General features: G+C 36.3%; 2 pseudogenes; both read left to right on the top strand.

Annotated features, from left to right (window-relative positions):
• The first annotated feature begins 21,720 nt into the window (after positions 1-21,720).
• Positions 21,721-23,179, top strand: LOC143620827 (UPF0481 protein At3g47200-like; annotated as a pseudogene).
• Positions 23,180-33,589: 10,410 nt separating this feature from the next.
• Positions 33,590-38,456, top strand: LOC143620828 (NAD-dependent malic enzyme 59 kDa isoform, mitochondrial-like; annotated as a pseudogene).
• Positions 38,457-72,089: the final 33,633 nt, after the last annotated feature.

Consider the following 72,089-nt stretch of genomic DNA (forward strand, 5'->3'; position numbering starts at 1 on the left):
GTTCATATACGAGAGAAGGAGCTACTGGTTGTTGAGCACGTTCAGAGATGGAGGACATTTATAGAAGAAGTCATTAGCGCCATACTTCATTCGCATATTACCAGCTAAGTCTTTTCATTTTTACTTTGTTTGTGTATTTTTAGTTTTTATTTTCAGGGTCTTCTTTTTAGTTTTTTATCTTTTAGGTTTTGTTTTAATTTTGAGTCGTGTTTCCATTCCTACATTGGGGACGAGCAAATTTTAAGTGTGGGGATGGGAATACATGGGTTTGTTCGTTTAAGTTTTTAATCATATAAATATAAAAAAAAGTTTTGAAAAAAAATGTCCTTTGAAATTGGTTTTTTGCATTTATATGGGGGATGAGGATACTTATCAGGAATCGGTTTTTCAAACTACTAATAATAAGAAATAATTAAAGAAGACGCACTTAACTTGGAATGTGTCGGTAAGCTTAGCCTTGAGAATGAAAGGACAATTTGATAGTTTGTTTAAACGATAAAATATGATTTTTAGTAGGAAACATGTTAAGTCTGTATAAAATACGAGATGAAAGGTCAGACCATACTCAAGCCTTATTTTTAGTTTGATTTTAGAAAATTAAAAAACTAAAAACAAGACCTTAAAAATAAAAACTAAAAATACAAAAGCAAAGTAAAAAGGAAAAGACTTAGCTGGTAGTATGCGAATGAAGTATGACGCTAAAGTTTTCTTCCATAAATGCCCTCCATCTCCGAACGTGCTCAAAAACCAGTATCTCCTTATCTCGTATATGAACGGAAGCGGCGACAATATATAAAACAATATCTAAAAATATATCTTATCAACTTGATAGATATTACGCAATTAAAGACTTTCACCAACCCAGCTAATGAATAACAACAGCAAATAAATAAACAAAAAGTATACGGCTCCGCGGCTCAATCCCCACACTTGAATTTTGCATTATATTTCAAGGGGATACTCTTTTAGCTCAAATCCTACAAAACATAAAAACACAAAAACACAAAAACAAAAAAAAAACTACAAAAGACTACGTTAGTGACTCGATAATTATACACACTTTGTGGAACCTCCCCACACTTGAACCTAATCAGGAGGTTTTTCTTTGACTTGGACCCTATCTAACACGTTAAGTTCCACCCGGTACTTGTTAAAAATTGAAATTTTCTCGGTGGAGCTGAAAAATGATTTAAAGATCCTTAACTGGTCAGACCACAAAAATTTAAACTTACCTGGCTTGAACCGGATGCATGACATGTATCGATAACACTGGTCGTGCTTGAACTTCAATGGCTTATTCTTTCCTCTAGACCATCTTCTGACTTGCAATTTATTCTGGTTCGCATATGCTTTTCTCTTCGCCTTCTCCCGTAGGTTTGATTTATAAGCGACATTTATTATAAGTGTCACGGGCCAGCTGTGATGTTTTCTCACTACCACCATTTCCATATCTTCTAATAGGGATTCAAAAAATGCTAAGTCACCCTCCGAATAGAACTCACCTATTTCATCGTATTCAGGAAAACCTTCTAACTCCAAATCCAAAACCACATCCTCCTCACACAACTTATTCTCAGCCTTTTCCTCAACACCAAACATCAACTCAAATGAATCTCCCAAATCCACTTCATCCTCTATCTCTTCTTTCTTCACTAACGATCTTTGATAAGCAGCCCATTCTTCTTCGTTGATTTCATCATCAGAGTCACTCCAGTTTTTAGCAATAATACCCTGTGACACTGGAGGTAGACTTCATCATCCATTTTCGTCTCCGCTACTTGAGTGATCCCCTCATCTGACTCGTCTGCATAGTCCAAGAACTTCAATCTCTTTTCTTCTTCCTCTTCTTCATACAATCTCCTAGCAATGCTTTCTACTGTACGTTGGAGATCTGTAAGAACACTATGTTGATTTTTCAAGATGAAATTATGCTCAGCTAACTTCTGTTTGGTATCTGAGGCCATATATTGAGCCAACATATTCTCTAAGTTCTTTATCTTCCCGAACACACTACTCTCAATAGGGTTGCTATTAGAATATTGGTCATCAAACTGACCCTGATTATGCTGAGGCTGCTGACACAGATAATCATAATAATACAACGGAGGCCCTGCAAAAAATTATGTTGCGGCTGCACAGAAGGGTTTGCATAATAATGTGATAAACACCCCACATATTGTGGACATATAAGCGTAAAATGGGGTCCACCCCAAATCTCACACATATTTACGAGACTCGAAAGAAATAAAAGACATGGACATTTAGACTCCTACGACTCAAAACAAAATAAAATGAAGTAGACTCCTACTAAAAGACTCCTAAATAAAACTAACAATTAGACTAAACTATAATTAACCTAACTCCTATGACTCAAAAACAAAATACAAATAGCACGTACATAGCAAGTAAGTCTAATCAAAGCTAATAACGCAATTGCCAAGAATCCCCGGCAACGGCGCAAAAACTTGATGTGCTAAAAGTAGTTTAATAATTATTAACTAATTCAACTTAAAATAGACACTAAGTAATACTCTAGACTCTCTAAAACTCGAATAAACTACTAACCGGCAAATGAACCGATTGACTCTAGTAAAGCTAAGTAAGTCCGGATATCGAACCCACGAGACTCTTTAAATTACGTTTATTAGCTAATTAGACTCAACTACAGACACGATTTATTTATTTATATTTGTTTAAGGGGGTTTTAAGTAAAGTACTAATTTAAAACTATTATTAAAAACTAATTTAAGAAAGCAAGTAAATTAAACGAAAACACAAGTTTGTTGATTAAATCAGATGATGATGAGAAAACTACCTAGGCTAGAATCCCCTAAATTTCAGTTATTAATTAACTGAGAAACTATTTAGTTATGGACTGGGATCGTAAAATAGACACTTAAGAGAAAACTTGAACAGGACCTCTGACCCTTCTCAATAAGACACCTAAGAGAAAACTTGAACGCACACCAGTATTAAAAATCAAATTTCCTTATGATCACCTAATTAATTATGACTTAGTTCCTTTATAATAAAATCTTACCTTACAACGCGAAAATCAAAGGAAATTTAATATATTTAATTGATTCAATAGACAATATTAAATAATCAAACCTAGACGGATTCCTTATGAAGAACTAAATCTAGCAAGATTAAATAATAAATACCTATCAATAACCTAGCACCTTACAAACATTTTGATTAGCAGCACACTTAGGTTTATTTGATAATATTATTCCTATGATCTTATTGCAAATCAATCATAAAATAATCAAGAACACAAAGTAATTGACCTAATAGCGACCAATCATATGACAAACAATAATCAAGGCAACTATGGAATAAAACTCATTAAACAATCCTAAGCATTCATATGCATCAATTTAATATAGTTAAACCTTTTACTAAATCATAACCATAACGATAAATAATCCCAAGTCAAATCACAACGTCAAAATAGGTTCATCATAAACCTAAGTAGTTCATAAAGATTTAGCCAAGCATTTTAAATTTAAAAGAAACAATCTTGTAAGAATTCATGGTGAAAAATATGAAAGATGAAAGAAAATAAAAGATAGAACCCGTGTTCTTCATCTTCCAACTAGGAGTGCTTCACCGAATGATTCTTCAACTCCAAAGCCTTCAAAAGTTGCAATCCAAAGCCTTGGGACTCCCAAAATTCGTATGGCTCTTCAGGTTCTTATTAGGGTTAAGTTTAGGGGTGTTTATATAGAATTTCAAGGTCCATAAACTTAAAATTCATAGAAGATTATGGAAATCTGAGCCCATAGACTTAATATTAGTAGAAGATTCTTGAAATCTGAGCCCATAGTGTCGTGCGATGGGCCTCCTCCCTTCTGGCCTGTTTTCGCTTGTTTATCACCCTCTTTTCAACATGATTGAAACCCGAAACCTAAAATAATCAAATACGTTAGTAATATACAAATCTTACATAAATCAAACAAAACTAATAAAATATTATATAAAATAAACAAGGGATTTATATATATTTAGCATTATATCAAGTACTCCTCACCCCTATCAGTTCTTAACACTTTAAGTTGATTACCACTTTGTTTATCAACAATGGCTTTAAAGATTATAAATTTCATAAAAGCTTCAGACTTCTTTTCAAGGAAGTATATCAAGCACATACGAGAAAAGTCATCAACAAACAATATTAATTACTTACTTCCACCAAGGCTTGGGATCTACATTGGTCCGCACACGTCTGAATGTACCAGTTCCAATTTATGAGCAGCACACAAGGTGTTCACATGAAATGAGTGCCTTGTTTGTTTTCCAAGTTTGCAACCTTCACAATAATGGATTGCTCTAATAGGTGGTAGACCATAAACCATTTCTTTATCATGAAGTAACTTCAACCCTTCAGCATTCAGATGCCCAAATCTGGAATGCCATAGCATTGACACCTCATCACCTTTGGATGTTTTTGTGTAGTCTTTAGTCTTAGCACCATCAAGTAGAAACATATTGTTTTGGGCCAACTTGACTCTAATCATTTCGGTCCGAGTTGCCTTGTGAACAATGGTGCACTCATCATCTTCAAAGTGTAAGGAAAATCCCCTCCTCATAAGTTGTCCTACACTCAAGAGGTTATATTCTAACTTGGGAGCATAGTACACATCACACAAGATCTTTGAATTGCCATCACAGGTGCTGATCTTTATGTCTCCTTTTCCATCAACCTTTACTTGTTTCTTATCACCCAGATTTACATGAAGTTTGTAGGCTTCATCCAATCTAACAAAGCCTTCTTTAACACCGGTCATGTGGTTTGAACACCCAGAGTCAATGAACCACAGGGAATTGGTTATGTGTGACCCTGAGTTTGCCATTAGCATGAAGTCTTGAGAGCATTGATCTCCCCCATTAATGCAGGCCACGAACTACATATTATCTTCATTTCTTGGCTGTTCTTCTTCTTGATCTGCTATATCAGCATGTTCTTCTTCATTATTGAACCAACAGTCTTTCTTATAGTGCCTAAATCTTCTACATAGATGGCATTGTGGTCCTCGGCTCCTTTCACCAAATCTTCCTCTACTTTTGCCTCTAAATTGACCACCATCCATGCCCCTATCAGCAGGGTTTCTTCTAGAATTTTGCATAACTTGTAGTGCTTGTTCATCATTCTTTAAGTCAGCCCTTCCTTCCTCATTTCTGCCCAACACTCTCTCTTCTTGTTATTGAAGAGAACCCATCAACAAGAGTTGATAGGTTTGTGATACCTCAATGAAAGGTACCACATATTCAAACTTCAGGGAGAGGCTTCTTAAAACCTTCTCAACTATCTTCTGATCAGTCACAGCTTCTCTATAAGCATATTGTTGGCTGATAATGCTCATTACTCTTGAAGAATAATCACATATCACCTCTCCATTCTTCATTTGGAGGTTCTCGAACTCTCTTCTCAAACCTTGTAATTTCACAGATTTCACTTGAGAATCACCTTGGAACTCGATTCTCAACATATCCCAGGTTTCTTTGGCCGATGACGCGCCAATAATTCTGGAAAATAGTCGATCAGCAATACCTTGTTGAATCAGAGCCATAGCTTTCGCATCTTTCTTCTTAGCTTCTCTTTGAGTTTGTTGATTAACATTCCCTTCAGGTATACCAGTATCAACCAGTTCCCAAAGATCTTTTAACATGAGAATGGTTTTCATACAAATATTCCAGTATTTATATCTTTCCCCTTTGAACACTAGTATATAGGAATTTGATGAAGGCTCATTCATGATTAGGGTTTCTATGAAAAGGAAAAGCTCACGGGTAGGGATGAATTCACTCAACATGTGCTCTGATACCACAATGTTGGATATCAAGAACAATAAAGAACAAAGTATTGAATCAAATTAGGGTTTTCTCTCTTTCAATTGAAATCAGATTGCAGCGCACATAAAATTGAAAATATCAAAAGCTTAAATAGCCATACATATAACGTAAACAAACATGAAAGTAGGAAACAAACTTGAACTAAACTTATGCAGAAAAACCAGGTCTTCAATTGACCAAGCTTTTGATTTATTGGATAACATTCACTTGAGAGAAAAACCACGTGCAAATTACTCACGTGAATTATTTTCAACACTGGTTTCACGGTGTGGGAATAAAATATTTAGGAGATTTTGTGGTTCCTTCAGCCTTTATTAATCCAAACGATGAAGTGCTTTCTTTAAAGTGAAAGAAAATGGAGCAATTGGTTTTCATCTTTGTTTATTAATCTAAGATCTTGTGTCTCATCTATAGTCTTACACACATTTAGACTATTTGTATTATCAATTTCATAATGAAATCACGTTGCAACATTTTTGACATGAATTATAAAGAATTTAGTAGGGTTTTTACTTCAAAAGTCTAATCATAACAAAATACTCAAAGAGGTATAAATATTGATACAAAACTATAAATAAGGAAAAGATAACAAAAATATCTCTTTCTATACTCCCCGAGAGCATGAAGATCACAAATGCCTAACTTGTCAAGTAGAAACCACAACTGTCACACACCAAGAGCTTTTGTGAACAAGTCAGCAACTTGTTCCTTAGAATCAATATAATGGCTCAATATCCTTCGACTTCAAGCGTTCTCTGACGAAGTAGCAATCCATTTCGACATGCTTCGTGTGTTGAAAATCAGGCTATATAAAGGGGTGATCGACATCTCTTATTCACACACCATTTCACATATACTTTCACACATAGTTAACCTCGGAAAGCGTGCTGATCTCGTAGAACATGCCAAGATGCGAAGTTCTAACGGTTTAAGCTTTAGTACGCGATATAGACTAGAAGTGATGCTCGATCAGCCATAGGTGTCTAACTCCGAATACTCGTGGGAGGTAGGGGTTCCACTTAAGTATTATTATTATTATTATTATTATTATTATTATTATTATTATTATTATTATTATTATTATTATTATAATGGCTTAAACCATAGTCGGGGGTATAGCCCGAACCTTGATTACAGTTAAGAATAATATAACTTTTCATAAACAAAGTTTGTAGTCAAATTATTGTTTCTTCATGATTAAGAAACGTAAGCATTCACACACGATTAAGAAATATAATATTCATTCACAAAGGTTATAGTAAAAGTTAGGTTTCTTTTTGAAGAAGAAACCCAGTATAGATGCTTCTTTCTAAAGAGGAAACGTAGCATATAATTGATGAATAAACAAAGAGACTAAAGGTCCAAATGTTTTATATAAACAAATGATTTGTCAAGGTTAAAGCTATACAAAACAGACTACGGGTCTAAAGTTAAATCGTTGATCTAGATATTTGTACAAAGGTTATTCTCGTACTATAGATCTGAGATAACAACCAATCAATCAATTAGAAAACAGAGATCAGAAATCAGAAACAGGGATAAGTAATAGAAACTGTTAGAGTCTGACTATTTGCATAGAATCTTTGAATCCTTAAAGCTTTGTGTTACAATAATAAGAAACGGGCGTACTCTGGTTAAAAGTATACATGTGTCTGGATCCATTCATACATGGTGTCTCGAATTTACCCGGGGCTATGTATATCATCTATACGCCTCTGGAAGTCCACTGGGCTGTTTAGAGAAATGATATTGTGTATATATTTTAATTGTACATGTACTTAGGATAATTTTATCCCAATTGAGTTGGGTGCCTAATGAGTAGTCACAAATGTGTTATTGTTGATTTCACAATGGTATTAAAAAGATTTTACATAGAGTCAGCGTCATTCACCGGCTGTGTGCTAACGTATTTTCCCCAATACTTCAAGGAAATAGTAAATGTTAGTTTACCAAGTTTGAATTTTTACCTTTACCATGGAAAATTTAATTAAAAGTGAATATGTTATGGCTAGAAAAAGCTATTTACCATTTAGATGTTCATTGCAAACTATTTACCAAACTAGTGTTTTTCCTTTATATTTGTAATCAACATATTAATGTATTTGTATTTCTTCTATTAGTTAATCCGGTATTTATTTCTATTTCATACTTCTTATATATTTTCATTTGATTAATCAGATAGCTTCTTTTTGATTATTTAATAATCATTCAACTTTTTCTTATTTTTTCTAAATATTTTTTTTTGTTATTTTATTTCTTCTCTTATTTGATATTTTTAGTTAATATATTTTCTTGTCCTTTTCTTTTTCTAAAAAATATATATTCATTTTATGGAATTTGTTTTTTTGGTTTAGTTCAGCTACTGTAACAAATCTAATTAATAAAGCTTGAATTTGCGTCAAATAGTCGCCGCAACATTTGGTTTTACCGATTTTAAGTGTTATTTTTTAATTATGCTAATTTTATGAATTTATTTTTCGTGTTTAGGTTTGGTACCATGGAACCTAACCGAGATTAGCTCGAATTACATCAGTAATGGTTAGATTTGCTATAATACTGGAACTAACAAAAAAATCGTAAAATATCATATTTAAAGATTAAAAATAAAATTACAAGACGGGCGTTGGTAAAACCTAGAAATTGCTGAAACTATTCGACACGAATTCTGCTAGTATCGGTTAGGTTATACAGTATCGGAAGTAAACATGAAAACTAAAAATGAACCTATTTAATACAAAAAACTAACAACATAAATTGGTAAAACTCGGGCGTTAGTTAAACCCATATATCGTGGCTACTATTTGACACAAATTTGATTGGAATTAGTTATGCTTGTTACGATACCGAATTAAACCCTGAAAATAAAATTCATAAAATGATCAATATATATTCTAAAACAAAAAGAACAAAATGATATTAAAAAAAACAAATAAGAGAAGTAATAAAAAAGAAAGATTTAAAACTAAGTAAAAAAAAATAAGAAAAGGTTGAATGGGAAATAAAATATATGTAAAATAAGGTATTGTATTGATCAGATGAAAATATATAAGAAAAAAGAAACAAAAATAGATAATAGATTAACTAATAGAAGAAATAAAAAATACACTAATATGTTGATTTAAAAGTAAAAAGTGAAAAGTAGATAGATGGAAAACACTAGTTTTGTAAATAGTTTTCAATAAACACCAAAATAATAAATAGTTTCTCCATTAACACTTGTTTGGGAAAAAAACTCAGTGAGTTGAGCCACAGGTTACCACATGTTAGGATACTTGCGATAGACTATTAGGTCATTGTTCTCATATCTACTATTGCTACCCTGTTAGCATATGTATGCCGTTATTGTCGCCGGAGCAGCTGATTAATAGAAATTAACTGGAGTTCTTGATCTTGTTCAACATCTCTTATCTTCTTTCTGTCTTCAAGTGGCGATTGCAAAATTTTATGGGGATGCTAGGGATTTTCAGTCATGCATAACATAATATTTTTTTTTTCTTTTGTTTCTTATGGTGGGCGGCAGCCCCTAAACAGAAGGTGTAAGTTGTCAAGGTGAAGGGCATTTATGGGTAAAAAACATGGAAAATTTGCCACGATAGATTGGTTAACATGATTTTCAAGTCCCGATATATAAACAAACACGATATAAACAACTAACTCTCGTTTATATTAATCAGAAAATATAACTCAAAAACTGATTACAATCTCTCAAACCCTAGCTTGGTTGTATCTGGATGAACCCTAACTCGGTTATATCTTGTGAAGAACCCTAACTCCGTTACATCTCGCTTGTGCCTCTAGAAAAACCGTAACTCAAATGCATCTCACACTGTTTTATAATGCCTAACCATGACTTGGTTTATATAGACTAACCTAACTTGCTTGTCAAGATATTAACAATTATAATTACAAAAAAAATTGGAAACATGTTGTAATTAGGAAACATAACCAACTATGACCGACTTGTCCTTATTGGTCCCTCAAGTTCACCGACTTATGACTTGGAGTCTGAAATTATGTTTGACAGATTTAGTTTTGATTTTACTAACGTTAATGTAAGTTGAGCATTTTAGCATGTAAGGTTCTAAGCTACAAGTTGTAAGGCTACTGGCTCCTTTCTAGTAGTTTTTTTGTTATAATAAATGGCTCCTTTCTTGTAGTTTTTTTGTTATAATAAATAAAAGCTCATCGTTATACATAAAAATTACCAACTATATAATCTCTTAAAAAGATAAACATTTATCTTTTTAAAATTATTGTTTTTTCATGATTAAGAAACGTAAGCGTTCACACACGACTAAGAAATTTAATATTCATTCACAAAGGTTGTAGTTAAAGTAATGTTTCTTCTTGAAGAAGAAACCCAGTATAGATGTTTCTTCCTAAAGAAGAAACGTAACATATAATTGATGAATAAACAAAGGGACTAAATGTCCAAATGTTTTATATAAACAAATGATTTGTCAAGGTTAAAGCTATACAAAACAGACTACGAGTCTAAAGCTAGATCGTTGATCTAAATATTTGTACAAAGGTTATTCTCGTACTACATGTCTGAGATAACAATCAATCAATCAGAAAACAGATATCAGAAATCAGAAACAGGGATCAGTAACAGAAACTGATCATAAACAGGAATAGGTATCAAAAACTTATTACAATCTAGAAAAGGTGAATACGCCCTAAACTTTTACAAACTCTTTTGGAGTCAGACTATTTGCATAGAATCTTTGAATCCTTAAAGCTTTGCGTTACAATAATAAGAAACGGGCATACTCTGGTTAAAAGTATATATGTGTCTAGATCCATTCATACATGGTGTCTCGAATTTACTGGGGCCATGCATATCATTTATACGCCTCTGGAAGTCCACTGGGCTGTTCAGAGAAATGATATTGTGTATATGTTTTAATTGTGCATGTACTTATGGTAATTTTATCCCAATTGAGTTGGGTGCCTATTGAGTAGTCACAAAGGTATTATTGTTGATTTCACAATGGTATTAAAAAGATTTTACAACAGAGTCAGCGTCATCCACCGGCTATGTGCTGACGTATTTCCCCTCATATTTCAAGGAAACAGTAAATGTTAGTTTACCAAACTTGAATTTTTACCTTTACCATGGAAAAATTTAATTAAAAGTCAATAAGTTATGGCTAGAAAAAACTATTTACCATTTAGGTGTTCATTGCAAACTATTTACCAAACTAGTGTTTTTTCTTTTATACTTGTAAATCATCATATTAATGTATTTGTATTTCTTCTATTAATTAATCCGTTATTGTTTCTATTTCATACTTCTTATATATTTTCATTTGATTAATCCGATAGCTTCTTTTTGATATTTTTTTTATCATTCAACTTTTTCTTATTTTTTCTAAATATGTTTTTGTTATTTTATTTCTTCTCTTATTTGATTTTTTTAGTTAATTTATTTTCTTGTCCTTTTCTTTTTCTAAAAAATATATATTCATTTTACGGAATTTGTTTTTTGGTTTAGTTTAGGTACTGTAACGAATCTAATTAATAAAGCTTGAATTCCCGTCGAATAGTCGCCGTAACATTCGGTTTTACGGATTTTAAGTGTTATTTTTAAATATGTTAATTTTATGAATTTATTTTTCGGGTTTAGTTCTTGTACCATGGAACCTAACCGACATTAACTCGAATTACATCAGAAATGGTTAGATTTTCTATAATACCAGAACTAACAAAAAAATTCGTAAAATATCATATTTAAAGATAAAAAATAAAAAATACACGACATGCATTGGTAAAACCTAGAAATTGCGGCAACTACTCGAAACGAATTCTGATAATATCGGTTAGGTTATACGGTACAGGAAGTAAACATGAAAACTAAAAATGAACCTATTTAATAAAAAAATAGCAACATAAATTGGTAAAACTCAGGCATTGGTTAAACCCATATATCGTGACTACTATTTGACACAAATTTGATTGGAATTGGTTATGTTTGTTACGATACCGAATTAAATCCGGAAAACAAAATTCATAAAATGATCAATATATATTCTAAAACAAAAGGAACAAAATGATAGATTAAAAAAAGCAAATAAGAGAAGTAATAAAAAAGAAAGATTTATAACAAATAAATAAAATAAGAAAAAGTTGAATGAGAAATAAAATAAATATAAAATGAGGTATTGTATGGATCAGATGAAAATATATAAGAAAAATGAAATAAAAATAGATAATAGATTAACTAATAAAAGAAATAAAAAATACACTAATACTTTAAAAGTAAAAAGTAGATGGAAAACATTAGTTTTGTAAATAGTTTTCAATAAACACCAAAATAATAAATAGTTTCTCCATCAACTCTAGTCTGGGGAAAAACTCGTGAGTTGAGGCCCAGGTTACCACATGTTAGGATACTAGTGTTTGAGTATCAGGTCATCCTAAGGGATGAGCTCGGTACCGTACCGGTAACGGTATCGAAAATCCCGATCCCGAAAACTGCAAATTTTTGGTACAGGTACCAGTACCGAAATGTTTGGTTCGGTACCGGTATTTAAGGTAAAATTCGGGAAATACCAGTACAGTACCGTACCGTAACGTACCGGTACCGGTACCGTACCGATCCCGAAAACTCAAAACCTTGGTACCGATTCGGTACCTACGGTACCAAATCGGTACTATTTCGGTACCGGTACTAGTTCGGTACCAGTACCAATCGGTACCATACCAATTTTTGCTTGTCCCTAGGTCATCCTTCCCATATCTACTATTGTTACCCTGTTAGCATATGTATGTTGTTATTGTGGTCGGAGCAGCCGATTAATAGAAATTAATCGGAGTTCTTGATCTCGTTCAACATCTCTTATCTTCTTTCTGCCTTCAGGGTGGGCGATTTCAAAATTTTCTGAGGACATTAGGGTATTTCACTCATGTATGACATAATAATTTTTTTCTTTTGTCTTTTATGGTGGGCGGTTGCCCATCGGTCAGCCCCTAAACAAAAGGTGTACGTTGTCAAGGTGAATGCATAACCTCGGAATTTGTATGTGTGAGCAACAAATAAACAAGATAAATACAATTTAAATAATTAATCTAAGCAAGCTGTAAACAATTTGTTAAATAGCATATAATGCAGTTCAGATAAGCACGTATAGGGTTTCTAACATATGTCTAGGACAAATTCTAACGACCTATCTTATAACCTTCGTCTCTGATACAAATCTGTCACACCCCAACCTAAGGCGGAAATACCGGGGCGTGATCCGATTGCTCACAGCTCGAAGATACTATCATAATATAAATGTGACAATATCTATTTAATTATTTTATTTCAAATGTGTGCACAATATTCAAATACAACAATACAATTCAAATAAATGTATACAATCAATTAAATTCAAGTTTGTCTTTAATATAACCCTAAGGTCTTTCTAAGTGTCCATACTTCAACTTCAAGCAACCTGCATATGCGTAGAAAATGGAGTTTTGTCAACAAACATGTTGAGTGAGTTTATCACCAAGCTTTGACACCAAAAATAATGTTAATATAATAAATAAGCAAAACGTAATAAATGCGGTAATGAAATCAAACCATGGCAAATAAGTTGTCGATTAAACCATTGCCAAGCGAATCGGGCGCCGGTAAATCAACTATGAGCAAATAAGAATAAGACCGTTGCCAAGCGAATCAAGCGGTGGTCAATGGTATGAGAACCCTCTCCAAGGGGACATGTCAAGCGATTGCATACAAAGACATATAAGCACATAACAGCTAGATTTGATTAATCACACACAATTACATGTTTGCTATTTTTGATATGTATGTATAGATATGTATATATATAGTATGATATACGCATATGTCCCAAAACGTTGTGAAAATTGAGTAAAATAGGGGAATGATAAAACTCATCTTAGATTAAAGGCAAGTGAGTATAATTAAAAATAAACGAGTCAACGGATACGCGAGTCGTCCAATACGCGTCAAAGGAGATAACTAATCAGAATCTAAAACTTTGTGATATGAAATAAAAACGAACTTAATTCCGCTGGAATCAATCCAAACGGATGAGTAGAACTCTAGTTATGTTGAATTAAACGTTTAAGCGAGCTGGTACTAACCAGAATCTAAACAGCGAGTCAAAAGTCGGGTTTTGGGCAGTAGCCTTAAAATTTCGTTACGAGAATAAAAGTCTTCTGGACGGAACGTTGAGAATCCGAACAGAAGCATGAGAAAAAGCAAAGCCAAACTTGTTGACTGTTTTACCCTTTATCGGGTTTTAAAGCAATTGACCAGTCAATACCCTTCAATCTTAGAAATTGATTGAAGGTTATTGACTAGGGAATATGTATGAACGATTTTACAGTTTACAACTTACCCGGAAAGTGAAAGGATCGATGAGAAATGGAAGTCAAAGGTCCTAAAGCAAGCAAAGTCAACAAACAAGTCTTGTATCTTTAACGAATATGAAAAAAACAAAGGGTTTGAGGATGACCAGAGGTAGGTGATGGCTGGAGGAGGTGTATTAGGGTTAGATTAAAGTTTACAGCAGTGAATTATGATGGGTTTATATACATAAACATAAACCAAACTAATTATAGCATTTTTGGCCCTTTTAAGCAAGTAAATACGTTTTAAGGAAAGAATCAATGAAATACACTAAAAGATATGATCTTGATCAGGGGAAAACGAATTAGGAGTTGTATTTTAGTTATTTTATGATTACTTGGACCTTAATTCACTCAATAATGCTTAATATACAAGATTTTATACCTTAAACGGGTTTAGAAACGAAATCAAGTTAACGAATCTGCACAGAGGGTCCATAGCGCTGCGCGGCCACACCATGGACCTGCCGTCACGCGGCGCTCCGGGGTTGGGGAGGGTGGATTTTAATTTTTGGCAATAACGGTCCTTGTAGTTGCATAAAAGGTCATTTATTGAATATTTTATAGTTAAAGCAAGAAATGAACAATTTAGAAAGTATAAGGGATAAAAGGCGAACATGAGAAACTTTAGTATTTATAAATATTTGATTTTGATTATTATTAAAGATCTAAAAATATTCCCGGTCAGGTTAATCGTAAACGATTACGGGTTTGAAAAAATCCGAGATGTTACGTTCTCCCCTACTTTAGGGAATTTCGTCCCAAAATTAAGGAAAACCAAAACATCATCGTTTTGAAAACACTTTAAACTTTTAAGGAAAATATCATAACATAGAACTTCTAATAAACGAAGCAACGCTTCAAATGACAGTCCGATAAGGGCACTTATATATAGGATGTACCAGCGACGTATCCACCATGTCCTTATCATCTCATCATTCGTACCATTACTCAATTTACTTTCGGTTCTAAATCATGACACACAATTATACGTATTATGCTTTCCATGCGAGGACTTTGGTAATTACGTGTCGACCCATAATTACTTAGATCGTCGGATGGTCCGCATAATCCATTCCATCATGTGGGTTATAAAACGTTTTAAATAAAATTTTTAAGAGAAAACAATTATTTTGATAATTCTAAATATAATTTCAAATTAATAAATGTTTGAGTTGAATTAATAAAACCGTGATATTTCGAAAACCACTTTCGCTTTTAAAAGTAAAATTGTGAAAATTGAAGAAAATAGATTTGGTGAAACAGATGTTATTATGATAATCGAGATTAAGGAAATGAGATGGAGATACAAGATCCTAATAGATTAACTTCGATAAAGGAATTTTATTCAGGGGATGAATTACGCGAAGGTTTAATTTATAACAAATAGTTAATGACATGCGGAGTCCTTAAAGATCGTATTCTTTAGGAATGAAGTTTCTAAGATCGAGAATGTAAGTTTAAACATAGTTAACGAAAATTTTGGTGAGTCGAGTTTGGTTAATTTAAGTACTTATGAGCTTAAAGAGAAATTAAAAGGTCATAGCCTTTCAAGTTGGCGATTTTGAGATTTAGATTAACTCGATTAAGATATTCTAAAATATTATAATAGTTAGTAATTTAAATATTAATGATAATGCAAAAATACTTATTTGAATTAAGTTGTTTAATAGATTAAACTGGGAACCGGATATTCCCGAATCACCGAGATAGTCCTATTCCAATTAAATCTTTAAAATTAGATAAAATATAAATTAGGTAATTGAAGAATTAAATTAGATTAAATTTGGGAATTCGTTATAATTATTAAGAAATATGTAAATCGAATAATCGATAATGGAAATTTAAGTAAATAACAAATTTTTAAATTAATTGCGATAACAAAAATAAGATGTGAAACATTTAATAAATTGAGATAAATGCGAGGCTAGAAATGCATGAACCACCATGACTATTCTAACAACTACGAATTTATCATTTAAAACGTTCAAAATTTTCAAGGTGTTTCAAAGTTGGGAGTTGAAATATTTATGATGAAGGTTCAATCAAAAAGTTAATTTAATAATAAAAGTTAAATTAATTAATGAAAATTTTTAATTTAAAAAATGGAATTGAAATTTTGAGAATACAAAATTTAGTTTAATAATAATAAAATTTACAATAATAGAATTTTAATAATAAAGATTTATAAAGTGGAAATAAGTTGTAAAAACCATCATGATATTGAGTAAAACAAGAGATAATAAAATATTTATAGTTTAAAGTTGAGGATAAGGATTTAAATATACTTAGAAATTTATAGTTTGAGGATATGGATATAAATAAAAAAATATAATTTAAATAATATTTTAACGGATATGAGTTACTATAAGATTTCTTGTTCGGTGTATTTTAGTTTTGTCGAGATTGGCGGTAGTTTGGTGAACGGAATACAGCAGCAAACTCTTTGTCGATTCTAGTAGCCGAACAGCAATTACGAGAAGCAGATGAACGGCGTTGATTACGAGGGTTTCCTAGGGAAGACATTCTACGAGAACCAAGGATGAAATTTTAATGAAATGATGGGTAAGTTGTATAAATAAGTTGATATGAAATAATGGGGATGCGTATGTATATGAATTAGTACTAGTGAAGACTTGAGGACGAGTCGGGATTTAAAATAATGTGAATAATTTTCATGAGATATTTAGTTTAATAACTAATGTTTACAAAAATTCGAAAGTAAAATGTTATTGGGTTGGGCTTTTCATGGGCTCCCAATGGTAGCTCGAGATCCTAAATAAAATACCAAAACATGTTCCATGAGTTGGCCTCCCATGAGCTTTCCATGGCAATTTGAATGGCCTAACTAAATAAAACAACATAAAGTTTGTGAATTGGCCTCCCATGAGCATTCCATGGCAATTTGTTGGCCCAATTCAAATAACGAATAACAAACAATTGAGTTGGTCAGCCCATGAGCGTGTACATGGCATTTAACTGACCCAACTAATTAGCGAATTATTGAATCAATGGAGTTGTTCGGACCATGAGCGTTACATGGCATTTAACCGAACCAACTAAATATCGAATCAACGAAGCAAATATAAGTAGTTGGTGTATCTCGGGAACCACCCCGGACGATACGTTCCAAACCAAAAATCAAATTGAAAACGGTTTTAAGAAATGGATAGTTGGAGTGCCAATGGATTTCCATGGATTTTTCATCCAACTAAGCATTTAAAATAATTTAAAAACACAATTTGGAAGTATAACCGTTTAGCCAGTTATGTTTACCACTTAACCGTTTAGCCGATTGCGGGTACCACTTGAAGTTATGGTTGTAGGAGATTTGTCATACCCACACGCTTCATGGTGAAAGAGCAAAACACGGGAATTCTTAAGGAATTTCCACAATAAAATATAATCTACCAAAAATTAAGAGGAATTAAAAATATTTTGAAAGTTGAGGCATAACCTCGGAATTTGTGTGTGTGTGTGTGCAACAAATAAACAAGATAAATACAATTTAAATAATTAATCTAAGCAAGGTGTAAACAATTTGTTAAATAGCACATAATGCAGTTTAGATAAGCACGTAGAGAGTTCCTAACATATGTCTAGGACAAATTCTAACGACCTATCTTATAACCTTCGTCTCTGATACCAATTTGTCACACCCCAACCTAAGGCGGAAATGTCGGGGCATGATCCGATTGCTCAAACCTCGAAGATACTATCATAATATAAATGTAACAATATCTATTTAAATATTTTATTTCAAATGTGCGCACAATATTCAAATACAACAATACAATTCAAATAAATGTATACAATCAATTAAATTCAAGTTTGTCTTCAGTATAACCCTAAGGTCTTTCTAAGTGTCCATACTTCAACTTCAAGCAACCTGCATATGCGTAGAAAATGGAGTTTTGTCAACAAACATGTTGAGTGAGTTTATCACCAAGTTTTGACACAAAAAATAATGTTAATATAATAAATAAGCAAAACGTAATAAATGCGGTAATGAAATCAAACCATGGCAAATAAGTTGTCGATTAAACCATTGCCAAGCGAATCGGGCGCCGGTAAATCAACTATGAGCAAATAAGAATAAGACCGTTTCCAAGCGAATCGAGCGGTGGTTAATGGTATGAGAACCCTCTCCAAGGGGACATGTCAAGCGATTGCATACAAAGACAAATAAGCACATAACAACTAGATTTAATTAATCACACACAATTACACGTTTGCTATTTTTGATATGTATGTATAGATATGTATATATATAGTATGATATACGCATATGTCCCCAAAACGTTGTGAAAATTGAGTAGAATAGGGGAATGATAAAACTCACCTTAGATTAAAGGCAAGTGAGTATAATTAAGAATAAACGAGTCAACGGATAAGCGAGTCGTCCAATACGCGTCAAAGGAGATAACTAATCAGAACTTGAAACTTTGTGATATGAAACTATAAATAAAAACGAACTTAATGCCGCTGGAATCAATCCAAACGGATGAATAGAACTCTAGTTATGTGAATTAAACGTTTAAGCGAGCTGGTACTGACCAGAATCTGAACAGCGAGTCGGAAGTCGGGTTTTGGGCAGTTGCCTTAAAATTTCGTTACGAGAATAAAAGTCTTCTGGACAGAACGTTGAATCCGAACAGAAGCATGAGAAAAAGTAAAGTCAAACTTGTTGACTGTTTTACCCTTTATCGGGTTTAAAAGCAATTGACTAGTCAATACCCTTCAATCTCATAAATTGATTGAAGGTTATTGACTAGGGAATATGTATGAACGATTTTACAGTTTACAACTTACACGGAAAGTGAAAGGATCGATGAGAAACCCACGAAAGTCAAAGGTCCTAAAGCAAGCAAAGTCAACGAACAAGTCTTGTATCTTTATCGAATATGCAAAAATCAAAGGGTTTGAGGATGAACAGAGGTAGGTGATGGCTGGAGGAGGTGTTTTAGGGTTAGATTAAAGTTTACAGCAGGGAATTATGATGGGTTTATATAGGAAAACATAAACCGAACTAATTATGGCCTTTTTTGCCCGTTTAAGCAAGTAAATACGTTTTAAGGAAAGAATCAATGAAATATACTAAAAGATATGATCTTGATCAGGGGAAAACGAATTAGGAGTTATATTTTAGTTATATTATGATTAGTTGGCCCTTAATTCACTCAATAATGCTTAATATACAAGATTTTATACCTTAAACGAGTTTAGAAACGAAATCGAGTTAATGAATCTGCACTGTGGGTCCATAGCGCTGCGCGGCCACACCATGGATCTGCCGTCGCGTGGCGCTCCGTGGTTGGGGAGGATGGATTTTAATTTTTGGAGATAATGGTCCTTGTAGTTGCGTAAAAGGTCATTTATTGAATATTTTATAGTTAAAGCAAAAAATGAACAATTTAGAAAGTATAAGGGATAAAAGGCGAACATGAGAAACTTTAATATTTATAAATATTTGATTTTGATTATTATTATTAAAGATCTAAAAATATTCCCGGTCGGGTTAATCGTAAACGAATACGGGTTTGAAAAAATCCGAGATGTTACAGGCAATTTCATAGAATAGCAATGATTTTTCAAAAGTGTTCCAATTTGGTCACTCAACTTTAAAAAGTGTTCCAATTAAGTCACTAAACTTTCATGTTTGATTAAATTAAAGGTTTTAACATGTTTTTTTAGCCTTTTTCTTTTTCGTTTCACATAGAAAATGTTTTTATCTTTTTTTTAAGTTGACGTTGAGTGGCGACATGAATTTTATGTTTTATTTTTAAATTTTAATATAATTAATGTTTTTAATTTTTTTAAAATTTAACTACGTATATTACAAATTCAGACCCTCACATTTTATCCTCAATTTCTTTCTTGACTCACAAAAAAATCGGTGTGACCTGATTTGAAGATTTAGTGACCCCATTTAAGGAATGTATGCATCAATGACCTAATTGAACCACTTTTAAAAGTTGGTTACTATTCTATGAGATTTTCCCATAGAAGTACTAGATATTATGGATGCAACAATGTTTAGGACAATGAGATTCCAAAAATAACGAACTTTTAATAACAAAAATATAATAATATTTACCCAACTTACAAATTAGAATATACATGTTATACAGCAGTGACGAAGTTTGGACGAAAACGGCGGGGTGGGGGTGACTCAAATTGTAAGACAATTTTCATAAACGATGAGCGGCTGGGCTCAAATTTTTTGCCTAAAACAGGTAAATTTACACTACGCATACAAATTTTCTAATGAAAAACAGGTTAACATATTAGTTTTGGAACATTTTTTGTTTTTAAATATTACTCAATTATTTTTGTAGGTAGGGACATGTCTTTGACTGGTCTGGTCATTCAATTACATAGCATGAGATTCTATGTTGTATGGCTTACACTTGGTTGCCTACCATCTTATCTAATTTCAATTTTAAAACCATCTTACCAAGAAGAAGAAAGCTCGATCCATTACAAGTAAAAGCAAAGATTGAGAGCTACATTCTTCCCTAAACTTACCGCGTTATCTTGTCTCTTTAGGTGGTTGTTTCTATTAATATGCAAGCTATGCATTGATCAATGGTTTAAGTAAGACCTAGTAAACTCCTCACTATTCATAAATATTACTTGAAATGATCGTATGTATGTATAAGATTATACGATTAATGGCCATGTTTTAACCAGATGTGTTTAATTTTCTTTTTATTAACTAAACTCAAATTACTTCATCTTGATAAATCATACAGTCAACACTTGAATATAGTTGCAAATCAAACAGATTTCTTTGCAGACATTCAGATTTGTTCTTGCACAGGGTTGTGAATCACATAAATTTCTTTGGAAGTGTTTATATCTGTTAAAACTTATCTGCAAAAAAAAACAGTTGTTTTGATTTGTGTGATTAGGAGTAAAAGAAAATAAAAAATGTAAAGGTTACATTCACCTTTTCTCTTTCCTGAGACAAATGTGTACCACATGTATAATCATTCTCTAAATAATTTTTAAATTTTTTGTTAAATGTAATAATATCCGGTTTTTTTCAAATTTAAATCCATTTTTCTTTTGAGACTGCCAACCATTGTGGATCCACAATAGAAATCAAATGAGGAATGCCTTACAATTCTTTCCTTTTAATAAAGGGCACAATAATCTTACAATCATCCCCACACTATATGACCCTACATGAAAGAAAAAAAATAGTTGAGGGGCACTGTAATCTTTCAACAGCCCACACTAATAAATTTTTTGTAGATCTTTTATCTTGTTTTTGTACAAATTTAAGTTCACAAATTGACTACTTTCTGCGCTAACAGTTTTGTTTTGGAAAAATACGTTTAACTAAACAAACTAATAGCAACTCTTATAAAAAGTAATGAAAGTTAAATGTTAATGAAAACCTGCAATAGAAATGATTTACTTTGGGTCCTGTCGGAATTGACTCCGAGCATAATTGGAACTCTTATAAAAAGTAATAAAAGTTAAATGTTAATGAAAACTTGCAATAGAAACGATTTATTTTGGGCCAGTTGGAATGGATTCCGAGCAGTTGCCCGTATCAATATTAATTCTTTACTCCTAGATAATCTTCCTGTGTATGTTATATATGCTCTCATATCCTTACAAATCCCTGTTTCAGAATTATTGCAAATGGAAAACGTGGATGTGGATGTGGAGCATGGAGATGAAAATATCGTTCATAAAACAGTTCAAAATCTTCTTAATTATGTGAGTAAAAAATGTAATGTCAGTATATTTTCACCATCTATATACACGGCTCCTAGTAACCTCCGAAATCTCAGCCCAAGTTCTTTCAAGCCACGGGTGGTCTCCATTGGACCACTGCACAGGAATGATGAAAATTTGCAACGGTTTGAAGTTCGGAAAGCTGCTTTTGTGAATGATCTATTGTCTCGTAATGAACCTTCATTGACACAAGTAGAAACATTAACAGCATGCGTGGAGAAGGTGGCTTCTATGATAGGGGAAATCAGAGGAAGTTATGCGGGCATTAATTCTTATAATGACAGCGAACTATCAAATATGATGGTTGCGGATGCTTGTTTCATACTTGAATTCATCCACAAAATGACAACTGTAGGCTCCAAGTTAAGGTTACAGGACCAGTACATACCATATGACCTAGTGCTGCTCGAGAACCAAATCCCTTTTTTTGTTAAGGAAGATATGATCGCGTTGTCTTCAAATTTGAAGAACGATCTTTACCACTTTTGGATTTTATCCTTCCACTTCTAAAACACATCAACCTCTTTGAAGGAAAAATAAAAGTGAGCACAAGTCGTTATATCTATCATGCTCATATTCTTGACTATTTGCGGCATTGTTATCAGCCTAAAAATCGTAGGTCATCAGGTTTTCCAAGTTCAACAATCCATTCGGTTGTGGAACTCGACAGGGTAGGAGTAATCTTTAAGCCTAACCAAGATTCAAAATGGCAATGACCATGGAAATGAAACCTTCTAGGTACAGTTCAAGCACTATCTGGTTTAAGCCTACTCTCACAATGCCTGTGTTGCGTATCAATGATTTCACCGAGTTGGTTTTAAGGAACCTCATTGCATACGAGCAATCATATGTGGTTACTCCTTACGTTACATCATATGCCAGGGCCATGGATATGCTAATTGACACTCATGAGGATATTGCCAAGTTAGTGAGATCAAAAGTTATCGTCAATCATATTGGTTCAAATGAAGAGGCTGCAAATATGATTAACAGGATATGCAAAGAAGTTGTCCCGGAACATTTCTTTTACACTCAACAATGGGAACAACTGGATAGCCATTTCAAAGGTTACTGGCCCAAAAAGATTGTGAAGTTAAAGCAAATTTATTTCAATAGTCCATGGAGTATCATTACTCTAATTGCAGGAATCGTCCTTTTTGGTCTTACTATTGTTCAAACGGTCTTTGCTATCAAGGCTGCATAACAAAGACTAAATCATTCTTAATTAATTACATATTGAAGAAACACTAACCAGACCCCGGGCAGATTACTGGTAACCTGGGGGTTAGATAGATGTTTCCCACGAGGGGTTAGACCCTGAGAAGATGGTTCTTCTGATAGCCTGCAAAACAGACACCGTGAGCTTGTCACTGAGAAGGGGGGGTTCCTCCTTGTGACCACCCTCCGGCGTGAGAATCAGACTAGATTGCTCTTTAAATATAAATGTATATTAAGAGATTGCTAGAGCAGATATCAGGTATATTATGATGATACAAGATAAGATCAGATGGTCATACCATTTGTGGTATTTATAGCCGAAGGTAGGTTTCTAAGGAGGTGTGGCCGGCTGCAACAGTGTTCCTGTTCCACCAACAGTGGCCTACGCACGTGCCCTGCTGGTAGTTGGTGGGTAGGCAGCGGCTGATAGTGACCAGGCCTGCTGTGTACCATTCCTTTTCCACCAACTGCCGGCTACGCACGTGGTATGGCAGTAGTTGGTGAGTAGGCAGCGGCTAATAGTGACACAGTACAGGAGCATGCTGCTCGCCATACTGTTGTCAATAAGCTGTCGTATCTTTAGTCAGATCTTTTTCCCATACCCCGTCAGGTACAGTACAGAAGATCTTCCTGTATCGTACGGACTGGCTTATTTGGGCGGGAGTATTCCCCCTCCCGCCCTTGTGCGGGATTGTTCCCGGCTTTGCTCATTCCTTCAGGTGACACTGAATGATCGAGAGCTAAGTGCCTTATGCGTGTAGCCTTGCTGCGTGGGTGGCCTTCCCTAATGGCTTGTATCCGAGGCTGCGGGGACAGGCGGAGTCCTTCACCATTGGGAGGCATTTCCTGCGGGAGCAGCTTGCGTACTGCGCGTAAGGACGTCACGTCTCTGAGCATGGTTGGTCCTGCGGATCCAGTTGGCTTCTGCGCAGACGTCCCTGTTCAAGGTGAGTCTTGCGGGTCCAACTGGGCTCTGCTGGGACCTACCTCTTCAAGTCCCCCCAGTCCAATGTTCTTCTCATGCGTGTTTAATAAAGTGAGGTGAACTTTTGGACTTAAGCAAAGGGTTTTTGAAAAGGGTTTTCTAAGGTTTTCCATGGGGATTCTTCCCGCGGAAGTCCTTGTCACTTGCAGAAATTCCCGAGTTTCCTGCTTGGTCTTTGGGTATGATGCGTGTAGGTCTGTAACCTCCTCGCAAGTCAGGAGCGTTGAGTCCCAGTTGTGTGGATTCTCCATGAGGTTTTGGTAGTTTTGAACATAGTGATCAATTATGTTAAAACCACCGATTCCATCCTGGAGCTTCAAACAACGTAGTACTCGACGTTCCCGCTATGCGGGGATGTTATTTCCGTTTCCGCTAGCATTGCCCAGAAGATCCTTCTTGGTTTCAATTCCCAGCGGAGCGCTAGGTATGTGAAGGGTTTTGCCTTAACACTGCACCAGCGCTCGTCTTACGGTTACTTTACTTCCAAGGTATTCCTGGCGTCAATTCCCTGCGGGTGCTAGGTATGTGAAGGGTTTTGCCTTAACACTGTACCCGCATCCGTCTTACGGTTACTTGTTTGCCAAGGTTTACTTGGCTTCAATTCCCTGCGGGTGTTAGGTATGTGAAGGGTTTTGCCTTAACACTGTACCCGCATCCGTCTTACGGTTACTTGTTTGCCAAGGTAAGGGGTATTTTCCCGCTTACTTTTTAATCTTTTTGAATTTTGAATTTTGAAATTCGAAAGGTTGGTGAAAGGATAAGAACAGTCCAAACATCTGAAACGTCGTGCGACGGTTTCTTCTGACTGTGTCAGGACGTGCAGGAAGTTATGGTGACGTGACAGTACATGGTCATTCCAGACGCTTTTTCAGGCGCGTGGGCGCTATTTTTCGGGCGCGTGGCCGCGAAATTAATGGTACGCGTCCTGTCAACAGCTGTTGCCAGCTTGCTTTTTGCCATGTGTCATAGTTTCATTGCACCTTCGATTTCTCTCTCCTCCGCATTAATTTCATCGCATTAATTGCGATTAGTATATAAAGGGGGAGAGGGTTCTTTGTAATCCACACTTTCACTCTTCTCTTCATCTCTTAAGCGATTTCCGGCGAATACTCCCCTTTTCAGGCAAGCATTCTCCCGAAATCGTTTTCTTCTTTCCTTCACAAGATGTCGTCTCGTGATGTTGAATCCACAGCCGATGACAAGAGTACTGCTGGTGAGTGCCAGTGTGCTCTGCCTGGCGATCTGTACCGGTATGTCGTCAGGAAGTTCATGCTCGAGTCTCTCGAGCCTGAGTTTCCTGAACCCCATCATACTGTGTATGATGCCCCCAGAGGCAAGATCGGGGTTTATGCAGCATTCTTTGTTTATGGGAATCTTAGGTTCCCATTGACAAAGTTTGTTTACCGTGTCCTCGAGAGGCACGGTGTTCATTTGACCGAGTTGCACCCCATGGCGATCGCCAAGATTCGCCACTTCGAGTGGGTGTGCCGGATTTTGGGCGTTGAGCCCTACGTTGACCGCCTGATGACCTTCTACACTTGGAGGTGCATCCAGGGGTGGTACACGTTGACAACCCGGATTAAGGGTTTGAAGATTTGCGCGACCGAGCGCAGCCTTCGCTCGTGGAAGCGGGAGTTCTTCTTCATATCCGCTCGCGCCATCCCCCTTGCCATGAAGTTTAAGAATGGGCAAGCTCTCCCAAGCCTTCACGCCTCCAACTACCAGGAGGCGGAATGGTTCTCGAAGATATCTCGGGTCCAATCTCCGGTTTACCGGTTTGCGGAGTTCGGGATGGTCATGTTGGGGATGAGCCGGGTGTGGAAGGCGGCGGATGCGCAAAAGGTCCCAATCGTCTTCGAATACGGTTCGAACTCTTTTCCTTACGGTATGCTTTGTTTCTTTTTGTTGATTCTGAATTGCTTCTAACTTTTTCCTTGTTTGTTTCAGAGGGGAACGACCTGCAGTCGCTCCTTAATCTGCGGGAGGCTGACGGTCCCGCCAGGATGGGTACTCGCGCTCTGGACGAGAACGAGTTGCCCATCCTCGAACAAACGGCGGATCGGTTCGTGGAGGTCTATCCGCAAGGCCATGAGATCCTGAGCGCCAGGCGGCCAGGTAAGGCGCTCTTCAACCCTCGACCCCTCAATGTTGAAACCTCTGCTGGAATTCCTTTAATCGTATGCTCTGATGAGGAATCCGCAGATGGTCCTCCGTTGGTGCGGAAGAAGAAGGCTGCCGGCGGGAAGGGGAAGGAGAAGGCCTCCACTGCCGATCAAGCGCCTCGGTCTGATTCGGAGACCGAGAGCGAAGAGGTGGCGGGGAATCCCGGTGGTGATAAGACCACTGCTCCGGAGGTTGCGACTGTCACCTCCGGAGAGCCCAAGAAGACGACGGTGACCGGCGCAAAGAGGCCGGCTCCATCGGGTTCGTCCCCGCCTCTCCGTACCTTCAGGCTCAAGAAAACCCGTAAGTACAAATTTCGTCTTTTAACTTCATAGCTTTATCATTAACACTTTTCTTCTTTACGCAGGCGTGGATGTTGACGCATTCCAGGGTGGAGCGCAGAGGAGTACCTCTCCGCCAATGACGGTAGGCTTGGTCAGCCTACCTGAGGCGTCGACCCAGGCGCCTGTGTTGGTACATGTGTCAGTAGTTCATAGTCTAGCAATTTGTAATCGAGTCTGTAATGTAATTATGTTTTGTTTATGATTAGTTATGTAAAACGCGAAGTTGTCAACAAGTTCGCTATTCTAGCCAGGCGAAGACGTGTAGGGGTGATGAGTTGAGGACTAAACGAAGAGAAGATCATGACGATGATCCCAATGCACCAGAAGGTGCAGGTGGTGAGCTGCCAAGAACCTCTCAGGCTCTTGGGGCTTCCACAACTGAGGGGGAGTCTACAAATGCAGCTGGTGACGATGTTGTAGCAGTTGATAATGATGATGATGTTGAAGACATGATAGATGCATTGAAAGAGTTGGATGAGGAGGATGATGAGTTTATGATGGAAGATGATGTGCTGCCAGTGGATGAGATTGAGAGGATTGGAGAACAGATTACAGTTGAAAACGTATTAGAAGAAAGTGAGATTGTTGATAACTCCGTGGAACATGAGATTCCGGAGGTTGACGGAAAAGGTTTGGGTGATGAGAATGCTGAGGAAGATGCTGAGTGGGAGGAACAACCGAACTGGAAGGAAGGTTGTGCCCACTGGTTCGTAAAGACGAAGAAGCCGGCGGTCCCTAAGATGTTCAGAAAAAGTTACAATATTAAGGGATACGCGGAAGCCAAGAAAGGTATTATCTGCTGGTTATACGACGAGCAGCTACGGCTCTTTGTGATCAAGAGGTACGATGGCGTTCAGTACTTCCAGAGAAAGTTGAGATCTCTAAACACACTGCCAGAATGTGAAGTAAAAGATCTAGCCAGATTGGGATTGGTAAACAGAAGCGAAGATAACATGGCTAGAATCATTGCGAAGATCGTGTGGAAAGAGTGCGTTAAAGAGAAAAAGTTTGAGCTACTGAAACCACAAAAAGGAAAACTTGTCGAAGACAAGGATAGAGATCTGAGAGTTGATGGAAAACCTTGGATGGTTATGAAATACAAACCGATCCGGTGCCTTAAAGAAGTACCGATGAAGTTCATGCCCAAGGACGTGCTCAAAGATCTAAAATGGTGGTACGTAGATTGCGAGACAGCTGAGGCGGTAATGGAAGATGAGGATGAACAAGAAGTACTTCGGGTTTACGACCCGATGCATCTTGTTAATCTATCGAAGGCTGATCTGAAGGCGCTCAACGAGAAGAAGATCTTCTACATTCCTGCTTGGAAGGATCAAGCTAGGAAATATCAACGGGTGGTGTCGGTATGTGTTAGAGAAGGGGCGCACGCGTAGAGATGAAAGATTACAAGACTCAAGATTTGAAGATCAAGATATGAAGCTACTGCCAAGGGGGAGTCTGTTGGTACATGTGTCAGTAGTTCATAGTCTAGCAATTTGTAATCGAGTCTGTAATGTAATTATGTTTTGTTTATGTTTAGTTATGTAAAACGCGAAGTTGTCAACAAGTTCGCTATGGCGAACTTGTTGAATCAGCGAAGTTATTGACAACTTCGCCTGTGGCGAAGTTGTCGTGTTTATATACTGTTCAGCGAACAGTTTACAAGAAGAAAGTTTTAGGGTTTGTTTCAGTTATTCAGTGAACGTGTTCGTGTCATAGTCTGTAACAGTGACCTTGGGTCACGTGGTTGTTATTAATATAACGTGGTTGGTTTATTGCTTTCGTGTTCGATCTCTACATACTCTACACTCGTATCTACCCACGCAGGGATTCCGCACCTGCGTTGTTAGCGACATCCCGTGTACGATCCGTCCAGGAACCTACAGCCTGCGCCTGCTTCCGCTGGTTCAGTTGCTCACTCCTTTGAGCCGACTGTTCCAGCCGAGATGACGTCACCGCCGGCTGTGAGTGCGATTTTTACAGCATCTTTCACTGAGCCGGCGGTCACTCTTGCTGCGGATTCCGCGGCGGCGACTGCGGCGGCTGCTACCATGCCCCCGCCATCGGCAACGACGGCCGATCCATCAGGTACGCATGGGGCTTCTCGCCAATCTTTGCCACCTTCCCATCTGCCTGACCTTTTGGATGGATTTCCTTTGGGTTCAGGTGATGGGTTCAGCGGCTATCGGCCTGTTATTGACCCTACAGGTGCGTAGGGTTCCTTTGGCCTTTTTTTTTTTTTATATATATATTTTTTATCATCTTTTCCTAACTGCTTTTTGTTTTTTGCAGTGTCGGATTCCAATGAAGTGTATGTTCCACGATGGAACATTCGCCGAGGAACAACCCTTCGCACCCCTGTGGAGTGCGTGGAATGGGCTCGTCACGCTGCTCCCAGTGGTGCGTTGGGGGAAGCCATGGCTAGCTACCAGGAGGGTAGGCTAAGCAATGAGCTTCGGGTTCTCCTGGCCCGGATGCAGCCGCTCGTCGAGCTGCTTTGTCGTGAAAACGACAAGTTAAAAGCAGCTCGCGCTAAAGAACAAGCTCAGGCGCGGGCTGTCCGGGAGGAGAACCAAAAACTTACCGCAGTGGCTGCGGAGAAGGAGAAGGCCTTCAAGGCCCTCGAGGTTGAAGTTCAGGCTCGACTCGAGGCCCGTTCCAAGGCTGCCCAAGCTGTTAATGAACAGCTTCGGCTGGCTAAGGAAACTGCGAGGAATGCAACCGAGAGGGCCACCAAGGCTGAAGCTGTTGCTGAGCCTCTACGCGTGGAGAATGAAGAACTTAAAGCCAAATTAGAGGCTCTCCAGCAGGCTCATGATGCATTGGCGATGGAAGACGCCAAAAAGCTTCAAGAAATCCTGGACCAGAGGGGGGTGCTTGACCATACCGAGCGTAAGCTAAAGGGCGTCGAAGAGGCTGCGGCTAAAGAAGTGTTGCTTGCCAACCTCAACAAGAGTGAAGCCGAACGCGCCCGTAACGAAGCTCAAGCTGCCCTCCAAGAAGCTCTGGTTGCCAAGGAATGGCTTCTTCGAGAAGCGTTGTCTCAGGTATGTTTTCATGTCTTTACGCTTTTCTTTGTAAATAGAAAAGGTTTGACACTTGTATTTTTTCTTTGTAGGTTGTGCATCGGGTCTTCTCAGAGACATCTTATGACGATGCTATGAGCGCAGCCCTCAACGCTTCTCACGAGGATGGGGAAAAGGCCGGCTTCCTGCTTGGTCTAGGGTTCGTTGAGAAAGGCATTCCGCCTTCCAACTTCCCTTTATTCGATGTAGATACTGAAGCTGTTTACGACCAAGCAGTGAATCAGTACGCAGCCTTCCCGCATCCGGTGGTGGAGAAGGTGAATGAAGTTGCTGCGGCTGATGATGGGCTCACTATCCTTAAGGCTTTCCTTGAACTGCCACGCTCTACTGATGGGGCTGGTCTAAGTGGAAGTGGCCCTGAAGCCTGATCCTGAAGATCCCTTCCCACTGCTAGGATAGATTTTGCTTGTATAGATTTATTTTCTTTTAGGCGGGTAGTTACCCGGCCATTCTTGTAATCAACCATTGTGAAATATAAATCTTTTTGCGGGTAAGACCGCTACTTTCGTTGGGTTCCTTGCTTTGTAAACGTTGTATGACTTGCATACTTTAGTTTAAATTAGCAATTTTCCAAGTGTTTTAGAATAAGTTAAGCTTTGAACGTAGTAGATAATAGGTTGAAGTTTTGCTTCCACTTTCGTGATTGTGCGGGTATGACCGTCACTTGCACTTAGTAGGATGGCAAAACTTTACCTTTATCTAACCTGCGTGTAGGTTTTCCTCATCTTTTTATGAAATTTCTAAGTGTTTAGGATAAGTTAACCTTTGAACGTGGCAGATAATTGGTGTGAAGTTTTGCTTCCTCTTTAGTGATTGTGCGGGTAGGACCGTCACTTGCACTTAGGATGGCTAAACTTTACCTATATCTGACCTGCGTGTAGTTTTTTCTCATCCTTTAGGATAAGTTAACCTTTGAACGTGGCAGATAATAGGTGTGAAGTTTCGCTTCCTCTTTCGTGATTGTGCGGGTAGGACCGTCACTTGCACTTAGTAGGATGGCTAAACTTTACCTATATCTGACCTGCGTGTAGGTTTTCTTCATCCTTTTGTTAGAAATTTTCTTGAATAACCGTTCGACGCGCGGTTGTCAATAGGTTTGTTCATTTTCCTCATGATTCATGCGGATAGACCGGCACTTTCATTTAATGGGATGACTGAACTTTTCCCCTTCGACAGACCTGCGTGAAGGTTTGCCGTTTTTTGGGTTTATGCGGGTTTTGCCGCCTTCCCCATGCAACGACTTTTCAGGTAATTATGCGGTGAAAACCGGCATATCCGTGTTGAATAAATTAACTGTTCGACGCTTGGTTGAATGGTTAGTGTTCAGTTTCCTCTCATGATTCATGCGGATAAACCGGCACTTTCATTTAATGGGATAACTGAACTTTTCCCAAACTGACCTGCGTGAAGGTTTGTCGTTTTTTGGGTTTATGCGGGTTTTGCCGCCTTCCCCATGCAACGACTTTCCACGTAATTATGCGGTGAAAACCGGCATATTAGTGTTGAATAAGTTAACCGTTCGACGCTTGGTTGATAGGTTAGTGTTCAGTTTCCTCTCATGATTCATGCGGATAGACCGGCACTTTCATTTAGTGGGATATTGAACTTTTCCCCTTCAACTGACCTGCGTGAACGTTTGTCGTTTTTTGGGTTTATGCGGGTTATGCCGCCTTTCCCATGCAACGACTTTTCACGTAATTATGCGGTGAAAACCGGCATATTCGTGTTGATAGTTCATAAAGTATAAATGTAAAATTATCAGCATCGATGTTTTAAGGAGAATCATTTCCATTAGAAGTGGCTCTTGGCCTTTACAAATTTGGAATTGATTTACATGCAAACTGTGTAAATGAGCTCTCTTCCATGTTGTTGGGATGGGAGTGCCATCGAGCCGATACGCACCTGGTTCGGGATCTCGTTCTTTACGCAGCATGTAGTCTCCACATTGAAGCTGGAATTTTATTCGTGTTTTCCCCAGCCGGGGTTCTACACGCATCAGCCTGCTCAGCGTTCATTGCGCCACGAGGTGCGCGAGCGTCCCATCTCTGACGAATGCTTCGACCATGTCCTTTACGTCTATGCATTCTTCAGTGTTGTGGCCTTTTTGGTCTTACTATTGTTCAAACGGTCTTTGCCATCAAGGCTGCATAACAAAGACTAAATCATTCTTAATTAATTACATATGTTCTATGAGATTATTAATTTCACTGTTCAGCACACTAGTTATGTCATTGTTGTCAATTAATTAATTGTTTTATTTAAGAATCAGTTGTGTTTCAATTAAGGTTTAATACTTATTTGATGTGGTGAGCATTTTTGTTAAGTTATTTTGAGAATTAAAACAAAGTACGTATTTGATGATATAAGCTGCACTAACTGTCTAATAATTCCACGTTGCTATATATTTCATTGATTTGTGTGAAACTCATCATTGTTCTTTCACCACTAGAAAAAAGGGCAATTGCGACAAAAATTTGCGACCGAAAGAAACGGTAGCAGATTTTGTGACCGAGTTCCCAAGCGGTCGGAGTTTTTGCTACCGGTCGGAGTTTTTGCTACCGGTCTCAAAACTAATGGAAAAAATATGATATTTTTTAATTGCGGCGGTGGGAAATATGTCATGTTTTATATTGTGACCGTGATATCAATCGCAACTCCACATATTAGGGTTAGGCTGTAATTTCTTTTCCGCTTCTTGTTCCCCCTAAATCGCCTCCATTCTAGTTACTAACCCTAAATCAATTGATGTAGGACAGAACAATTGGATTTGGAAAACAGCATCCACAACTCCATAATAATGCCATTAACACGCCTCTCTTTTCATCCCATCGCCGCAGTTCCACAGATATCCGTTCAACTTCAAGCTAATCGTTGTTTTACTCATACATCTTGTAACTGCTTATTTCCTGAAATTAGGTCTAGTTTGTTTCAATTTCATGATATTTGATCCTGTGTAGCTTATATTTGTTTCAGTTTCCTGGTTTTTCTTAATTTTGTTTCAATTTCGTGAAATTAGGTCTAGTTTTGCTTACTTTTGTTTCAATTTCATGAAATAAGGCCATGCATTGCTTAAATTTGTTTCAATTACATGATTTTAGGTGCATCGGATGTTCGGATGTCCTTCCTACTGTGGATTCCTTTCTAATTATTACCCATCGGAAATGGGTATGTAATTCCTTTCTTATTATCCATATGTTTTGATCTAGTTGTGATTATAAGTTCCTGCTCCAGTTTATTATAACTAATGCATCCCTCTGATTAATAACAAACTTCTAGGTAGAACAAATTGATGCATTTCTAGAATTTTTTACAAAGAATTGTAATGTTAGCGTAATCATCCAACTGGATTTAGAACTTTAGTATTAGTGTTTTTATTACGAATATAGATCTACTTTGAACTATTGTAGTTTTACATACTGTAAAATTGTATACATAGGTTTAAGTCAAAGTCTAGGTTTTGAGTGAACACGTTTAATATCCGTGAATGACGATCTGTATGCATCAAGTTTTACAAAAAAATTTAGGGATATGTTTTTAGCCAAACATGGTTATATAAAGCAATGTGCAAAACATATTTATTAATGCTATATGTAAATACAAAAGTTGAAATTATTATATATGTTAATAATTTACAACTTTCTAAATCAAAATCATATTTTATATTCATATATATATATATATATATATATATATATATATATATATATATATATATATATATATATATATATTAACCGTTGTGAGTTCTTGACTTCTTGGTTATAACTTATAAGCTACATTCACTATGGGTTTAGTCTGGAGGTTATTTGGGTCATTTTACTATGGCTTTCCATCTGGTATGAAAATTTCATGTTATATTGATAAATGCTATATAACTTCATAGAGTCTAGATCAGAACTTATAATTACATAATGCTTCCATTCTATAATTTAAGTTTAATTCCTATAAAACAATAAGACAGAATCTTTATCTATACCAATTATATGTTACTTTTTATCATTTACATAAAATATAACTAGCTTTATACTAATCAATGATTGTGATATTTTCAAGAGCAGAATGCTGGGTTTCCTTTGACCGAAAGAGACCGACTCGGTCTTCGTGGTCTCCTTCCACCACGTGTCATATCGTTTGAACAACAATATGAGCGTTTTAGTGAGTTCTATATTATTTAGAGCTCTGTTTTTGTATAAAATTTGTTTACTTTTAAGGATATCGTTTAAGTTGTAACACTATATTGGGTTTCCTTTGACCGAAAGAGACTGACTCGGGCTTCGTGGTCTTCTTCCACCACGTGTCATATCGTTTGAACAACAATATGAGCGTTTTAGTGAGTCCTATATTCTTTAGAGCTCTGTTTTGTATAAAATTTGTTTACTTTTAAGGATATCATTAAAGTTGCAACACTAATATCTGTCTATTATTAGTGGATTTGTATCGGTCGTTGGAAAAGAATACAACATGTCAGCCGGGTAATGTTGTGGTCTTGGCGAAATGGAGAATCTTGAATAGGCTACATGACATGAACGAGACATTATACTACAAAGTATGTTTACTGACAAACATTATACTGTATTGAATGATTGAACATGATGCATCAATGTATCATCGTCGTACCCAGTATATCCCACCAATAGCAAAGCTATGGTAGGATCTGAGGAAGGTAAGATGTAGACAACCTTACCTCAATCCCATAGGAATAGAGAAGCTGCTTTCGGTGAGACCCCCGGCTCGATAGTAGTTTTGCATCAAGCCTTGGACATAAGGCACATAACACTCAACCATCGGCACACCGGTCGATCGGTGCATGTACCCATGTCTTTCGGCTATCAACGCCACCACATGATGCCTGATTAACCTTCCGCCACTTTTAACATTATTTTCACTAGATTAGTAAAATAACGTCAAAATTACTGTAATTTCACTTTTAACGTATATGATACATCAATGTATGATGTTGTGAATTCTTATTTGCAGGTGCTGATTGATAACATTCAAGATTGTGCTCCAATAATTTACACTCCTACAGTATGTTTAGTATGCCAAAACTATTCAGGATTGTTTAGATGCCCACGCAAAATGTAGTTCAGTGCAAAAGATAAAGGAGAGATGATGTCAATAATCTATAACTGGCCTGCTAATGAGGTATATCATGGATTCCAAAAGTATTTATATATATTATGTGATCCCTTTTGTTTTAATATATGAATGTCTGTTTTTTTACGTGAACAAATTATTCAGGTAGATATGGTAGTGCTTACGGATGGTAGTCGGATTCTAGGTTTAGGTGATCTTGGAGTTCAAGGAATTGCCATTCCTATTGGGAAACTTGATATGTATGTGGTCACACATATACTTATACAAATTATAAAGATTCACACATTAAGTATGAGTAACGGGCAGCCAATCGAAGGTTGGAAGGAGATGAGTATATATCAATCGTGGATGAATTGATGGAAGCTCTTCATACACGTTGGCCTAAAGCCGTTATCCATGTTCGTATCTTTTCCGAGTTTTATTTATATATATTTGTTTTATACAAACGCATTTTAAAAATATCAGTTTGAAGATTTTCAATTTAAGTGGGCTTTTGAAACTCTTCAAGGATATTGAAAGAAGTACTGCATGCTCAATGATGACATCCATGTTAGAATTTATCTATTTTAATTCTTGAAATAATATTTGAAGATAAAAATTTATGCTGTTATTATGGTTTTTAGGGAACTGTTGGCGCTCCTATTATGGTCATCAGTTATTAGATTTTGTTGACCAAAAGATTGTTGTTGTTGGAGCTGGAAGGGCTGTTCAAAGAGCTCGAGGCTCGAAGTTCGGGCTCGTGGCTCGCTCGAAAAAAGCTCGATTGAAACTAGGTATAAAAAGTTGATTTGAAACATCCTGGGCTGATTTAGATCATTTTTGTAACCGAGCCAAAATCGATTCTGGCTCGGCTCAAGTCATGGCTCGGCTCGTGGGCTCGATCTTAAGCTCATTTAACTTCAAAATCAAGCTAGAGCCTAACTAAGTTACCCCGTTTAATTTCGAGCCCGAGCTCGAAAACACCCTGGCTCGACTCGGGCTCGACTAGTGAACAGCCCTAGCTTGGAAGGTAGTAAAAGATTATACTATAAATAATAATATTATACTATCAATACCATATTAGAGTAATTGTGATACATAGAACATCTAATTTTTTGTATTGTATTAAGTGCAGGGCTTGGTGTTCTTAAAATGGCCTATCAGGTTGTTTCAAAAATGACCGGAGGAAAACCAGCAAATCCTCAGTTTTACTTAATTGATAAAAATGTATGGTTTTACATGTTTGTCATTATTTCCATCTGTTTCACCTCTTTTAAGTTACAAATTTTGGCTTGCAGGGTTTGATTACAACAGAAAGAAGCGGTGTTGACCCGTCAGCTGCACCGTTTGCAAAAGCCATTGGTAAAGTTGAAAGGATAGGACTTCATGAAGGATCTGATCTTCTTGAAGTGGTACATATTTTATATTTATATATAAAAAGCATATTTATGTGTTTGGAGTTTAATTTACATATTTATATTTATATATATATTTATGTGATGGTGGTATGTAATAACGTGTAGTATGTGTTTGGCAGGTATCCTTTCCATTTTAACAAACCCAAACCTGAATGACTAGTTGGTGTCAAAAGTTGCTCATATGTAACTAGATATAGAAGAATGGTAGGAATAACAATTGGTTTTGTTTGCTTATAGATGTAGAATAACATTTTGTTTATATTGAACGTTTATGATAGAAATTTTTAGTTTTATTTGTGTATATGATTGAGTGTGTGTCAGTGAGTGTGTGTATATCATTTGTAATGTTTTTTATCAAAAAATTGACTTACTTGCAACCAATAAATGGTTGCTATAAAAAGAGGTCGCAAGTATTTAGCCAGCGGTCGCAACAGTGGTAGCAAAATTTCTGACTGTAACAGTGGTTACAAAGTTTGCGATGGAAAAAGTGGTCGCAAAATTTGCGATTGCAGCTGTGGTCGCAAGATTTGCGACTGCAGTAATAGTAGCAAAATTTGCCATCGCAGCAGAGGTAACAATATTTGCGACAGTCGTAAAATGGTTGCAATCTGCGATCGTCAATGCTTAATTTTCTAGTATTGTTTTTATTAAATATGTATTTTCAAAAGATAAATGTTTATCTTTTTAAGAGATTATTTAGTTTGTAATTTTTATGTATAACGATGAGCTTTTATTTATTATAACAAAAAAAAAAACTAAAAGAAAGGAGCCATTTATTATAACAAAAAAACTACTAGAAAGGAGCTAGTAGTCTTATAACTTGTAGCTTACAACCTTACATGCTAAAATGCTCAACTTACATCAACGTTAGGAAAATCAAAACTAAATCTGTTAAACATAATTTCAGACTCCAAGTCATAAGTCGGTGAACTTGAGGGACAAATAAGGACAAGTCGGTCATAGTTGGTTATGTTTCCTAATTACAACATGTTTCCAAATTTTTTTGTAATTATAATTGTTAATATCTTGACAAGCAAGTTAGGTTAGTCTATATAAACCAAGTCATGGTTAGGCATTATAAAACAGTGTGAGATGCATTCGAGTTACGGTTTTTCTAGAGGCACCCTCGAGATGTAACGGAGTTAGGGTTCTTCACAAGATATAACCGAGTTAAGGTTCATCCAGATACAACCAAGCTAGGGTTTGAGAGATTGTAATCAGTTTTTGAGTTAACCAAGCTATCTATCGGGACTTGAAAAACCAAGCTTGGGTTCCTCCAGTTATCTATCAGGACTTGAAAATCATGTTAACCAATCTATCATGGCAAATTTGCCATGTTTTTTACCCATAAATGCCCTTCACCTTGACAACTTACACCTTCTGTTTAGGGGCTGCCGCCCGCCATAAGAAACAAAAGAAAAAAAAATTATTATGTTATGCATGAGTGAAAATCCCTAGCATCCCCATAAAATTTTGCAATCGCCACTTGAAGACAGAAAGAAGATAAGAGATGTTGAACAAGATCAAGAACTCCAGTTAATTTCTATTAATCAGCTGCTCCGGCGACAATAACGGGATACATATGCTAACAAGGTAGCAATAGTAGATATGAGAACAATGACCTAATAGTCTAGCGCAAGTATCCTAACATGTGGTAACCTGTGGCTCAACCCACTGAGTTTTTTCCCAAACTAGTGTTGATGGAGAAACTATTTATTATTTTGGTGTTTATTGAAAACTATTTACAAAACTAGTGTTTTCCCTTTTTTAAACTTTTCACTTTTTACTTTTAAATCAACATATTATTGTATTTTTTTTATTTCTTCTATTAGTTAATCTATTATCTATTTTTTTCTTATATATTTTCATCTGATCAATACAATACCTTATTTTACATATATTTTATTTCTCATACAACCTTTTCTTATTTTTCTTTACTTGTTCTAAATCTTTCTTTTAATTACTTCTCTTATTTGGTTTTTTTTAATATATCATTTTGTTCCTTTTGTTTTAGAATATATATTGATCATTTTATGAATTTTATTTTCAGGATTTAATTCGGTATCGTAACAAACATAACCAATTCCAATCAAATTTGTGTCAGATAGTAGCCACGATATATGGGTTTAACCAACGCCCGAGTTTTACCAATTATATGTTGTTATTTTTTTGTATTAAATAGGTTCAGTTTTAGTTTTCATGTTTACTTCCGGTGCTGTATAACCTAACCGATACTAGCAGAATTCGTGTCGAATAGTTTCCGCAATTTCTAGGTTTTACCAACGCCCGTCTTGTAATTTTATTTTTAATCTTTAAATATGATATTTTACGAATTTTTTTTTGTTAGTTCCGGTATTATAGCAAATCTAACCATTACTGATGTAATTCGAGCTAATGTCGATTAGGTTCCATTGGTACCACAACTAAACACGAAAAATAAATTCATAAAATTAACATATTTAAAAAATAACACTTAAAATCGGTAAAACCAAATGTTGTAGCGACTATTTGACGCGAGTTCAAGCTTTATTAATTAGATTTGTTACAGTACCTGAACTAAACCAAAAAAACAAATTCCGTAAAATGAATATATATTTTTTAGAAAAACAAAAGGACAAGAAAATATATTAACTAAAAACATCAAATAAGAGAAGAAATAAAATAACAAAAAAAATATTTAGAAAAAATAAGAAAAAGTTGAATGATAAAAAAAAATCAAAAGAAGCTATCAGATTAATCAAACGAAAATTTATAAGTATCAAATAGAAATAAATAATGGATTAACTAATAGAAGAAATACAAATACATTAATATGTTGATTAGAAATATAAAGGAAAAACACTAGTTTGGTAAACAGTTTGCAATTAATATCTAAATGGTAAATAGTTTTTTCTAGCCATAACTTATTGACTTTTAATTAAATTTTTCCATGGTAAAGGTAAAAATTCAAACTTGGTAAACTAACCTTTACTGTTTCCTTGAAATATTTGGGAAAATACATTAGCACACAGCTGGTGAATGACGCTGACTCTTTGTAAAATCTTTGTAATACCATTGTGAAATCAACAATAACACCTTTGTGACTACTCATTAGGCACCCAACTCAATTGGGATAAAATTATCCTAAGTACATTTACAATTAAAATATATACACAATATCATTTCTCTAAACAGCCCAGTGGACTTCCAGAGGCGTATAGATGATATGCATAGCCCCGGGTAAATTCGAGACACCATGTATGAATGGATCCAGACACATGTATACTTTTAACCAGAATACGCTCGTTTCTTATTATTGTAACACAAAGCTTTAAGGATTCCAAGATTCTATGCAAATAGTCGGACTCTAACAGTTTCTGTTATTGATCCCTGTTTCTGATTTCTGATCTCTGTTTTCTAATTGATTGATTGATTAATTGTTATCTCGGACCTATAGTACGAGAATAACCTTTGTACAAATATCTAGATCAACGATCTAACTTTAGACCCGTAGTCTGTTTTGTATATCTTTAACCTTGACAAATCATTTGTTTATATAAAACATTTGGACCTTTAGTCCCTTTGTTTATTCATCAATTATATGCTACGTTTCCTCTTTAGGAAGAAGCATCTATACTGGGTTTCTTCTTCAAAAAGAAACATTACTTTTACTATAACCTTTGTGAATGAATATTATATTTCTTAATCGTGTGTGAATGCTTACGTTTCTTAATCACGAAGAAACAATAATTTGACTACAACCTTTGTTTATGAAAAGTTATATTATTCTTAACTGTAATCAAGGTTCGGGCTATACCCCCGACTATGGTCTAAGCCATTATAATAATACTTAAGTGTAATCCCTACCTCCCACGGGTATTCGGAGTTAGACACTTATGGTTGATTGAGCATCACTTCTACTCTCTATCGCGTACAAAATCTTAAACCGTCAGAACTTCGCAGCTTGGCATGTTCTACGAGATCGGCACGCTTCCCGGGGTTAACTATGTGTGAAATGGTGTTTGAATGAGAGATGTCGAAACATTCATTAATCATGTTGCTCAACAATCACAAGTTTACAGTTAACTTTCGCTTTCAGATCATGATTGCTTACAGACAAATTTTTTATTTTAAGTGTAGATTGATCCAACAATTTGGATTTTTGTCTGAAACATTCATTAATCATGGAAAGCTTGTTCACGAGTGTAGTATTATGTTGTAAAGCGGACTCAAGTTTAACTTTGAGTTCACCACAAGTATTACACTCAGTAACAACTTGGGTAGTTACCGTTTCATGTGATTAATTTATAGATACGTTAAACGAAGAATTAGTACAAACCTCTTCAATCTTTGCCATGCAGGCGAAAGATTCTTTTTGCTCAGATGATGAGTTGTCAGAATTAGTCTCCGAATCAGAACTCTCACTTCCATCTGTTAAGTTATCACCACTCGCATCTTCAAAATGCTCTACTGGTTCTACCACAGCAAGATTTGCTTGGTTTCCCAGTAATCGTTGTGACCAATCCAACCCTTCAATAGCAACAAGAGCTTGTGAGCTAGCCGCTTTATTCTGATCCCCCTCTGATGGTTTCTTCTTTTCAGATCCAGACAAACTTTTTCTCGAAGACCTATCAGCATTATGAGGACCCGTGTATTCTTTCTTCGGCTTATCACACTCTTTGGCAAAATGTCCAATGTCTCCACAGTTGTAACATTTGACATTTAATTTATCGAACCCAACCCTCTTATTCAGAGTAGGTAGATCCTTTCTGGTTCGTTGCATAAACTGTTTTACCTTACGTACTATCATAGCCATGTTCCATTTCAGGTCCATAAGCTCTAGATCATCAGGGTCAATCTGATCATAATATTCATTAGTGAGTTCGCTTGTAGCAATCTTACTCCTAACTAGTTGTTCGTAAGATGACATAAAAGCACTTAAAACGCAAACTGCTGCTCCGCTTCCTTCAAATTTACATTAGGTGGAGAGCTTGATGAGCTTGAACCTAAACCCGAGTTGGCACCTGGCGCCATGAAACATACATTAGGCATGGCATTACTGTTAGGAGACTCTTCTTGAATATTCTAAGTGAAGAAAGCAGTGATCGGGACAGAACTTGAAGCATTGCTTGCTGGTAACGAACCACCATAGAGAGTAGGATTTTGGTTATCCTTAAGAAAGTTTTGGCATTTCAAATCGTACTCTCTCTCTTCTAACTTGTTAATAAACTGTTTAGAAGTAAGTTGATCATTACGAAAATAACCATTCTCTTTAAGCACAAGTAAAAAATGTTGAGTATGAAGGTGGCAGTGCATTCTTCAACATATCAATCTTGTCCACTTTAGTTGGTTCCAGTTTAATAGCAGACATTTCTGCCACAAGATGACAAAAACGACTGATCATTTCTTCCACGGTCTCATTCTTCAAAAGAGTAACAAGACAATACAAATCAATGAGAAACAAGACAATTCAAATCAGTGAGAAACACCGAAAAAGAAGAAAGGTGAATACGTCCAACTTTTATAACTTTTATAAAAACAAGTCTTTGAATGTTTGCATCGGATTATGTATCCCTAAAACTTTATAAACAAAAGTAATCACTGGCCCTCAGGCTATTGTATACATTTATTTGGATCCTTATATATATGGGTAGACGGTGGGCACACCGCACCACACTTGCTAATGCCTCCGCCACGTTGGGCCGGACCTAAGTAATGTCCGAGAGGGGATTATCTCGTGTATATTGGTAGTTGCTAAGTCCTCGATGCTGCGGTATGGCTCAGCGGTTTCGAGTAGAAATGGATGTTATAATAGTAAATTTGAATTTTCAGAACTTGGTTGTTTCCTAAGCCACGATGGGTCGGGTCATAAGATACCCGAGGGGATACCTAAGTATTAAAATATTTTGTGTCAGAGTGTTCACCAGCATGTGTTGCTAACGTATTTTTATAAACTGTTTTATAGGTAATGAGGAATAGGTGATTGTAGATGGCGACTAGCCATTAGACGATCTGATGGCTCATATGAAGATTTTGATATTAAAATTTTGTAAATTATGGTTTTGTCAACCGAGCACTTTTCTACTAACCAACGAGTGTTTAAATCCCATCTTTTGAATATAATAATATTTTAAGCAAGTCTTCCGTTTACAACCTTAAACTCTGATATACTTGCAAAACAAGTGCCAACTTTAGGTCACAAGCCTAAGCCATAGATAGGGGTGTGACAGGTTGGTATCAGAGCCATCGATCTTATTGAATTAGGTATATAAGTATGCCTAAGCTTTGATCAGAGAAAAGTTTCAATATTTTATTATATTATTATATAGGGATAAGATAGGTTGGTATTCTTTCCTATCCCTTATTATTCTAATCCTAATAGATGTCGTCATTCAAAAAATACATGGAAACCTTCTGTCAAGAACGTAGGATGGCAAATTGTTCATAACCCACTATTCCTTCTAGTGATGAAAGTGATAGCTACGATACCGATTTCTTCCGCCAGGATAGGCCATTTATACCAGTGGTACTCTACGGAAGTCAACGCTTTCACTTTCCCGGAACAGAGCAAATGCCGAAAACCATACTGAGCGACCCACCAACTCCGAAGAATCATCCTTCCGATAAAATGGAGGTTGACGAGCTAGTTAAGTCTGAACCTAAGAAGGAAACCTCAAGCTGGATGCAGTGTCATTTCGACTGAAGCCGACAGTGTACTGGAAGTCCAGTCTATAACCCAACAGATTCTCTGAATGATTCTATTGCGGTTCATCAAGGAAGCCCAAAATGAGGGTGATGCAATCTTTCAAAAAGGTAACCATACAGGTTGATTTGAATAAAGGTGATGTGGAAGTTGATCCAGAGGAGGAATCAGAGGAAGATCCCGAAGAAGAAACTAACCCAGAGGAAGAGTCAGAGGAAGATCCCGAGGAGGAAACTTCGAAAGAAATAAGTACCAATGAAAGGAGCCATGATGTTCAAAACAATCCAAGATGTGGTTGTCCACCAAATATTGGTTGCCAACATCCGATGTTTCACATGTCCTCTTATTATGATCCTCAAAATCCTTACGTTTAAGGATTTACAAATGGTTTTCCACCCTACATCGGTGTTGTTCCTACCATATCAGAACAAGCGGATGAGATAAGGCAATAAGGAGAAGCTGCGGAAGCTTTTTATAACTTGCCATTTGAATCAAGTCCCCCACCACCGTATCCAAGGAACCACTATGATATAGTTATGATGGGATATCGAGATCCACCGCCTCGATATGGGTATCCGAATGCCAACCGTCAGTCTCAAGAAGAACACCTTGACCGAGCACTCCATGAAACCGATGAGTTGCGTATGAAGATGGCTATGGAAGGTAGCAAGAAAAAGAAGATGGGGAATAAGTTACCACATAAATGAGTAAGATAAAGAAAATGATCAAGAAGTACATGAAGGATTAGGGATCCCACTCTGCTGTAGTTGTACCGTTTGTTTCTATAATAGTTCGTTGTACTTGTTCTTGTATCGTTTGTTTCTAAGTCCGTGGTAGTAGAAGTTGTTGTTGTAATATATTCCCGTTTGTGTTATAAATAAAAAACTTTTAGTTATGAATCAATTTCCTTACAATTTCAGAATGTCGAAACAAAGTAATCCCTCTCAAAAAAATGAAGCTTCTAACGCAAGAAGCAACCAATAAAAAACTGAGCTTGCTCAAGGAAATCATGAGCAGATGATAACAAACATGCAGGAGATGATTAACGCCATGAGTACTTAATTACCCGCCATGAAAGAAAAATCTGCCCATCAAAGTGAAAATCGACAGCCCAGTAAAACTGTCAAATCCAAATCCCATCCGAATCCTACACCTCAAAATGAAGAGAGTGATCAAGGATCAACCAATGGTGAAGAGTTCCACCTAACCTTTAAAAGAAGTTAAGAATCGAAGGCTGTTTGTTCAAAGACTTCAAGAACTGTGGGCTAAAGGAGTTTCATGGCGACAAAGGTGCCATAGCAGCCATAAGATGGCTCGAAGAAATGGAATCAGTCGTCAAGAAAATGTACTAAGGAAGAGAAGAGTCAGTAAACAGCGCAAATATTTACAGGGGAAGCGTTAGAGTGGTGGAGGACGTTGTTGATGACAAGAGGTAGAAAAACCATGTATCAGCTGACATGGGAAGAATTTAAAGATTTGATTATGCAGAAGTTATGTCCGATGCATGATATAGACTTAATCCAAACCAAGTTTCTCAATCACAAAGTAGTCGGAACTAATCTGAGAGACTACAATACCAAGTTTCAAGAGTATTGTAGGCTTGTGCCTCAATTGGTAACACCCGAATCAAGCAAGGTAACCCGCTACATATGGAGTTTACCGAGAGAGATATGAGACATGGTGAGGTCTCATATGCCGCAGACGTCCGATTCTGCCATGGAGCTGTGATGTGCAAAACGCGGTCTATAAAAACCTAACCTAACTTAGACTCTCCTAATGCTAGACCACTAGACAGGCAAGTGTACCTATCGACTGTAGCAAAGCCTAATGAAGTCCGGGATATCGAACCCACGGGACACTAGCGACACCAAACTAGACTCTGACTAACAACTTAAAAATATTGATTTATTTGATTTTTTTTTGTTTTTAATTATTGGCTATAAACTAAATAATACTCAAACTAAAACTGACACAAAAACTAAACACGGACAAATTGGGTTGAAACTCAAATAGGGGAAACAACTACCTAGGCAAGGAATTCTACTAGTAAACTCGTAAACTCTTGGAATTGGATTTATGACTGGTAACCGGTATCTAAAAATATGACACTAAAGAATAACTAAGGCATGCTAGATCACCTCCCGGTCTCACCAACAATACCTAAAAGCCTCTAATATCGTGTAAAGCTCAACGGTTTAACGGTTCGGATCACCTCCCGGTCTCACCTTACCTAACTATGCTAAGGTACCCAAAGATTAAATCACCTCCCGGTCTCTCTAATCACAATATACCTTAAGGCGTAAAGGGGTATTCTTATTAAATTCAGTTACAATTCGGATCTGTAAGAATCTAAAGAAGTCTAGGGTAACTCACTCCCGTGCAATCACTACCCAAACCCACAAAAGACCAAAACAGACGACAATCAATTACCTCCCCATCTCTTAAGTGGCAAAATATAAGGTATCTCTAAACTCTCAATTACCATTCCTATGTAATATTTTAACTATAAACCATAAACTAGTTGTAAACACACAGTAAACAACCTAATACGCATCCATACGTGAAAGATGTTCACAAAGACGCATATGGAACAATAAATTGGTTACAAATTAATACCAAATACGCATATGCATCACAACCAAAGACAATAAAAACTTTTACCAAAGCAAAAACTGATCAATAAACAATCTAAAACCAAAAATAAAACAAGTCTAAAAAGTATTCATCCAAACCCAGGCAGTATAACAAGTTTAGCCGCTCATAATAATTGATGAAACAAGGATAAAATATAAGTGACGGTTCATCGTAAAAGAAATAAATATAGTTGAGCTACTAGCCTATGAGGTTAAATTAATTGAGTTGTGTGCCTGGTAGCTTAAATTAATTCAGCTGGTAGCTTGCTTGCTTGTAAATATGCCGTGGACTTCAACCTTCATTATATCTATCTTTTTTATTTTCCAATGGCTGCTATTGTTGACCTCTTTTTTCTCCGATCCGAAGTTCCAACGAATAACCCAATAGCCCCCCCCCCCCCTTTTTTTAATTTTTTGTTAATTGTTGTAGGTTAATATGCCTCCTCCAAACTTGTGCCACACGCCTCCAAAAAACCTATGACCCTTTTGATATTTCTTTCATCTTTTATTCTTCAAGAAAACCCACCAAAGGCCTTACAAATAATTAGCCCAATGTTATTCTCTTTGTAATTCTTGTATGTAGTTGTAATCCAACGTAACTTTTATTTTTTTGACCTACAACACTATTATAATTAATTAATGGTCAATATAAATAATATGAGATAAACCTTCTAGTCATAACACCAGCATATTATATCGACCTAAACATCAAACAATACCTCATTTTTGTTAGACATTAATTTTTATTCTTTTTATATATACTTATTTATATTTTTTACTCATTATTAAATTGTTATACTCGTTTACGCTTGTTATCTTTTGAAACCAAATATGAACCAATTAAAATTATTATTCAATAAAAACCAACTCAAAACAACTCAAAAGTATAGGGAATATTTATAAAAAGTATGTCTAATTTAGTACACATCAAGCTGGTTGGTTATCTGATGAACGGTCTTATCCGCAACAAAGAAGAGGATAAGAAGGAAAATACAACAATTGACAAGAAGGGAAAGGGAAATAACCGTTTCAAGGGAAAGGAAGTGGATAGGAGAAGGGATGGTTTTAATTCCAACTACCCGTTATGCAAGATTTCTAAAAGGCATCATCTGGGTCGATGCCGGTTTGCAACATCTACATCTGCCATCTGTGATACATGCAAAAAGCCAGGACATGCTGCTGCTGATTGTTGGAAGAACAAAATGACTTGCTTCAACTGCAAGGAGATGAGACATCTTAGCTTTGAATGTCTTAAAAAGAATGTTGTGGGTAATGGAGCTACTGGGGGTGCTGGAGGGAGCGGCACCAAGAATGATGGAAAGAAGGGGAATGTTCGAGTCTTTGTACTTGACACCAAGAAGGCCGCAGACATATCGGAAACCATCACCGGTACATTCTTAGTTAATAACGTTTACGCGAGAGTTTTATTTGATTTTGGTGCAAATCAAAGTTTTATAGATTATAAGTTTTGTAGCTTATTAAACGAACTTTTAAGGAAATTGAATAAAATTATAAACGTCGAGACGGCCATTGCAGAAATAGTTAAATTTTCTGAAACCTTAGAAATTGGAAAGATCTTGTTGGCAGGCTACGTCATACCTATACAATTACTGCCCATGACATTAGCTGGCTTTGATATAGTTCTAGGTATGGACTAGTTATCCGACAACCATGCCCGTATCATTTGCAATAAGAAAACCTAGAACTCCAAGCCCCTAACAAGCGAACAATTCAAATCGCAGGCGACAAAGACGCTGGTCATGTTAGTATAATCTCCATGATGAAAGCTAACAAATGCTTAAACCAAGGATGTTTAGCATTCATGGCTTATGTGGCGGAAGAATCGAAACCTAAGGAAATCAAAGACGTACCTATAGTATCTGAATATCCCGACGTCTTTCCAAATGAACTTCCAGGAATTCCACCCAATCGAGAAGTTGAATTTAGAATAGACTTGATGCCTGGAACAGCTCCAATAGCCAAATCCCCCTATCGTTTGGCTCCAATGGAAATGAAGGAATTGAAAAAACAACTGGATGAATTGTTAGAGAAATGATTTATTAGTCCAAGCTCATCACCTTGGGGAGCGCCGATATTATTCATCAAGAAGAAGGATGGTTCCATGAGGATGTGTATCGATTACAAAGCCTTGAACAAAGTAACTATTAAGAATCGATATCCGCTACCTAGAATCGATGACCTATTCGATCAACTGCAAGGAGCGAGTTTCTGTTTGAAAATTTACGCTCTGGATACCATCAGTTGAAAGTTCAAGAAGAAGATATTCCGAAAACAGCTTTTCGAACAAGGTACGGACATTATGAGTTCACCGTAATGCCATTTGGACTCACTAATGCCCCAGCCGCCTTCATGGACTTGAGGAACAGAGTTTGTAAGCCTTATTTAGATAAATTTGTAATCGTATTCATTGACGATATACTTATCTATTCTAAATCGGAAGAAGATCACAAGGTTCATCTTAGGATCTTACTTTAGATACTACGAAATAAGAAATTGTATTTTAAGTTTTCTAAATGCGAATTCTGGTTGCAAGAATGTGACAATCGTCAATTTCAGGTTAACTCCGTTAACTCAACTCCGTCAATTCAAACTTAAAGATCACTGAATCTATAACGCACATCTCATTACATTTAAACTAGGGTTTAAATGACGCTTAACACTTACTACATGTGTAGTCTTTCGGGAATTGCACCGAAACGCAAACGAGTTGACGCAAACAATTGAGGAATAAACGAAAAACATCAAAACAATAATTATGTGATAATTATGTGTTAGACTTATGTGTTATGTGATAACATTGTTATAAACGTTAACTCAATGTGCTAGAACTAGTTAATTAAGCTAGAAAGATAACATTTGAAAGTGGAGGGACCTAGATGTAACATGATTATTATTAATAATATTATAAAACCCTAACTCCCCTCCCTCTTTCCCTCACCTAAGTCGACGGCAGCCCCCCCCCCCCATTGCTCTCCTCACAATCGGCTCACATACACACACATATCACTTGGTTTTGATCTTGTTTTTTCACAATTGAAGCATCCTACATCCGTTTCTAGCCATCCTCTACCTTCCTATTGCTTGTATTGGTGTTTTTGAAGGTATAATTGCAAACCCTAGGTCCGATTTTCATATGTATATGTGTTCATATGTTTTATCTTGATTTGATGATGGATTGATTGTGATATGATAACTAGAATTGGTATTATTACATGTTAATTGATGTGTTCTTGATTTTGAATTCAAATAAAACCCTAACCATGTATGTATGGTGTAATTGATATGCATGGGTAGTGATTATAGTGTCTAGAATGTTATATGAATGATTTGTGGTCCATAAATAGTTAATATGTTGAGTTTGGATGCAAACAGTTTCTGGACAGATTGTGTTGTTGATGTTCATTTGACTGTAACGGGGTGTAAATGTGAAAATTGGTTGAGATAATTGATACTACAGTAAACTAGGTTGAGTCTAGTTTCTAAAGAATATAAATTTGCAATTTTTGGACGTGTAAAAGTTAACCTTTATGATTTTACAAAAACGTTGTGCAAAGCTGAGTTGTTAGACCTGCTGTTAGGTTGTTTTGTAAATATTATATCTCATGAACTACAAGACCAATTTGGTTGGTTCCACTTCTGGAAGTTGACTTATTGAGTTAGGAACCTAACCCAGGTGGTCTTGAATTTGTTGGATTTTTCATTTAACGGGAATTTCAAATAACATTCTGTTGCGCATGAATTTGACTGTTATGAGCTTGCTGTAGTGTTTTGATCATTATGAGAAATCTATGTGGAATAAAAATAAAATAAAATATGTTCTGGAAACCTATCACATGCATTCTTTAGTGATGATTTTTGGTAAATTAATTGAGATGCTATGATCGGTGGAATAGTACAATCTTTCAAGTAGAATTTCTGTCTCGGTGAAACTAGCTGCTGAATTTTGTGAAAATGCATGAAACATGATAATTGCTAGTTAATTGTTATGTTTTGACCAAATTGCCCCTGTGGGGAATACTTGCTATATAATTGCTATGTTTTGACCAAAATGCCCTTGCGGGGAATAATTGCTAATTGATTGTCGTATTTTGACTAAACTGCCCTTACGGGGAGTAATTGCTAGTAATGTACATTATTAATACATGACACGTAAATAATTGCTCACACACGTATCGTATCACAAATGTACTCGTTAAGTCACACACGATTCACAAACAAACACGAAACGTATCTTGTGATTAGGAATTATGTGCCGGGTCTAGAGACTCGATATTAGTTCCGATACTTAGAAAATCTCCTTGTTGTTTTAGAACGCTAGAGAGAGTTTTCTGTGACGCGCATCACTTGGTGATTTATTTTGGATTTCTTCGCAAACAGTGAGTACACTTACCCCTTTTAAACTGTTTTCAAACGCTTTTCACTTGGGGGAGATAACATACTCCGAAAACGCATTTAAGATTTTGTTAATATAGATTATATATCACTTGTAAAGACTAAGTGGCAAACACAATAACTAAAGTCCTTCATTCACATCGAACCGTTTAATATTGGATAATAGTGAGTCATTGTTGAGTAGTACTACTGGGTTTGACAAACCCCACCCAACGCTAAACTCGACTGGAGGTCGAGTGGGTGTAATCTTGGCTAAACACATACCATGGTCGGGATAGACCTGGTGGCAAGGCAAATGATAAACAGTCAGCTTCGGTGTCGAACACTTAGTAATACTTGTTTTATAGGCTAGCTACCTATAGATATATAATTGACATAACACTATCTGGTAACGCAAAACGCTGAACGCAAAACGCTGAACGCAGAGCGCTGAACGCAAACGCTAAACGCTTTATTTTATATAAACTTGTGAACTCACCAACCCCGTGTTGACACTTTTAGTATTTTAAACTGTTATCATTGGGTTTTAAGTCGTCCTGCGTGACGCAACATTGGTTTCTATGGTTTTACGCTTCCGCATTTAATTACTCGTAAACGTTTTTATGGTTTGATTATAACTAATGAATCCGATCCTGTTAGTTCACACCCTCTGACGGTAAAACCCCGTTAGTGGATTTTGAGGGTGTGACAGATTGGTATCAGAGCCATTGGTTATAGCGAACTAGAAATTGCATGCATACTAGACTATAACCGCGACGACCCATTAGTTATAATGATACGCATTGCATAGATTTGTGTGGTCTTTGTTATCTTATCTCTTTACCCCCACTCACTCATACGCGCGCAAACACGGCTTACCTGTAGGAATGTCGACGCCGCCATCATCATCATCATCCGATCCGATGACTCATGCTCACGGGAAAGAACCGCAGATACCTACCGCATCGCCACCCCGAGTAGTCCCGGAACTCGAAGCTCCCGCACCGAAGAGGTACCGCTTATCCGGAGGCATGTATGAAAACGAAGTTAGCTGGGATTGGTACCCTAATATGATCAGACGTATGGTCTATCGCGAACAAGTTCCCCCGCTACCCCACCCGAACCATCCTGCTTATCCCAACACCTTACCACCCATAACCGAACCTGTAGTGTGTGTGCTCGCAGCTGTTGTTTCTTGTTTGGAGCGTCATGTTGGTTACATGCGCTATACGAGAGCGAACGTTTCCGGACTGTTAAAAGATGGAACCGAGACTAAGGAGGAAATTTCCCGCATGACAGCGGCAATGAAGGAAATGCAAATTGCTCAGAACGCAGCCGAACCTGAGGCAGAGCCCGAAGAGGAACCCGAGGAAGATCCCGAAGAGGAGCCTGAGGAGGATCCCGAAGAGGAACCGGAGGAAGAACCGGCTGAGCCAGAGGCACACTCAGAGGTGTCCTCAGACGATGTGCAAATGTGCAAATTCTTGGATTGGAACTAGCTAACGCTATGAACTGAGAGGAGTTCAAGAATATGATGCGAGAAGCTGTCCGAGAGAGGAGATTGCAAAGTTGGAATTTGAGTTTTGGTCATTGAAGATGGTGGGTTCGGAAATCGAAGCCTACACCACCCGTTCTCACGAGTTAGCCATGATGTGTCCACGGATGGTAGACCCGCCGAGTAAGAGGATTGAAATGTATATTGATGGGTTAGCACCGCAGATTCAGGGCATGGTGACGTCTTCCAGACCAGCCACGATTCAACAAGCGATTCGGTTAGCTCACAAACTAACGGATCAAGCAGTGACCCAAGGTGCGCTACCACCTAGGGGTTCAACCACTAAAGCCCATGACAACCCGAGCACTGACAACAACAACAACAACAACAGCAACCCGAGCAGCGGGAAGAGAAAGTTTGACAATACCAGATCCTCATCCTCGAATCCCCCACAGCAACAACAGTACCGCAAGCCCGAATTCACTCGAAGCTTCAACAATCAGGGGCACAACAACAATAACAACGGTAACGGGCAGGGTTCGAGCGGATATGCTGGGAAATATCTGAAGTGCAACAGGTGCAACTACCATCATGCTCGCCCGTGTGACCGTGTCAAGTGTCAGAGATGCGGAAAGATGGGTCACCAGGCAAAGGAATGTAGAGGAGACCTTGCGGCAAAGGGTGCTCCTAAACCACCCATGACAACCAAGGGATGTTTTGAGTGTGGACAAGAGGGACATTTTAAGAAAGACTGCCCCAAGCTGAAACAGAACGACAACAATGGAGGTAATGGAAGTGGCAGTGGTGGTGGAAACAATGGTAAAGGAAGAGCTTTTGTTATTGGGTCGGGTCAAGCCCGCAATGATCCGTACGTGGTGACTGGTAAGTTCCCTGTGAACGATTGTTTTGCTTCTGTATTGTTACTGGAGCTGATAGGAGTTTTGTGTCGAAAGCCTTCAGTCAACTCTTAGACTTAACTCCAACCCCGTTAGATGCTAAGTTTCCTGTTGAATTAGCTGACGGTAAGACTATAGTAACGACTCATGTACTTGCGGGATGTAAGTTAAAACTATCAGGTCATGTCTTTGATATCGACCTTATTCCTTTTACACTTAGTAGTTTCGATGTCGTGGTCGGCATGGACTGGTTATCCGAGGATCGAGCGGAGATTATATGTCACGACAAGATAGTCCACATTTCTACCCCTTCCGGCGAGATCATTTCAATCCGAGGTGAGAGAAGCGGCATGACCACCAACGTCATTACCCTCATGAAGGCGCAGAAGTATCTACGAAAGGGTCATCCGGCAATTTTGGCGCATATTTTTGAGAAACCCGCGGAGGAGAAGCGAATTGAAGATATACCGATTGTGCGAGATTTTCCGGAAGCTTTCCCGGAGGATTTGCCTGGACTCCCTCCTATACGACAAGTCGAATTCCAAATCGAGTTGACACCCGGTGCAGCACCCATAGCACGAGCCCCTTATCGGCTCGCACCGGCGGAACTTCAGGAACTGTCCACTCAGTTGCATGATTTGTTGGATAAGGGTTTTATCCAACCTAGCTCATCGCCTTGGGGAGCCCCTGTCTTATTTGTCAGAAAGAAGGACGGGACTTTCCGCATGTGCATCGACTACCGGGAGTTGAACAAGGTGACGGTCAAGAACCGTTATCCTTTACCCCGAATTGATGATTTGTTTGACCAGCTCCAAGGATCGAGTTACTACTCGAAGATCGATCTGCGATCTGGTTACCTTCAGCTTAGAGTGCGCGAGGAAGATATTTCAAAGACGGCTTTCAGAACACGGTATGGTCACTATGAGTTTTCGGTTATGCCTTTTGGCTTAACTAACGCACCAGCCGTATTTATGGATCTCATGAATCGAGTATGCAAGGCGTACCTCGACAAGTTTGTGATTGTGTTTATTGATGATATTCTCTTCTACTCCAAGGACAAGGCTGACCATGAGGAACACTTAAGGGTGATTCTGGAACTGTTGAAGAAGGAACAACTGTACGCAAAACTCTCGAAATGCGAATTTTGGCTTCGCGAGGTTCACTTTTTAGGACATGTGATCAACGAGAACGGTATCCATGTCGATCCCGGTAAGGTAGAGGCATCAAAAACTGGGAAGCACCTAAGACCCCGACTGAGGTGCGGCAATTCCTAGGACTGGCCGGCTACTACCGGCGTTTCATTGAAGGATTTTCAAAGATTGCCCAACCCCTCACCGCTTTGACTCACAAAGGCACTAAGTACATTTGGGGTGACGCGCAAGAATCCGCTTTTCAACTGTTGAAAACCAAACTCTGTAGCGCCCCTATTCTAGCCCTACCGAGGGAACGGAGAATTTTGAGGTACACTGTGACGCATCGATACAAGGTCTCGGTTGTGTGCTGATGCAACTCGAGAATGTTATAGCTTATGCCTCTCGACAACTGCGGGTTCACGAGAAGAACTACACGACCCATGATTTGGAACTCGGAGCTGTGGTGTTTGCCCTTAAGATCTGGAGGCATTACTTGTACGGTACCAAGTTTACCATTTACACCGACCACAAGAGTCTCCAGCATATCCACGATCAGAAGGAGCTGAACATGCGACAGCTTCGTTGGGTCGAGCTACTTAAGGATTATGATTGTGCCATCAAGTACCACCCTGGCAAGGCCAATGTAGTGGCCGACGCTCTCAGCAGAAAAGAAATAGATAAACCCGGACGAGTGCGAGCATTGCAACTCACGATTCGTACCAACTTACCCGATCAGATTCGCGATGCCCAACTCGAAGCTTTGAAGGATGATAATCTTCCATCGGAACTCATGCGGGGCATGAACAAGCAACTTGAAACCAAATCGGACGGGGTCCGATATTTTGAGAACCGGATTTGGGTTCCACGATACGGAGAGTTGAGAACTCTAGTGATGGACGAAGCACACAAGTCCCGATATTCTATCCACCCTGGCTCAGATAAAATGTACCATGACTTAAAGGCACTTTACTGGTGGCCGAACATGAAAGCCGACATTGCCACCTACGTGAGCAAATGCTTGACTTGCGCCCGAGTCAAAGTAGAATACCAGAAACCATCTGGCCTACTACAACAACCGGAACTTCCAATGTGGAAATGGGAACACATTTCAATGGATTTTATCACGGGTTTACCTAAGACACCGACGGGATGCGATACCATCTGGGTGATCGTTGACCGGTTGACTAAGTCTGCACACTTCTTAGCGATTAAGGAATCGGACAAAATGGAAAGACTGACTCGCGTATACATGAAAGAAGTGGTGTCTAGACACGGAGTACCTGTCTCAATCATTTCGGATCGAGATTCCCGTTTCACTTCGCACTTTTGGAAGTCGCTACAAAGCGCACTAGGCACCCGTCTTGATATGAGCACAGCATACCATCCTCAGACGGATGGGCAAAGTGAACGAACTACTCAGACCCTAGAGGATATGTTGCGTGCATGCGTATTGGATTTCGGAAAAAGTTGGGAACCTCACTTACCTTTGGTAGAATTTTCGTATAATAACAGCTACCACGCAAGTATTAAAGCAGCGCCGTTTGAAGCGTTGTACGGACGGAAGTGTCGATCACCTCTCTGCTGGGCAGAGGTGGGTGACAGCCAAATCATTGGTCCAGAACTGGTACTCGAAACTTCGGAAAAGATTGTTCAAATCCGAAACGGCATGGCAGCAGCACGAGATTGCCAAAAGAGTTACGCCGACAAGCGCCGAAAACCTCTCGAATTTCAAGTGAACGATCAAGTGTTACTCAAAGTCTCACCTTGGAAAGGTATGGTTCGCTTTGGAAAGCGAAACAAACTCAACCCACGATATGTTGGTCCTTACCGGATAACGGAACGCGTTGGTCCGGTGGCGTACCGACTGGACTTACCAGCGGAACTCAGCAGTGTACACAATGTTTTTCACGTATCCAATTTGAAGAAATGTCTATCTGATGAAACCCAAGTAGTCCCTTTGGACGAACTGCAAGTTGATGAACAGCTACGCTTCATTGAAGAACCAGTCGAAGTTTTGGATTGGGAAACCAAAACACTCAAGCACAGCAAGATTCCAATCGTTAAGGTTCGTTGGAACTCGAGACATGGACCGCAGTTCACGTGGGAACGCGAGGATCAAATGATGAAAAAGTATCCTCACCTTTTTGAAGGGCTGACCAAACACAGAAAACCGCGAAACCCGACAAACCGTCAGAAATCACCGGAGGTGTGAATTAAATTTCGGGACGAAATTTCTTTCTACTAGGGGATGATATGACAAACTGAAAACTTTTCTTACTTTTTCAGACACTCATCACGACTTGACTCCAATTTTCGGGACGAAAATTCTTTAACATGGGAATGATGTGACAATCGTCAATTTCAGGTTAACTCCGTTAACTCAACTCCGTCAATTCAAACTTAAAGATCACCGAATCTATAACGCACATCTCATTACATTTAAACTAGGGTTTAAATGACGCTTAACACTTACTACATGTGTAGTCTTTCGGGAATTGCACCGAAACGCAAACGAGTTGACGCAAACAATTGAGGAATAAACGAAAAACGTCAAAACAATAATTATGTGATAATTATGTGTTAGACTTATGTGTTATGTGATAACATTGTTATAAACGTTAACTCAATGTGCTAGAACTAGTTAATTAAGCTAGAAAGATAACATTTGAAAGTGGAGGGACCTAGATGTAACATGATTATTATTAATAATATTATAAAACCCTAACTCCCCTCCCTCTTTCCCTCACCTAAGTCGACGGCAGCCCCCCCCCCCCCCATTGCTCTCCTCACAATCGGCTCACATACATACACATATCACTTGGTTTTGATCTTGTTTTTTCACAATTGAAGCATCCTACATCCGTTTCTAGCCATCCTCTACCTTCCTATTGCTTGTATTGGTGTTTTTGAAGGTATAATTGCAAACCCTAGGTCCGATTTTCATATGTATATGTGTTCATATGTTTTATCTTGATTTGATGATGGATTGATTGTGATATGATAACTAGAATTGGTATTATTACATGTTAATTGATGTGTTCTTGATTTTGAATTCAAATAAAACCCTAACCATGTATGTATGGTGTAATTGATATGCATGGGTAGTGATTATAGTGTCTAGAATGTTATATGAATGATTTGTGGTCCATAAATAGTTAATATGTTGAGTTTGGATGCAAACAGTTTCTGGACAGATTGTGTTGTTGATGTTCATTTGACTGTAACGGGGTGTAAATGTGAAAATTGGTTGAGATACTTGATACTATAGTAAACTAGGTTGAGTCTAGTTTCTAAAGAATATAAATTTGCAATTTTTGGACGTGTAAAAGTTAACCTTTATGATTTTACAAAAGCGTTGTGCAAAGCTGAGTTGTTAGAGCTGCTGTTAGGTTGTTTTGTAAATATTATATCTCATGAACTACGAGACCAATTTGGTTGGTTCCACTTCTGGAAGTTGACTTATTGAGTTATGAACCTAACCCAAGTGGTCTTGCATTTGTTGGATTTTTCATTTAACGGGAATTTCAAATAAAATTCGGTTGTGCATGAATTTGACTGTTATGAGCTTGCTGTAGTGTTTTGATCATTATGAGAAATCTATGTGGAATAAAAATAAAATAAAATATGTTCTGGAAACCTAACAAATGCATGCTTTAGTGATGATTTTTGGTAAATTAATTGAGATGCTATGATCGATGGAATAGTACAATCTTTCAAGTAGAATTTCTGTCTCGGTGAAACTAGCTGCTGAATTTTGTGAAAATGCATGAAACAAGATAATTGCTAGTTAATTGTTATGTTTTGACCAAATTGCCCCTGTGGGGAATACCTGCTATATAATTGTTATGTTTTGACCAAAATGCCCTTGCGGGGAATAATTGCTAATTGATTGTCGTATTTTGACTAAATTGCCCTTACGGGGAGTAATTGCTAGTGATGTACATTATTAATACATGACACGCAAATAATTGCTCACACACGTATCGTATCACAAATGTACTCGTTAAGTCACACACGATTCACAAACAAACACGAAACGTATCTTGTGATTAGGAATTATGTGCCGGGTCTAGAGACTCGATATTAGTTCCGATACTTTGAAAACCTCCTTGTTGTTTTAGAACGCTAGAGAGAGTTTTCTGTGACGCACATCACTTGGTGATTTATTTTGGATTTCTTCGCAAACAGTGAGTTCACTTACCCCTTTTAAACTGTTTTCAAACGCTTTTCACTTGGGGGAGATAACATACTCTGAAAACGCATTTAAGATTTTGTTAATATAGATTATATATCACTTGTAAAGACTAAGTGGCAAACGCAATAACTAAAGTCCTTCATTCACATCGAACCGTTTAATATTGGATAATAGCGAGTCATTGTTGAGTAGTACTACTGGGTTTGACAAACCCCACCCAACGCTAAACTCGACTGGAGGTCGAGTGGGTGTAATCTTGGCTAAACACATACCATGGTCGGGATAGACCTGGTGGCAAGGCAAATGATAAACAGTCAGCTTCGGTGTCGAACACTTAGTAATACTTGTTTTATAGGCTAGCTACCTATAGATATATAATTGACATAACACTATCTGGTAACGCAAAACGCTGAACGCAGAACGCTGAACGCAGAACGCTGAACGCAAACGCTAAACGCTTTATTTTATATAAACTTGTGAACTCACCAACCCCGTGTTGACACTTTTAGTATGTTATTCTCAGGTAGCCGAGGCGGGCGCGCGGTTTAGGATCATGCATTGCTTGAAACACTTTTAATTATGCAAACTTATTTTAAACTGTTATCATTGGGTTTTAAGTCGTCCTGCGTGACGCAACATTGGTTTCTATGGTTTTACGCTTCCGCATTTAATTACTCGTAAACGTTTTTATGGTTTGATTATAACTAATGAATCCGATCCTGTTAGTTCACACCCTCTGACGGTAAAACCCCGTTAGTGGATTTTGAGGGTGTGACAAAGAATTACAATTTCTCGGCCACATTATCAATGCAAATGGAATTCAAGTAGACCCTGCAAAAATCAAAGCAATAGCTGAATGCGAGATTCCTAGATCGACAACCGAGGTTCGAAGTTTCCTAGGTTTGGCTGGTTATTATAGAAGATTCATCAAAAATTTCTCTCGTATAGCAGTTCCCTTAACTTCATTAACCCGAAAGAATGTTAAGTATGAGTGGGGAACCAAACAACAAGAAACATTTGATTTACTTAAACAAAATCTTACGGATGCACCTATACTGGCCTTGCCAGATGGTACAGAGGATTTCGTTTTCTTTAGCGACGCATCCCATTCAGGTTTAGGTTGCGTACTAATGCAGAGAAAGTAATAGCTTATGCTTCTCGTCAATTGAAAGTACACGAAAAGAATTATACGACTAACGATCTAGAGTTAGGTGCCATAATTTTTGCCCTAAAGTTATGAAGACACTACCTTTATGGAGTCAAGTTTATCGTGCACACTGATCATAAGAGCTTAAAGCACATCTTTGATCAGAAGGAACTTAACATGCGTCAAAGAATATGGATGGAAACCTTAAACGATTACGACTGTGAAATCATCTATCATGAAGGAAAAGCAAATGTGGTATCTATCATGAAGGAAAGGCATATGTGATTGGAGATGGCGACTAGCCATTAGACGATCTGATGGCTCATATGAAGATTTTTATATTAAAATAATGTAAATTATGTTTTGTCATCCAAACGCTTTTGTACTAACCAACGGGTGTTTAAATCCCGTCTTTTGAATATAATAATATTTTAAGCAAGTTTTCCGCTTTACAACCTTAAACTCTGATATATTTACAAAACAGATACCAACTTTGGGTCACACGCCTAGGCCCTAGATAGGGGTGTGACAAATAATTAATTAGTTAGGTTAAGAATAAGGTGCAGTTTATTAGTAATTGTTTTTGTTTGTATTGATTTATGATTCAATCTAAACCGAACCGACATTTTTGTTATATTAATGTGTTTTTGATCCCGCCGCAACGCACGCGTTTCCACTAGTACATAATCTTAATCATATATAAATCTTAATCATATAATACCTTCGTATAATCATATTGCATCCAGATTTCAATATGGATTCCTTATTTTTCCTTTTTTTAGTATATTTTATGCCATGTATTTTAAGCTGGTGTTTAATATGTAAAAAGGAAAGCTGGAGTAGAATAGACCATGTTTCCGCTATTATGAGTTCGAGCAAGCCGCTATGGTGAAAGCGGTAGACACATGCACGCTGCTCTTAGGAAGCAATGCTAGAGCATCTAGGTTCGAGTCCGAGTGGCGGCATGCCATCTTCTAAAAAATATCCGATAGATCCTATAATATAAACATATATCATTTCTTTTTCTTAATTAATACCGGGGATACCCCGCCTTCGTTATAATACATATAAGTATATTTATGGCAATTCTAAATTTAAATAAGAATGTCTAAACCCACTTAAAAACGTATAGATGTTTCAACTATGGTTTTAAAGATGATATGTGGTGACATCTATCTATCTACCTATTCTAATAAAGTAAAATAACTGTAGACACGTGTCAGTTTGTGTTTAAACCTCATAACTTTTTTCCCTTCAAACCAATAATTATGTCATAGATCAATAATTATTCACTTTCCTTTAACACTCCATTTATATTATATATATAACATGATTAAATTACTCACTTTCCTTTAAACTCTATTTTATTATATATGCTATACATTTTTATAAAAATAAATATTCTTATAAATTATAAATTTATAATTTAAATCTATCCATTTATTTTTTCAGTTAATTTACTAAACTATATATATGTTAAAAATGTAATAATATATGCCATTCACTTATATATAAAATAAAGTTTATCATATTTAGTTTCTCGGATTTTTTTATCAGTGATTGTTTCAGGTTTTTTGTGGGACTTAAATTTGATTGTTACGGGTCAAATATTGGTAAATAGATTGTGTGATACAAGTTAATTACATTTGGCTCAAAATTTGTTACAAGTCAAAAAGGGGTAATATGAGTATTTTTAAAATTTTGAGAATGCAAGTAGATTTATCATCAAATTTGTTACGGTTTCAAAGTTTTGACTTGAAAATGTAAAAAAATGAAAGTTAGAATTTTAAACGTGGTTTAGGTTTCAAATTTATTTTCAATAACATCTTTTGAAATACTAAAAAGATTAAGGATTTGACTAATTGACTATTTTATCCACAACTATTAAAATTTAATAAAAAAACGACGAACACTTTCGACCTGCTATCTCCAAGCCTATCAATACTTCTAACTTTTATAAAATTTGAAACATTTGTGTCAGCGTTGACTTTTCCTGTAATTGTGATTAAAATGTAGTGTGTGAAACATGTCATACAAAATTATGTTCACAAAATTGAACAGGTTAACGTGTTATTTTTATGTATTGTCATTATGGCAAAGTCAAGAAGCCCCCTCAAAATTATAAAATCATTTTCATGGTGAAGCTTATGATTATTATTGTATGAAAAGTCTTTTTTGAAATTGGTTCATAACCAAAATTCTTTCAATTATATATATGTGTGTGTGTGTATAAGATAATGAGAACAAAATTTCCAATAGATGGACTGTTCTCAGGTATGTTTTTGCACTTGTGTTATTATTATTATTTTTTATTAAGTTCAATTTTTTTTTGAAAAAAATCATTTTCTGATATAAATAAAATCACTTTATGTACACATAGTATAGATATAATCACAGATGTAATCATATTTCCACATACAGTATGTACTTATTTGTATAACATTATTATTTGGATTATCTCGTGTGTTATACGGGCTCTAAAGCTAGTACAAATATATAATTACTATGTTACCGTATTACGGGGGTTGTTTTTATTTTTCGTTTATAATATTTATATATTTGTTTGGAAATCTTATTTATTGTTAGAAAGTTAATGATATACTTATGGTTTGATAATAAAAGAGTTTTACAAATAAATGAAATGCTATAACCCGTCTAAAAGCGATCAGGGTTTGGTGAGACCCATGGCTCGCTTATTTTTTTTACCGTAAAATTATTTCTTAATTATAAATAATATATTTTTTTTAAAAAAATTGGATATTAATTTTTAGTATATCCCACTTTAATGAGATTTTCATATCAAATATTTGATGAGATTAATTTTTAATAATGAGATGTTTTAACCCATTTAAGGGTTATTTATGTTTGGTGAGACTCATATCCGTAAATTCGGATCAAATGCATGAGAAGCATTCATTTACAAATAAAGCATTCTGGTAGCTTGTAAAAATGTAGGAAGCAACCAGTGAGCTTATAAAGATTTTATTTGTATATATTTACCCCCCCCCCCCAACGGTATTACGGGGTTGTTTTATATTACTTGTTTCTAATATTATATATTTTTTAAGATTATAATTTTATTTATTGTAATAAAGTTAATAATATACTTAGAATATGATGATGAACGGGTTTCACAGATAAATGAGATGCTATACACGGTTTAAAAGCTATTTGGGTTTGGTGAGACCCATGACCCGCTTATTTTTTTTACTATAAAACTGTTTCTTAATTATAAATAATATCTTTTTTTTAAATCTGATAAAATTTTTAGTATATCCCTATTTTGTAGAATTTTAATATCAAATAGTTTGTGATATTATTTTTTAATTTAATGAGATGTTATAACCCGTTTACGGTTTATCTAGGGTTTGTGAGACCCATACCCATTAATTCAGGTAAAATGCATAAGAAGCCTTCATTTACAAATAAAGTAATCTGGTAGCTTGAGAGAACGTAGGGAGAAACCAGAGAGCTTGTAAAGGTTTTGTGTATATATATATATATATATATATTTAAGATTAAGATTAAGATATTTAATAGATTTTACTAATATGCTCTTTTGAGAAAAAGTATCTATAATATATATAAATGAAAACCCTAAAATTCTACGTGTTGCGATGTGGTCGCTCCCCCTTTTATGGAAGCCATCAGATTGCTTGATTTTTAAATGGAAGCCTCTCATTGATTTAACCCAAATTCATGGGTATGGGTCTTACCAAAACCAGATAGCTTTTAAACGGGTTATAACATCTCATTAAATTAAAAGCTAATCTTACCAATTATTTGATATGAAGATCCTATAAAATAGGGATATACTAAAATTTAATATCCAATTTAAAAAGAAAAAAGATATTATTTATAATTAATAAACAATTTTATAGTAAAAAACATAAGCGGGTCATGGGTCACAAAATCCAGATAGCTTTTAAATGGGTTATAACATATCATTTATTTATGAACTATTTCATCATCAAACCCTAAGTATATTATAACTTTCTTAGAATAAAGAAAATTAAAATAAAAAAATAAATATTAAAAAACAAAAAATGTAAAACAACCATTCTCTCAAGCCATCAGATTACTTTATTTGTAAATGAAGGCTTCTCACGCATTTGACCCGAATTCACGGGTAAAGGTCTCACCAAACCCAGATAGCTCTTAAACGGGTTATAACATCTCATTATATTAAAAAATAATCTCATCAAATATTTGATATGAAAATCCTATAAAATAGGAATATACTAAAAATTAATATCCTATTTTATTTAAAATATATATATTATTTATAATTAAGAAACAATTTTATAATAAAGAAAATAAACGGATAATGGGTATCACCAAACCCAGATAGCTTTTAAACCGGATTATAACATATCATTTTTTTGTGAAATCATTTCATCATCATACCTCAAGTATATTAATTATTAACTTTTTTACAATAAATAAAATTAAATTCCAAATATATATATTAAAAACAAATCATGTAAAACAACCCCCGTAATACAGGGGATAAAATCTAGTCTTAATATAAACAAATTCGTATAAACATTACAAATGCTTTATAAAAATTTGGTGTCTTTTTCTTTTTATAAGAACTACTTTCAATTTGGTATGTTACCACATTTTATTTTATTTTTGTAATTTTGAAATATTTGTTTTGGATGATTGATCACAAAAGCAAGTAAAAATGGTCCCCATTGTACAATGAAACGTTGAAAGAGGAATAAATGAAGGGTGCTATTAGGGACACCTAGACACTTCATATACGTTTTATATAAGTCTATACGAGGCTCTATACATCTCATATAGGACTATACGGAGGGTATACGAGGACCCAATACGTCCCGTATATTGATGGGTATTTAAAAAAAAGGATTTCCCTATAATTCCTCTAAATGAATGCACAAATTGTAAGTAGACATGTGTCATGTCAGTTTAACGTATGGTTCAATTTCTAGGCTCAATAATAGTGTGACGTAATGCAAACCAAGGGCACCTTTTAGGGTTTATATATGTTTTAGGGTTTATATGTGTTTTGGGCATTGTATCTTATATATGTTTTTATTTTTTTCTATTTTGTTTATGTGATCAAACTATTATAAATGAATAAGAGTATGAAAAATTGTAATATGATATGAAATGGAGAACTTGAATGATCTACTTATTCATTAGGGAAGATATCGGTACTGCGATACCGGTATTGAAAATCCCTGTCTCAAAAATCACAATTTTTTGGTACCGGTACCGGTACAGAAATCTTCGGTTCGATACCGTTACTGAAGGTAAAAAGTTCAGAAATACCGACACCAATACCGAAACTCAAAAGTACCGTTTCGGTACCGACGGTACCAAATCGGTACCAATTTCTGTACCGGTACCTGTCACACCCCGTTAAACGATTTGGGGAAACGTAAAACGGAAATGTAACAGATACAACTGGTATCAAATACATTGTTTATAAATAAACATTACTAACTAATTTACCATATATTACATCATTGTAACATCTTTTACAAACAGGATGATACAATTAAAATTAGTCCGTTAACTACTTCACCTCATACTCTAATGCTCATAGCATCGATCACAATCCAAACATGTAACACATAAGCAATCTACTCTACTTTTCTGATTACCTGAAAAGCACGTTAAAACAGGTCAACTACGAATAGTTGTTGAGTTTCGTAAGTTTTAACAAAAACAGTTCTGCATACTACACAGTCATAGTTTGCATGTACGTGTGTATATAAAAATGTATTTACTTTTGTATATATGTACAACTGTATCTTTGTGTGTACATATGCATGTATGTAAGTTTATAATATAAATTCGAATTTATGATAAAATCGTGACTATTTGTTCGTACTACGTGTTTCCAATTTCCGTGTTTAATCCACCACTGTGCCCCCTTTCCGCCCACAACGGTTCTACGTAACATCAACCACTGTGGCCCTCCTTCCGTCCACAACGGTTCCATGTAAAATCAAACATTACACAGTGTATACACACATAATTAGTATTTCCTACGCCTATTCACACAGCATATATATATATATATATATATATATATATATAATACTTATCACGTATCATCAAACACTGTGACCCCCCGTCCGCATACCATATCCTCATGGCCTCCATTGCCCACGTTATCCCCATGGCCGTTACAAACCACGTTATTCACCATGGCTGTTACAGACCACGTTGTTCCCCCACGGCCATTACAGACCACGTTGTTCCCCATGGCCATTACAGACCACGTTATTCATCCAGCTTGTCATGTTTAACAATACACAGCGCGTTTATATAAACGTATCGTTACGTGTAATTTCATTATGTTTTGGTATTCGTACCATATCCACTTAATTTGTCATTCAAGAATACTATTCACCATTCATTCGCACGTAATCAATCATTATGTTTGTATGGACTTTTTGTAAGTAAACGTTCAGATAATTTATATCCTGAATCATTTCCAGATAGATAACGTATATAAATATTCTTTTCACCCTAAAAAGTTCGTAAACAGTTTGAAAAGAGTGTCATGAAACTCACGGTTTTGTAGGCACTCAGTGCGAGATCAGCTCGGGGTTCGTTTCCCTTGCTATAACTTAGTACCCATAGTCAATATTATAATAATATTAATATTTTAATATTATTATATTCTTTATACTAAGCTGTGCTGTATATCTAGTCTGGGTGTGGTTGTAACCCCAAGAAAGTGTCAACAGGCTTAGATTTTGATGTTGTTCAGTGACTAATGTTTAAAATCGAACTTGGCTAAGTTTCCCCGTTTCGCCAACTGGGCCAAGTTGCTCGTTTATGCGTTTGGAAAACAGTTATGGGGATGTAAACTTGGGTAAAAGTGTTGGTTGATCAAATGATTAATTTATAAAGAAAGATCACAATTTAGGGGTCTGGATTCGTTACGAGGCTCGTTTCCGTTTATTCGGTTTTGTTTGGAAAAAAACACGCACAATCTATCCAGATTGTCCGGATTTCTCACAAAAAGTCGTTTTTACATAATTAATCCGAAAATATACTTCTTGATTGTTTTCGATGTTTTGATATTCCAACAGGTTCGTTAATCATGAACTTGTCGGTTTTCGTCAGAATTAAATTTGTTTAAATCTTCAAATTAGCATAATTAATTACCCGTTAATCATTACACCATAAAATTTAGAAACTTATCAAATAAATATGTATATTTTTATAAAAATATTTCTGGAATTATTTACTGATTTATAAGTTTATAAAAAATTATTTTATATGCTATATTTAGCCCGAAAATCATCCGTTTATACCAAATGATTTCTGAAAAATCCGCCAAAATTCCTGAGTGACCAAAACACTTCCCAAAATAACCTGTAGAAATTTAAGAAGCTAAAAATCTTGTCAAATTTCATATTTGAGCCAAAAACGACTTTGAAAATTCAAATAGACGCAAACACTCAAAACATACTTAGGGTTTTCAAATGACCCAAAATTTCACATATGATCATAATATATCAAATATGAGTTCTCCATAAAATTTCATAATTTTTCAAGCATTTTAACTATTTTTCCCAAATAAGTGTCCCAATTCGGTAATAAATTCCCCAAATATTCTCGGATGGTCGAAAAATTACCAAATTTGGACAGGGACTCAATGACATGTTCCCTAATGTCCCTGCAAAATTTCATGACCTAAAAATATGCACATCACAACCTTAACCTAAACAGCCCGCAATCGAACGTGTCGGTATTACCGTTGTGGTTCGCCCGTTTTTGCTCTCTTAATCCAATTTCCGGGTTCTCATGCTTCTATATTAGCTACGTACAGGTCCTATATCACAAACCAAGCATGTATCATCAAGAGACCAGCCATGAAAGTTAGGGTTTCGGTTAGGGCTTTAAACCAAACTTTTAAATCGTAAAAACATCGTTTAAACCCTCTAATCCGTGTTTATGGCCAAAAAAAATATCATTTAAGTTTTCCAACCAGGTTAACCATCAAAGTATATTTTTGGATGATTTTAAAGAGTTTTACATGGTTAACTATGATTTTTACTAATCAAATCATCATCTTTATGATTAAACCATGTTTAATCAAGTGTAAAATGATCAAAATCAAGCCTTTACCTCAAGGTTTTTGTGTTGTAAAAGAAAGAGCTGCATGTTTATGTCCAGAATTTTGAAGATGAAGTTGTAAAATATCTAAGGTGAAGTATATATATAATAAAGAAGCTTAGGGGGGTTACCCCTTGTGGCCGCCACTATGGGGGTCACCCATGGGGCCTTCTTTACATTCCTGCCTCATTTTGCATGCTGTGTGTGAAATATCGAGCCAAATTTATTTCGGGTTCGGTTTTTGGAGCGAAAAATATATCGGGTACGACCAACAGCTCGAAAACGAGTGTTTTTTGGCTTATTTATTGTAAATTTAGAAAAACACACTATTTGTTAGTAAAAATCGAAAATATTTTCACGGATCACTTAAAACATTCCCAACAAGTGTTTGGTAAGTCTTTTTCGGCTTATCGGATGATACATTGCTTGTTTCGGAACTATCTTTCGTGTTTAAATCCATAGCGGGTAGTTAAACGAGCATGTTTTCGTTTAACTAATTTGTTATCATACTAAGGCCTTAATATCAATATACTGGCTTATTTTAAACGCATATCACTTATCGATGGCCCCTCCGGGATATCCGGGTCATAACCAGACCCGTTCGGTTAATCGTTTGTTCAATACGCAATAAGCGGTTAATCGTTTATTTGATAAATGAATACTAAGGCATATTCGATTTTGTCGTAAATGTCACAGTACCAATCGGTACCGGTACTGAATTTGCTCATCCCTATTATTCACTAGAAAATCAAAAGAATGACAGTAATCCTTTAGCAAACATGTATGAGTTTTCAAGGGGGGGGGGTTGGTTTTCATTGAATCTTCGAACATTGCAATTGAGAACCTACTCAATATTGCTCACACATACTCCACCCTATGGAACTCAGAGACTGTCACTCCTATGGTCTTCATGGACTAATGACATTGAAATGCATCACCTTTCAAGTGAATGATAACATGATGTAACTTCATACTTTATGAAGTTTCATCTATATTAAAGAAGTGTATGCGTCGATAGATTCATCATTTGAAATCGTTGCCATCGAATATTGGAAAATCAACCTTCCCAACCTCATTTATCTACTAAACTTACCTTTACAATCCTTTCAACTAGGAAAATAAAAAACTGGTACTAAACCAAACCACTCTAGAATCTATATACCAGTTTGAAATCGAATTGAATCGCCAATTCGTAATCAGTTTAAAAAGCTCTTTCATTTAAACCGGTTACAATCGAATTAAACCAAATAAAAAACTGGTTACAAATTGAACCAATCGTTTTTTTCCTTATAAACTAGATTGGGCCTAGGGCTGTAGACGAACCGAACAAACACGAACAAGCCCTTGTTCATGTTCCTTCGTTAACAAAATAATGTGTTCACAAACACTTACCGAACGAGATTTTATGTTCATGTTCATTCATTAGGGAAATTAATGTGTTCATGAACACAAACGAACACAAATAAATCGGCAGAGCCTAGAGATTGAGACTGATGTACTAATTAATATGAATAATGAAAGCCTGTAAACGAATAGAATGAACACAAACAAGGGCATGTTCGTGTTCGTTCATTTAACTTCAAAAGAATACGGACACTTGATCGAACAAATATTTATGTTCATGTTCATTTATTTAAAAATGGACATTTGTATTCGTTTATATCTGTTTGTTTAAAATCTAAACGAACATAACTGAACAAAGATAAATGAACATATATGAGCAAATGTAAATGAACATAAACAAACATAAACGGACTTAAATGAAAAAACTTAAATGAACACAAATTAACAAATATAAAACATTTAAGCACATGACCTACAAATATTTAATTATTTTTTTATTAATACATAAACGAACATAAATAAACAGACATAAACGAGCATAAACGAACGTTCATGAACATAAATGAACGAATAAATTAACAAACGGAACATGTGTTCATGTTCGTTCGTTTAATTAAACGAACATAAATTTATTGTTCATGTTCGTTCGTTTATTAAATAAACGAACTTCCCATCGAACGGTTTACGAACAGCTCACTGAATGTTTGGTTCATTTACAAGCCTATTTGAGGGAAAAACTATTATGTGCGCCTTTACCCTACATTACCAGAAAGCAAACTTTTGTATAGCCCAATTACTATTATATTAAAGCCCATAAGCCCTTAACCAGATTATTTCTAAATGACTAATTTACTACAATGCAAACCCAACGAGAATGCTGAATGCAATTCGTTCGTTCTTTTCAACTTCTTTGTTTATTTTTCTTATATTCTCGTGACTATTTTGTTTCTTATTTTTTTAACGGATATTTTAATTAAGGTACTTAATATAGTTTTGCTATTTGTGGGATGCTATTTTGTTGTAATTAAGGTTCATATAACATAATGTACATAAAAATATATAGCATACATGTAAATCTAAAAGATTTAAATTGCATACAAAATTTCAGCCTAAAAACATTAAAGCGAGTACAAAAATTCGTCCCGTAACTTTTCTCTTGACGACAAATTAACTTCCAAGTACTATACAGCTGCTATTGTTAATTTGATTAACTCCTGCTAATGATTTTACGAATCACGACTTTACATACAAAACTTTTACGTCTTAGTGTAAATAAGAAAATGGTTTAAAGATTTTTTTTTTATAGTTTAACTATAAGCACGTAGAAGATTCACATCCCATCCCCAATCCCATTCGTAAACATGAGGGAAAAATTGCCCATTCTTATGATTTTTGAAAAGCGGAATTAAATGCTTCAACCATTGCTAAACGATTATACGTGTTTAAAAGTAAACATCGCTAACCTAATTAGCGTATACAATTCAGACTACTAACTACATTAATCTTGTTTTGTGAAATAACAAGAAAATCATGAAACACCAGTGAATATTTCGAATACAAAGAACTCAAAATCAATAAATTAACAAAAACTTGCTCAATCCAATTTCTTAAACCTTGTACACAAACATGAACATTCTTCAATCCATACATTCAAGAAAAAGACATAAAACTATCAAGACATAGCCATGAACAACCATTGGACTCAATTCCACAACGCAACATCATTGCCGGGAACTTGCAATCAACGACTTGCCTCAACCGTGTGAACTTGCATGATAAAATCCTTAGGCTTAAAACAATACAACTGATCATTAGCCCAGCATATCCTCAACGTGTCGTCAAGAATAACCCGAATCTTCAAATCCTCCCCGCATCGATCATATTCTTCAAGAACATATGCAAGATCCTCATCAGACTCGACATGAACTAACGAGTCAATATCATCATAAGGCAATTTACACCTCAAACTCATAGACGGTCCACACGCATCCCACAACTTCACCACGAGCTCCGTGTAAGTAATACTCCATTATGATCTTATATATACCATGCATGCATATTAATACTCGAATAAGGTTTACATATTTGTATCTTGGCTTCTAAGGAATGTGTGAATGTGTATTATGATAATATTTCGTTACTTATGGTTTAAATTTAAATGTTAGCCTAGGAACTACGGTATGGAATTGAGTGAAAAAATAATATAAATTGTTAAAAGAATTAGTAGTGAGGATTTTGAATGAAATTAATTTCAAGACAAATTTAAATTCTGTTTCTAAATATTCAAATTTAAATTTGATGATTTTCTAATTTATAAAATAAAAATCAATGCTCATTCTTCCACAATTATACTACTTCATTGAAAGATTTGTGAAAAATTACATAATATTTAGCATTAAACTTTTACATAACGCTTTTTGTGACATTTGTCAATTTCGGGTTATTTTATACTTGTATTTTTAATGTAAACCCGACCCGTTTTGTATCCCGAACCTTTCGATATTATCAAAATGATGAATTTTATGTTACATATTTGTTTTATAGTTGTCGGATCTCAAAAAAAACACCCTTTTCGGTTCTTAAAATGCCCCGAAAACGCTCAAAACGAACTTCAGTGACTAAAACTACCAAAATGGAGACTTGAAAGACCCATTTGTAGTTTGTGCTTTCTTGGATCTATAACCAACCCATTTTCATGCAACACCCTTTATGAAATACCCATTCAACTTACCCTATATATACACACCCATCTTCTTCATTTGTGCTTGCTCATTTCCTCATTTCTCTCTTAAATTCTTGAATTCTAAGGTTGTTCTTCATAGTTTGACTCTCAAAATCAAACTAAGCTAATCTTTCATTTTAACTAACTTCTCGATACTTAAAGCTTAATGTTACAACATATACAACATATATATAATATACACTCCTTGTTTACCTTCGGTCTTTCATTTCTCAGGTATCGGCCGGTTGAAATGTCGGGCTAGTAAGGCAAGGTTACATAGAGTAGTCCTTGTTTATATATTTAACAAATCTATCCATATAACTTGTTATACTTGCTTAACTTCTGCATATGTAACATCCAACTTTTGTTAAACAGTAAATGACGGAAAGTTTTGTTATTAACTGAGTGTCGTTAAGTTAGTCGTGTGTTAAGTGTTTGGTTAATATTTGGATTTGGAATTGTGAGTGGGTTGTGGGGCCCATGGCCCCCTATATAAGCCTAACCCCTCCACCCTTTTCACCATTTTGTTACCTTTCACCACACACACTCAAGAACACACACACTTTCTCTCTACATTTCGGATCCAAATCTGTGTAAAAAAAAGAGAGAAGGAAGAATCTCGTGTGTAGACGTCATCAAATAACAAGAATCACGTCCAGATCTACGTATTATCCGGATCTGAACTCGAACCCGAAGCAAAAGGTAGGTTTCGGTTTAAATGGTTAAGTTTTATGGTTAGAATCGGCATGCAAACAGATATAATAATAAATCGGGTTGTGAAATGTAAGAAAAATATAAACTTGGTAAGTTGTAGCCTCTCGAGTGCACTTTAAGATAAAAAGGTGGCGGTTGGAGAGATATGGGTTCAGGATCAGCCATGAGAAGCGAAACAGGTATTTCGCTTCGCTCAGATATGAGAAGCGAAACAGGTATTTCGCTTCGCTCAGCCATGAGAAGCAAAACAGGTATTTCGCTTCGCTCAGCCGTGAGAAGCGAAAAAGTTATGCGAAGCGAAATTCCTCCCATGCGAAATTGTTTAAGTTGTTATTAAAATGTGACCCGATTCATTTTCTGATTCG

Source organism: Bidens hawaiensis, unplaced genomic scaffold (genome assembly GCF_021521415.1).
Source record: "Bidens hawaiensis isolate Kalapana, Puna unplaced genomic scaffold, B.hawaiensis_p1.1 tig00002717_1, whole genome shotgun sequence".
NCBI lineage: Eukaryota > Viridiplantae > Streptophyta > Magnoliopsida > Asterales > Asteraceae > Bidens > Bidens hawaiensis.